The sequence below is a fragment of the Apostichopus japonicus genome, chromosome 9, assembly GCF_037975245.1.
Source record: "Apostichopus japonicus isolate 1M-3 chromosome 9, ASM3797524v1, whole genome shotgun sequence".
Lineage (NCBI taxonomy): Eukaryota > Metazoa > Echinodermata > Holothuroidea > Aspidochirotida > Stichopodidae > Apostichopus > Apostichopus japonicus.
In genome coordinates, this window is record NC_092569.1 from 36363274 (window position 1) to 36435362 (window position 72089).

The window sequence follows — 72089 nt, forward strand, 5'->3', positions numbered from 1 at the left end:
AACGAGTGACCAAAGAACATAGAGAGAATTAGTGTTGATAATTATCACGCTATGTTTATTTGATGAATCTTGCACTACGTAACAAATAGATAAATACATATATCTACATATAAATACATATATAAATATATATATATATATATATATATATATATAAATATAAATATATATATATATATATATATATATATATATATATATATATATATATATATATATATATATATATATATATATATAAATATATATATATATATATATATATATATATATATATATATATTTATATATATATATATATATATATATATATATATATATATATATATATATATATATATATATATATATATATATATATATATATATATATATATATATATATATATATATATATATATATATCTCCAGTAAGGATTATAATATCTTAAATGAAAAATATGCTGCACAGTGAAACATTAACCAACTGCTTTAAAGCCTGGACTGTAAGATACAGCAAACTGATGGACAATATAGTGAAGATATATATGCTGCAGATGTGACTATTAAACCAACAATGAAACAATACGGTAAATTCTCATTCTAAACAAACAAATATATTATCACTAGTCTTATATCCTTTACATAACCCAACCGATGTAATCAGTTTACCAACTTCACATAATCATTACCCAACTGATATAATCATTAACTGTTTACCTATCTTACATAATCACCATTATCATATACATGTAATCATACACTGTTTACCTCCCTTCATAATCATCCTTACCAAACTGATGTAATCATAAACTGTTTACCTCCATTCTGTAATCATCCTTACCCAACTGATGTAATCATAAACTGTTTACCTATCCTATGTAATCATCTTTATCAAACTGATGTAATCATAAAATGTTTACCTCCCTTCCGTAAGCATCCTTACCAAACTGATGTAATCATAAACTGTTTACCAATCTCATGCAATCATCCTTACCAAACTGATGTAATCATAAACTGTTTACCTCCTTTCTGTATAATCATCGTTACCAAACTGATGTAATCATAAACTGTTTACCAATCTTATATAATCATATTTATCAAACTGATGTAATCATAAAATGTTTACCTCCCTTCCGTAAGCATCCTTACCAAGCTGATGTAATCATAAACTGTTTACCAATCTCATGCAATCATCCTTACCAAACTGATGTAATCATAAACTGTTTACCTCCTTTCTGTATAATCATCGTTACCAAACTGATGTAATCATAAACTGTTTACCAATCTTATGTAATCATCCTTACCAAACTGATGTAATCATAAACTGTTTACCTCCTTTCTGTATAATCATTACCAAACTGATGTAATCATAAACTGTTTACCTCCTTTCTGTATAATCATTACCAAACTGATGTAATCATAAACTGTTTACCAATCTTATGTAATCATCTTTACCAAACTGATGTAATCATAAACTGTTTACCTCCATTCCGTAAACATCCTTACCAAACTGATGTAATCATAAACTGTTTACCAATCTCATGCAATCATCCTCACCCAACTGATGTAATCATAAACTTTTTACCATTCCTATGTAGTCATCTTTATCAAACTGATGTAATCATAAAATGTTTACCAATCTTACGTTATCATCCTTACCAAACTGATGTAATCATAAACTGTTTACCAATCTTTTGTAATCATCCTTACCAAGATGATGTAATTATAAACTGTTTACCAATCTTATGTAATCATCCTTACCAAACTGATGTAATCATAAACTGTTTACCAATCTCATGCAATCATCCTTACCAAACTGATGTAATCATAAACTGTTTACCTCCTTTCTGTATAATCATCGTTACCAAACTGATGTAATCATAAACTGTTTACCAATCTTATATAATCATATTTATCAAACTGATGTAATCATAAAATGTTTACCTCCCTTCCGTAAGCATCCTTACCAAGCTGATGTAATCATAAACTGTTTACCAATCTCATGCAATCATCCTTACCAAACTGATGTAATCATAAACTGTTTACCTCCTTTCTGTATAATCATCGTTACCAAACTGATGTAATCATAAACTGTTTACCAATCTTATGTAATCATCCTTACCAAACTGATGTAATTATAAACTGTTTACCTCCTTTCTGTATAATCATTACCAAACTGATGTAATCATAAACTGTTTACCTCCTTTCTGTATAATCATTACCAAACTGATGTAATCATAAACTGTTTACCAATCTTATGTAATCATCTTTACCAAACTGATGTAATCATAAACTGTTTACCTCCATTCCGTAAACATCCTTACCAAACTGATGTAATCATAAACTGTTTACCAATCTCATGCAATCATCCTCAACCAACTGATGTAATCATAAACTTTTTACCATTCCTATGTAATCATCTTTATCAAACTGATGTAATCATAAACTGTTTACCTCCCTTCCGTATGCATCCTTACCAAACTGATGTAATCATAAACTGTTTACCAATCTTTTGTAATCATCCTTACCAAACTGATGTAATCATAAACTGTTTACCTCCTTTCTGTATAATCATCGTTACCAAACTGATGTAATCATAAACTGTTTACCAATCTTATGTAATCATCCTTACCAAACTGATGTAATCATAAACTGTTTACCTCCTTTCTGTATAATCATTACCAAACTGATGTAATCATAAACTGTTTACCTCCTTTCTGTATAATCATTACCAAACTGATGTAATCATAAACTGTTTACCAATCTTATGTAATCATCTTTACCAAACTGATGTAATCATAAACTGTTTACCTCCATTCCGTAAACATCCTTACCAAACTGATGTAATCATAAACTGTTTACCAATCTCATGCAATCATCCTCACCCAACTGATGTAATCATAAACTTTTTACCATTCCTATGTAGTCATCTTTATCAAACTGATGTAATCATAAAATGTTTACCAATCTTACGTTATCATCCTTACCAAACTGATGTAATCATAAACTGTTTACCAATCTTTTGTAATCATCCTTACCAAGATGATGTAATTATAAACTGTTTACCAATCTTATGTAATCATCCTTACCAAACTGATGTAATCATAAACTGTTTACCAATCTCATGCAATCATCCTTACCAAACTGATGTAATCATAAACTGTTTACCTCCTTTCTGTATAATCATCGTTACCAAACTGATGTAATCATAAACTGTTTACCAATCTTATATAATCATATTTATCAAACTGATGTAATCATAAAATGTTTACCTCCCTTCCGTAAGCATCCTTACCAAGCTGATGTAATCATAAACTGTTTACCAATCTCATGCAATCATCCTTACCAAACTGATGTAATCATAAACTGTTTACCTCCTTTCTGTATAATCATCGTTACCAAACTGATGTAATCATAAACTGTTTACCAATCTTATGTAATCATCCTTACCAAACTGATGTAATCATAAACTGTTTACCTCCTTTCTGTATAATCATTACCAAACTGATGTAATCATAAACTGTTTACCTCCTTTCTGTATAATCATTACCAAACTGATGTAATCATAAACTGTTTACCAATCTTATGTAATCATCTTTACCAAACTGATGTAATCATAAACTGTTTACCTCCATTCCGTAAACATCCTTACCAAACTGATGTAATCATAAACTGTTTACCAATCTCATGCAATCATCCTCAACCAACTGATGTAATCATAAACTTTTTACCATTCCTATGTAATCATCTTTATCAAACTGATGTAATCATAAAATGTTTACCAATCTTACGTTATCATCCTTACCAAACTGATGTAATCATAAACTGTTTACCAATCTTTTGTAATCATCCTTACCAAGCTGATGTAATTATAAACTGTTTACCAATCTTATGTAATCATCCTTACTAAACTGATATAATCATAAACTGTTTACCAATCTTATGTAATCATCAGGTTACTTCTCAATGGGGTTCTCCAACCATCCCCATGAGCCAACAGAGGGTGCTGTCACAAGATCTTACCTAGTTTCCTGAACTTGACAAGCTGCAGTCTCAGACTGTATATCACATCGGTACTGTGAGCTGATCACTAATAGTATATATATACAACTTCCTTTTAGTTATTGAAGTAGACAGGTTTTTGAAACATTTATTCAAAGTTAGAAGTCAAACTAATTGTTTAAACACCTTAACTTGTTGCATTTTAAAATCCTTTTGTTTTTAAACCTTGAACTAGTCAATTACCAAGCATGTGTGTATCCAAGCTTATCTGGCGAGTGTGAACGTGATACCTTGATTCAGGAATAATATCACAGTCCCCTTTGTCAAAATGCAAGAGAGCCCCTTCCTCTGCTGGAAAGTCTCTACCAATCAATTCTCAATAAACATCGAACATTAATATGTACACAGTAATTCAAATGGAATACAGAGAGTCAAGATAATAAATAAATTCTGTGTAAAACACTGTTATGCAATATACTGTTTGGGTAGACTATGCATAAAGGCTAGGAAAATATTACAGTGGATTTGATTCAGCAATACAACCTTTTAAGATGTATTTTTTTGTGAGAAATGCATGTTGAGAATTCCAATAGGCTATCCCATCCATCCCATAACGTGATATGGGTAACTACTTTTATTGAGAACAAGTATCTGAACATATACCTGTGCAAACAATATTAGTATATATATTATTTCAGGACTGATAACAATACATAAGAATGTGTGTGTGTCTGCACTTGTTTTGTATTCTGACTAAGGGCTTGAACAAAGGAATTGCGAGTCCTCAGACGGTAAGAATCACCAGGTCCTCAGAAAAGTTCTATTGTTAAGGGATATTGTTAAGGTTAGGGTACGTGGACTTGAACAGTAGGAAAAACAATGAGCTCCTCAGTCTGATTGTAAAACACACCTGGGTGTGTCTGTGTCTGTTAAAAGAAGTTTTTAGAAGGTTGTGTACATGGAGGGGGGGGGGGGAGGGGATGAAATTTGGGTTATCTGTGACATTTCTGTTTGCTGGTATGGATGATATATTTGCTGAACTCCAGTGTGTTTGTTAGTTTTGATCCTCTTATCAAGTACTTAGTGGAAAGAACCGTAACTAGACGGGTCTTATCTTCATTTCTGTGTATTTGATGTAATATCGAACTCCAGGTAGTTCATACCAGCGTATGCTTGATCGATCATTATCTGCTGCCATGTAGTCACCATTGAGGTTAGAATATGCACAGTCCTTGTACCACCAGGCTCCATGGCGTCTAACAGCACAGTTTCGACTGCCTGTATTATCATTGTCCCTGTCAAAGGTAGTGAAGGCAGCATTAAGATGATAACTCAAAGCAAAACCACCAGGGTAACCTCCATCTATGTCTGTGTATTAAACAAATAAAGATATTCCCTTAAACTACAATCCATCACAATTAAGGGACCTATCACAATATAGACACATTAAACAATTAGTAAATATGATTGGATATATGTTGCATCTGTAGAGTGATATCTCTACATATCACTACACAACAGAACATTAATGCTCAATCTCTGTGACAGTCTACATCACATATCACTGTGGTATTTGAGTTATGTTATATCTCAGCATGTCACTGTTAGGAAGTTGTGCACGTCTTTGTGTGATGACTCAGCATGTCACTGTAAGAACATTATGCTTGGTCTACTGTCTTATCATATCACTGTCTGTCGTTATGCTTGGTTTATGTGATGTCTTATCATATCACTGTATGTCATTATTCTTGGTTTATGTGATGTCTTATCATATCACTGTCAGTCATTATGCTTGGTTTATGTGATGTCTTATCATATCACTGTCAGTCATTATGCTTGGTTTATGTGATGTCTTATCATATCACTGTCAGTCATTATGCTTGGTTTATGTGATGTCTTATCATATCACTGTCAGTCATTATGCTTGGTTTATGTGATGTCTTATCATATCACTGTCTGTCATTTTGCTTGGTTTATGTGATGTCTTATCATATCACTGTCAGTCATTATGCTTGGTTTATGTGATGTCTTATCATATCACTGTCATTCACTATGCTTGGTTTATGTGATGTCTTATCATATCACTGTATGTCGTTATGCTTGGTTTACGTGATGTCTTAGGATATCACTGTCAGCCATTATGCTTGGTTTATGTGATGTCTTAGCATATCACTGTCAGTCATTATGCTTATTTTATGAGCTGTCGGTAATGATGCTAGGATTATGTGATGTCTTAGCATATCACTGTCAGTCATTATGCTTGGTTTATGTGATGTCTTATCATATCACTGTCATTCACTATGCTTGGTTTATGTGATGTCTTATCATATCACTGTATGTCGTTATGCTTGGTTTACGTGATGTCTTAGCATATCACTGTATGTCGTTATGCTTGGTTTACGTGATGTCTTAGCATATCACTGTATGTCGTTATGCTTGGTTTATGTGATGTCTTATCATATCACTGTCAGTCATTATGCTTGGCTTATGTGATGTCTTAGCATATCACTGTCTCTCGTTATGCTTGGTTCACGTTATGTCTTGGCATATCACTGTCTGTCATGCTTGGTTTATGTGATGTATTAGCATGTCACTGTCAGTAATTATATGTGATCTATGTGATATCTCACAGCTCGTAACAATAATCTTTAATAGTTTTGTTTTAACTGTAATTTTATATTTAAACATATTAATTAACCCAGGAACCATAGTGTAAGTTAATCCAATAACTGTTTATCCTGCTCCTTAGGACTAGTATAGACCAGCAAACAGCTATTACCTTACTAATCATATTCAATTATTACAATGATAGCAAATGATTTCTCACTTAATTATCTGGATTTCAATGCCTTGTTAATGCAGCCATGTAACAGGAAGGAATATTCTCAGGCAAATATAGTGTTGACTTTGTGGGCACCCACTCTGGAGTGAAGATAGCAACAGTCATGAGCTTGGTTAATCCAATATCTGTCAAAGGTTTGCTCCTACAAACTAAGGCAGCAATTAATAGGATCATAGCTGATTGATGCATTAGCTGAAATTGAAACGACCAACCCAGCTCCCACCCTTTTTAATTTCAAACAGCTAATGACGCCGCTGTTAAAACAAGTTCCCCAAAAAAGTGTCATATTTAAAAAAAATGTTCACAAAGGGAACAAGTAGCCTACAATAGAGTAATGAATTGAAAGGTTTGCTTAGACTTGTAGACTTCACGGCATGGTTCAGACGCGAAAATGGATTTCATTTTACCTATAATAAGGCTAAAATTATTATCATGTGTAATAAAGAAACATGACATAGACCCCTCACTACAAAACTGGACATTTCACCTGTAGCAACACAAATTGTATTGAAAACCAAATGAAAATGTAATCCAATTATTCCATAGCGGTGATAGCAGGATATTTTCATCCATGTGATAACGTATATAACCATTTGCAACCATCCCCATCCATAAAGTAACATACCCTGCCTCTCCACCCTCCCATTGCTACAATAACTGAAAAAAGTTGCTTTAAAAAATGTATATCGCCTTAAAACTGTTAATGTATTTGTGACCTCTGTAAAATTCTTACCACAGCTATATATTAAAGTTGCATGCCAATGAACTTCCCTGGTAATCTAGGTCCAGGGGTGACTACTTAGGTTGCTTAAAACAATGAAGATCATGCAGCTGGCTGCCCTATACTGTAGAATGAACATTACACGATAAAATACACTTACCGAGTATATTATGAAACAAACAGAACATGACATTTAATAGTACAGTGAAGTAGTATACAACAAACACAGAGAGAAACCTATAGTTTGGACAAACCTGCAGTTCCACTGTAAGTTCCCAGTCCAGACAGTCTGTAATTGTCACTTTCATCGTTGATCCGGAAAAAGTCAAACTTTGCGTAGTATGCATCTCCAATTTTATTCACCATATCGATCCGAAGTTGATATTTACCTTGATTGGTGAGGTCATACAACTTATCATTTCCCAACCAAAACTCATGGTCCAGCTCACCAAAGCCTTCTTTATAGCTTGTCCAGTTACGATAGAAGTCAACGGAACCATCAACACGACGTTGGAACACCTGTATAATGTAAAAACAAAAAGAATAATTTTAATAATAAATAAGAATAAATTTATTTCAATAACATTTTCACTGAGAAGTGGACTGTAGTCCTTCTATTATATACATAAGCAAAGGATGACCTCTGAATGAAGCAGTAATTGACAATGTTCCACTGAAGTCCTACATCCTCACCTGTAATTTACCCTTCTGTCAGTGGCATGGGATTCCCACATAGTGTCTACAGACTGGTTATTATCTGAAACAGTACTCGACAACCTTTGAGACCCACATGCCAGGATCATCCATGAGGACTGAGCCAGCACCCACCATACCCCAATCCCCCTCAGAATGGATGCTCAGAAATCAATGTGTAGTTTGCCCCCCCCCCCCCTCCCCTCCAGAATAGATGCTCAGAAAGCTAGTTTGGTCTATGGACTTGATGTTTAGTAAAAGAAACAAAACTTAAGATAAATCTTGTAACGTCTACAAAAAACCAGCAAACCCACCAAAACTGATTTTGTGACCCATAAGTCTTAATTTCATCATCTACTTTCGAGTCAATACTCGGTAGGTTTGGTCAAGGTGAGACCCCACCTTAAAACCAGGATGCAAAAATGCATTGACGTTTTCCATGAGGCAGTTAGCTGTATGTTTATGGAATCTAGTACATGAAACCTTTCTTAGGATATCATGCTTACAAGGCTTCAGATTCCACACTTTGTTGTATTTTTCACTGACATGAAAAGACCACTACATGATTAGACTAACTAACCTAGAATGTGTGTGACGTTGCACCTGAACTGACTTAAATTGCAAAGTGAATTTCACCTTCTACCATAGTTGATTGTACACACACCAGGACAGAAAAGTGTTTAACTGATGTCTGTGTGTGTAATGTAGACAATTAGAACACTGTTGGATATTGTTGCTTAAATATATTAACTCTGTCCCATTACAAATAATGGAATCTTATATATTGTCAAATTTCCACAGTCTTCATTTGGAAGAGAAACATTCTGAAAGATTTTGGGCTCAGCTCTGGTTTGTGTTGAAATGCCCAATTCCTCATTTCCCCCTTTTTGATTACTTCAACAAATCTAAAATGACCTCATTATCTGAGAGAAAGAGTCTACTATTGTGACAGACAGATTGATTTTGTAATTAACTCTAAATCTATATCAAGTGAGCAACTCTGACATTCCCCAATTTATAGATACTGTAATTAGACACTGGAACTATAGGTTCAAAATTAGTAAAGAAAATTAAGATTCAAAGGAAGATGCAAAGACCAATGGGAAGAATATCAATGTACTGCTACTATCTGCATGGTTTCATTAGAGTAATCACAAGTTTATTGAGTTGGCACTTGTTTCTAGTTCCAGAGGACGCTAAAAGGTTTATTTGTTTCTGACAAATTCACTGCCATTGCAAATGTATAGGTAGGAACAGAACCCATCACACTCGCGTCACAAACTACTTCCATACCACAGTGATTCTGCTGACCAGTTTGAATTTGTAATAACACATATACAATACATCTATAGGATGTCATACTAGACTTACCATCCATCCTCCTCCGTCAGTCATATTATACATATATACAATATATCGCACATACTATAGGATGTCATACTAGACTTACCGTCCATCCTCCTCCGTCAGTCATATTATACATACATACAATATATCGCACATACTATAGGATGTCATACTAGACTTACCGTCCATCCACCTCCGTCAGTCATATTATACATATATACAATATATCGTCTATACTATAGGATGTCATACTAGACTTACCGTCCATCCACCTCCGTCAGTCATATTATACATATACAATATATCGTCTATACTATAGGATGTCATACTAGACTTACCGTCCATCCACCTCCGTCAGTCATATTATACATATACAATATATCGTCTATACTATAGGATGTCATACTAGACTTACCGTCCATCCTCCTCTGTCAGTCATATTATACATATATACAATATATTGTCTATACTATAGGATGTCATACTAGACTCACCGTCCATCCTCCTTCGTCAGTCATATTATACATATGCAATATATCGTCTATACTATAGGATGTCATACTAGACTTACCGTCCATCCTCCTCCATCAGTCATATTATACATATATACCACATATCGTCTATACTGTTGGATGTCATACTAGACTTACCGTCCATCCTCCTCCATCAGTCATATTATACATATACAATATATCGTCTATACAATAGGATGACATACTAGACTACCGTCCATCCTCCTCCATCAGTCATATTATACATATATACAATATATCGTCTATACTATAGGATGTCATACTAGACTTACCGTCCATCCTCCTCTGTCAGTCATATTATACATATGCAATATATCGTCTATACTATAGGATGTCATACTAGACTCACCGTCCATCCTCCTCCGTCAGTCATATTATACATATACAATATATCGTCTATACTATAGGATGTCATACTAGACTTACCGTCCATCCTCCTCCATCAGTCATATTATATATATACCACATATCGTCTATACTGTTGGATGTCATACTAGACTTACCGTCCATCCTCCTCCATCAGTCATATTATACATATACAATATATATCGTCTATACAATAGGATGACATACTAGACTACCGTCCATCCTCCTCCATCAGTCATATTATACATACATACAATACATCATCTATACTCTAGGATGTCATACTAGACTTACCGTCCATCCTCCTCCATCAGTCATATTATACATATATATCATCTATAGTATAGGGTGTCATACTAGATTGACTTACCGCCCATCCACCTCCGTCAGTCATATTATACATATAATATACTGTATCGCACATACTATAGGATGTCATACTAGACTTACCGTCCATCCTCCTCCGTCGGTCATATTATACATATACAATATATCGTCTATACTATAGGATGTCATACTAGACTTACCGTCCATCCTCCTCCGTCAGTTATATTATACATACACAATATATCGTCTATACTATAGGATGTCATACTAGACTTACCGTCCATCCTCCTCCGTCAGTTATATTATACATACACAATATATCGTCTATACTATAGGATGTCATACTAGACTTACCGTCCATCCTCTTCCGTCAGTAATATTATACATCGTCTATACTATAGGATGTCATACTAGACTTACCGTCCATCCTTCTCCATCAGTCATATTATACATATATACCACATATCGTCTATACTATAGGATGTCATACTAGACTTACCGTCCATCCTCTTCCGTCAGTAATATTATACATATATATATCGTCTTTACTATAGGATGTCATACTAGACTTACCGTCCATCCTTCTCCGTCAGTCATATTATACATACACAATATATCGTCTTTACTATAGGATGTCATACTAGACTTACCGTCCATCCTCCTCCGTCAGTCATATTACAGAAGACTTCAAAGGGTGGTCCATTCCAGTTAGTTGGTTTGATGGTGTATGTGCTAGTTTTATTACAACCAGCATTGAACCAATCCAGGCAGTTGGTCATCTGACAATTATGACCAACATGAAACATAGAAAGTACAGAGATAGCACAAATGATCACATACAAAGGTACCTGTCATGTAGCAAATTTACATAAATTTGTTTTATGGTATTATCAGCCCAGTCAGGAATAGAAACTCCCTGTGGTGATGGAACCCATTCAGCTCAATTAAAACATTACTAAATAATTTTCACAATGATATAATTTATTTTATTGTTCACAATTGTGCAACAGTCTTCCAGGCTCCGATTTCGTCTCTAATACAATAAATGTGGTTCCTGCTATCCATCTTCATACTTGTATTATGTACACTAATTTGACTATTTAAATTACAGAGCAATTTGCTTTGTGATACGTACCAGCTAAATTATTACCTGCAATCAGGAAGACGATGATGACAACAGAGAAAAAAATTATGGGATATCACATCCCAAAATGTTATTCAAAATAGGCAATTCGCTACACAAATGTGGAGATATATACCAGTGTTTGCACACAGGAACCATAATAAATTCATGAGAGAAAGTTCAGAGCATTCAATACTCAGCTATGTACAAAAAATGTGAACACTAATTTCATTGAAAGGACAATGACAATATGTTGACCATGGAAGAGAACCAGGACAAAGACATTTTGTACGCTTCAAGACCTGCATTACTGTAACTAGCTCCTTGCAGTATAATATTGTTCCATGGTTTACAAGTTTGACACTATTTATACTTTTATTAGAGTTTTAAAATAGCTAACAAAAACATACTTGCTGAATGAGGAAGGACAATTATGTCACATGAGAAGGTGGAAGTACCTCATCCTATAATGTACACTCCATGAACAGACATTTTGTTTGGGGTAATTTGGGCAATAAGGAAACATTTATGCCTGGATACTTTGTGTCGAATTCATTGCAAATCTCTGACGATTCTAAGCTATTACAAACCAAATGTTCTAATTGGTCCTAACAAAAACATACATGCTGAATGAGGAAGGACAATTATGTCACATGGGAAGGTGGAAGTACCTCATCCTATAATGTACACTCCATGAACAGACATTTTGTTTGGGGTAATTTGGGCAATAAGGAAACATTTATGCCTGGATACTTTGTGTCGAATTCATTGCAAATCTCTGACGATTCTAAGCTATTACAAACCAAATGTTCTAATTGGTCCTACTGATAGTGTTAATGTTACCAAGCTTCATGGAATGTATATACTTTAAATGCCAATCACAACATCAAGCCTTCTCTCCTACAAAGAGTAACAATTACATCATAACCAAATAGTCTCATGGGTACCATATTACCTTTTGGATGACAATGAGGAAAAATATCCAAATTTCAGGTTATTACTGCCATGTAGGCGTACGAGGCGGGGGGGGGGTGGGGGCAGACTGCCCCCAAATTTCCAGAGGACAAGAAATTCGGGCAAAAGTCCTGAAAAATTTGGGCAGCCTAAGAGGAGAATATATATATATATATATGTATATGTATATATATATGATCTATATATATATATATATATATGGTCATTTTCACAATCAGTGGTGTAACTTCCAATATTGGCACTTATTGCTTTGTAACTCAGTGACCAAATACCAGAATTCTTAGATTTTTTGTCATTTGACCATCCTAAAGTGAAGTCTACCTTGGGTAGCTTAACAAACTTTCTCGGTTTCTTCAGGTTGATTTGGTGGCCATAAATACGCATAAAATATGCCAGTTCAGCCGTACACTCTCAACTACACTGTTTTTGTCAGAGCCTGTACTTATTGGTGGAAGGTATTTTCCAGTTCTTATTTGGTTGATATTATCAACAAGTGTCCAAACTAAAATGCAATTGTGTTCCCCAGGTTTTCTTCCTTTCCTTCTCCAAGGAACGATGGCTAGATTTTGTCGTTTCGGAGGTGACATTTTCCGTTAACAATTGGTACCTAAGTTTGACTGCAACTAAGTTCTAGTTAAGCAGTGAAAATTTTGTTAAGTAAGGTTGCATTATTACAATAACTAATGTGTCTAATATCTGGGCCAAAAAATATTTTTCATTTAGAATTCTTAAAAAAATTGTGTTAATTTCAAATTTAATGTTAACTTTTCCGTTAACTTTTCCGTCACCTCCAAAACAAAGCATTCTTCAGCCCAAGATTTATGTAAACAATAGTATAGCCATTTTGAACTTATTAAAATATACCTCACCCCCTAACATAATATTTGAGTAAATATTTGAGTTGTGACAACATGACCAGTCGTTTTAATTTCTGGGAGATTCTTAACTTTCCGTTAACATGCGTCACCTCCGAAACACCTTGTCACCTTCGAAACAGGTTAGTTGGAAATTTGATCTCTACTGATCCAATAAACATATTCCTTGGCTAAAAATCATATTACAGTAATTCTGTAGAGGTGTAGCAACCAGTATGATCATATCTTTTAAAAGGTCCTTTATTAATTATGTTAAATTTGAATTAAACTGTAAATTAATGTTTCGGAGGTGACACAATATTGTTAACACTACATATTTTACATTTCTGCTGTTTGTGTACCATCATATGCTAAAGGATGACTTGATCTACCTTAGAAAACACTGTAACAAACTGAACAAAGTATTAAGGAAACTCTCACATGCACAGTTGATGAATAAATTACAAATATGTGTTTTTTTGCCACTTTTTCCCCTTTCTGGACAAGAGATAGCGTACCAGTGCTTACATTAGTGCTATTAATAAACTTGAATGAAATGATCGATTAGTAATGAAGTGCTGTCCATAAAAGATCACAATCACCAAACATGCAGTTTTTAAAACTTTATTAACATGGGACAAATTTATCAGATATTAGCTCAATCTGCCTGTGGTCATTGCTATTGTTTCGGAGGTGACATTGATTGTTTACATGTAATATACTGAACTATCCCTTTGTTTGAGCATATTTCTGAAATATTCTACTAGTGCATACATTTGTGCTGCAGTTATATGTAACCTTCTGTGAGTTCTACAGTGCTGTTGAGTACATGTTCACAGGTTTAATTTGCACCATGTTGACCTGTACCAGTATACACATTAATTTGCATGATCCCACTATAACCACGGAGGGCTCAACTATTTGGTCCAGGCAAATATCCTACATAAGTTCAGAATATTTATTCACAATATGTAGACCTGCTGCTGAAAAGAAAGAATCTTATTGCTTCTTTAATGAGCTGTTGTTATCAAAGCAAATTGTCTGAAAAGAGATTTCCCAAAAATACATAAAATTTGAACAGGGAATTCCCCTCCCTTTTCTTAAAGGGTGTGAAGAGTGAAGACTGGTGCAAAAGGAAACGCCTAATGCTGGTAATCTGACCTAGTTTCGATGAGGTGTAACAGAAGTGTTAGACACCACCATCGATCCCAGAAAATACACACACAGCTTGCTACCATCGTTAATAGACACTAGGGTACAGTCAGTACAGCTACAGCACAGCACATTGTACAAACGATACAGCGATGGACATCTCAGGTCCAGCTAAAGATAACAAGGTATCACGTTTCATTACTGTCTGCATTTTGTAGTGACACGAACAAAACGTCACTTGCAAGCAACAGAAAGTTACATTTTTCAGATGGCCATACAAGGTTTGGGGCGAGTCTTCAATGCCTTTAACAACCAATTACAAACAACTAACCTTTATAGAGTGAAAACTCATTTAACTCTAGATTGTTGCTCCAGATGGTCTCTCAGGCCTCGTTCACATTTAAGAATGCAACCTGGGCGGTTATTGATATTAAGTCTGCGAGGAGGATGAACTAGTTAAGAACAAGACGCATTCACATTTCAGAACGAGTAAGTTTCGTCTGTTTGCGAGATTAATATACTGCGCAGGCGTATAAAGGTCTTATCAGCTGTTTACATTCCCCCTGTGCTTTGCCATTGTCTTATGTTCTGTACTAGTACATACTACTCCGTACACCACTGCAAGGCAACATGCAATCATCGCACATAAACAGTTAACTGTATTCAAACAACTCCGTACTGGCATTACCATAACATTTTAACCCAGATTTGAATTTCTTCCAAACCCTTCAGTGGATGAGCAAACGATCTTGATAGTCAGTGTTTTTACTGCTTGATGTCGCATTTGAGGCTAATCTAACATCAAAGGCATTTAATGTTAGGTCTAAAGACCTAGTAAGGTCTACTGTTTCTGTATACAGTAGGCTAGTATTGCAACTTCATTATAGGCCAGGCCAGGCCAGGCCAGACGTAATGGTTTTAGCCTTTTACTAACTTCCATAGCAACCGAACCCAAAATCATCCGTTTTGAAATAACCATCAAATTACAGAGTTTGGCCTCTTCAAAAATCTGTCAGTACGGCGTACAATGAATTTAAGGCTATTACAGTAGATTTAAGTGGACTGTCATTAAGTTTGTTTTTGTCTCACAACCGTCACTGCGTCTTTTCTGCAGTGTTGGTCAAATCGGTTCAAAGAAAATGAAATGGGTTCACGAATAGCATCGTTTGGTAGTGTTTCTGTTAAGAAGGGCAACGCTCTGACAAACACATACATGTACGCGCCAAATAGCAACTTGATCTATCGAAAATCTCGGGTCACCATTAAGTCTCCCACCATTCACATCACATTTACTGAGAATGCAGGATAAATTCTTAAGACTGCATGCCAACTTGAAGTATGAGTAAAGGAGTGTTCACACTAAGGGAATTAATTTCCCTTGAGGACTTGAAGTACGGGTGCATTCTTAAATGTGAACAAGGCCAAGCTGCTGTTAAATGATTTTAGCCCATCATTTATGCAGTTTTTGACAAGTGTTAACCTAACTTTTCACTAAAACTTTGATAGACTGTGGTTAGGTCATGTTAATGAAGTGTTTTTTCCAGAATAATTGACTGAATGTCCTCTTCAAATTTGTAAAAGGTTACAGGAATGTGACAGTCAGTTTCACTGCCAAAAGTGTAACCAACATAAATGATACTGTAACTAGCAGTCAGAATGGCTAATGGCTACGCAATGTTAATCATTTCTTTGTGGTATAATATTTCATATGCAATTAGCCAAAACAGTGTGAATTTAACCAAATGATTTTGAATGGATACAGTTTTGTCTCCAAGTTATCATGAATGGCAGCAAAAGCAGTCACAGTTCTAGTATCATTAATGTCATTAAAATATTATCAACATATCCTTCTAATGTTTTTCATACTTTCCAAGGTAAGTTCTATGTGTTTTAGCATGAATCAAGCCTTCTGGGTTGTGTTAACGTTTAGCGTCACCTCCGAAACAAAAGAGACTGAAGGTAATATGTTGTATGTGAGATAATCATTTGCAATATGAGTGCCACAGTAAGAGACTTCAGCCCAATGTTTACAATTGCTTTTTAAATGCCCTTATTTGCTTTACCTGACATTTACCTATTTTTTATAACATAAAACTATTGTATTCTGTGGTCTGTATTCTTTCACTTGTTTCACTAGTTGTACAGGTAGTTGATGTACATTCTCTGCTACTTGGCAGAGATATTTTTTATTTAAATCAGTGTTTGATTAAAGATGTTATGAACATTCATTGAGTTTAAGTGTTTAATTCTTTGTTAATTAGCAAAAAAGCCTTTACAACAACTTGTAAACATTTTTGTCACCTCCGAAACACTTGTAAAATGTTAACGTCACCTCCGAAACGCGTAAGTGGGAAAAGTCCAACTTTTGCAAAACTGCATGGATTTTTGTGCAACTTGGATTGGATATTAGCCCTCTGTGAGGAGACATTATTTAGGGTGTTTGACTTGGCCTTATCTTTTTATTAAATAGTTTAAAGTTAAAATTAAGAAAAACAATCCTTGATTTCCAATAAATTTTCAGTTAACATGGAAATATCTGCAATAGTAATAAAAAATTTCTGCCAAATCCTTTTCATTTTTAAGTAACATATAATGATAAGCATTTTAAAGTTTACTTGAAACAGAGTACTGTTTTAACACTGTGTAAATATGGTTGCTTAAAAATATATCTTTTTGCTTAAAGTTTCCTAGAGTCATACAGTCACCGAAAAATTACACCCATAAACGTATATGTTTAAGCTCCGAAAAGTTGAAGTTACAAAAATTTGAACCCTTTAACATGTGATGTTAGTAAAAATTTCAATATATATGGTGTTTGAAATTTTGGCCCTGAGTGTACAAAAGTTACACCACTGATTGTGAAAATGACCATATATATATATATATATATATATATATATATTATATATATAAATATATATATATATAAATATATATATATATATATAAATATATATATATATATATGGGCGATTCCGTGAAAACAGGGACATGACCCCAAATTTTCAAAATCATTTCTGTAGCCATTTTTGGCTTCTAATATACTATAAACACATTGAGGGACTGGGTATGTACCTTTTTTTCCAACTATACCATGTTCTTCTACCAAAAAATGTGAATACATGACTAATGTTGATACTGTATTTGAGGGAATATTTGAGGAAATAGTATGGATATTTCAAAGTCTCAGATTTCCATATTTGAAAGCACCCCTAAATAAATTTGATGTATTGGTAGTGACATTAGTGATATATTAAAATAATAATCACAATTCCCCCAAACATTTTTGGTTTGTAGGCATATATTGCTGTAACGACACAGAGCTGATTTGAGAGCGTAATGCGAGTTACCGAAAGACAAAGTTTTTAACTTTTTTTTTTCACTGAAGCAGATAATTTCCTGCCATTTCATATTATGCTTCTAGACAAAGTAAAGAGTATAATATTAGTTGAAAGAATTAGAAATATATATACCTAGTATATATATATAAAGAGCCATTGAAAACTGTAATGCGAGTTACCAGTAATGCGAGTTACCGCTGTAATGCGAGTTACCATATATTATTCCAATCTCACAAAGCACTCTTGCAGTGCTACTGATCAACAAACAATAGAGCGCAATATATACTTTTATAAGGTGTGCACAGTAGGTACTTCATGTACCCAGAATGCACTGCAACCTCCAATTATATCACATGTGACCCTTAAAACAGTTTCAACAGATTGTGATGATTTATCACCTGACCTTTGTGGAATCACTGACCTTCCAAGTTCCATTCAACTGTGACATCATCAAATGAGTAAAGTTAGCAAACATTCTTTCTCCATTTTAACATTAGTATTTTTTTCATGGGATATTCATTGCTTAATACAATATTTAGGACAAACTGTGAGAGCTTAGGCTATATTAGTCTGTAGCCTATCACATATTAATCTAGTATGTTCTAGGATCCATGGGCAAATATTGTAAATCATGACCATTCTAATGTGCCTAACATCTTGATGGAAATGAGTCTTGATATGAAAACTGATGCTGCCAAAGGTGTGGACACCTCAGAATTAATGGGGTGGGCAGAGGGTAGGGGGCGGGCGGGAGTTTGCAGAGGGGAGGATTGGGGCCGCTGGGGGGAGTGGGCAGGGTTGCGGAGGCTTGGTCAGTTGGGATAGATTGGCGTGGTTTACCAAGTCAAATGTGTGTTCCTCAAATATCATGATGTGCAAACCCCTTTCCCCAATATGAGTGTCTTATGTCACTACAATGTGAAAATCAACCTTTACTCCAAAGCATTTCAAATCCCCAAATAACACAAAATAGAGCAGGCCACCAGATTTCACGGCAACGATTGATAACTGGAAATGGCCAAACACCAGGGATGACAAAACTTTCTATCGATGAAGCCAGATGATAAAGAAGTTGGGAACGCCTTTGATTGCTAATAGTCGTGGCCAATTCAAGTTTGCATCAAATTCTAATTTGATACAAAACACCATCAATTCAAGGTTATCTAGAATGGCCTTCCATCTTAATTGCCCTCATACTGCATGATGATGCATCTATTGTATTATTGTTGATGATGTTATTATATTGATAGAATTAGGGACAAGGATTGTTTCATTAGTTTCATGCTTTTCCTATTAAAGATCCCTAAATACCATTTTTCAAAAGACCAATCACTTATCAACATGCCAAAGAAACTTTTCTTGTAATTCACTATAAGCTGTGAACCTGTTCAACTTTCGGTAGATGTTTTGAGACATTAAAATGGAAGAGGAGAGCTACCAGTTTTGCTTGGATTAGCTTGATTGGAAATTTGGATTGGAAATTCAAGAATGTACATTGCAATCTTGTTAATCAACATTTTTTCAGTTGAATTTTCTGGTGCAATCATCTTTGATTATTTATTGATAAAATTGTCAGGATGTTTTGCTAATTGTTGTTAAAATGTTGTTAAAAGTTTTGGAAAGAGTTTTACAGTTTCTAAGAGTTTCCAAGTGTTTCCAAAATGGCTTTGGAGCATATCTCTTTCAAAGAATTTGATGAATACAGAGCAAAATCGATGACTGGAAAAAGTGTAATGCGAGTTACCGTAATGCGAGTTACCAGACTTTTCCCCCCTCCATACCACATCTGAAGTTGTTTCATATTTTCTACTGCTGATATATAAACATCAGTAGGGTAGATATCTTGTACATGTATGCAATTGAAGAAATCATTCTTTGTTTGAGCACGGTGCCATTTTGTACCGGTGTCAATTTTTCAGGTGTCCTTTTTCCGTAATGCGAGTTACCGATAATTGGAAGGGCACCATACATTAAGGCGAACAGATGTATAATTCTTGATAATTTCATATTGTAGCTATGAATGTTGGCTATAACACCACAGAAAATTGAGGTGTTACACTAACCCATATTCAAGCCACAGCACTTGGATTATAAAAAAACAGGAAAAAGTGTAATGCGAGTTGAGTTACCATGGAATCGCCCATATATATAAATATGCCGTAGCTTGCCCGAAACTTTTTCAAATTTTTGCCCGACAATTCCCTGATTTTCTTTATTTAGTATCATGATACCCGAATATTTCCGTGTAACACCACCGTAAGCGCAGCTCAATCTTGGCTACCACGCTTTTTGCATGATCAAATTTTTTTCTGAGTAGTCAACTGTATACCTGGACATCCCCGACATGAGTGTATATACTGTAAGAAACATTTTCTTTATCATAGATGGTGGGGGGGGGGGGGGAGTGCCTACAAGCCTAGAAGTACAGGTTTATCATATTCTTTGTTATATTTTATACTTTTTTTGTGAGACAAATTGCAGTCTCATCCGACACAGCGACATTATCCCGCCTACGTGTCGTTGAACAATGTATGTTTTTCTGGAGGAAGCTGAGTACTGTGTTAAAATAATAAATATGGTAACTAAATAGGAGCTTAAAAAATATACTGTCCTATTTTTCCCCTTCAAAGTGATGTTACCATTTTTTCTTCTTCTAATTTACCAAATATTTGGGGAAGTGTAAATTTCTAAAACGTGAGATTATAAATTAAAGAATGTTTGGATGCAACTTGCAAGGCCTCAGAAGTGCTGTTTCCGGCAATCTGAGAGGCATTTTTTGCCAAAAATTTTCTTGTATGCTACGTGCCAACCCATGGTGGCGCTCCGCTTAGATAGTGTCACAGGAACTTTCCGGCACAAAAATTTCTGCCCCCAAACTGAAAATGGTCCCATACGCCTATGATTACTGCAGTATTCCAAGCTTATTTCATTGCTATTTGCAAGATCTCTATTCAACACTGGAAGTGATAATTTACAGCCAACATGTACAGTATTGTACAGCAAAGCAATATCGTAATTGCTCAGATCATCATCAAAAGTCTAATTCTAAATTGCTCCCAAAAACATAATATTCTCTAATTCGAAATTGTAATTAAGTATGTAATTCTCACCTCCAGAGAAGGATCATCCTGAGGACAATTAACACCAGTGGTGGTTTGCTTTGGGGTGGTCTCCATTGATTCGCTGGCTATTGTTAGGTTAAAACAAGAAAACAAAAAGAAAATATCTCATTTTAGTTTAGTTTAGTAGAAAAAAGGATCAGGAGGGACACCTAAGTCCCCATCAAGGACCCTATAGAGAGAGAAAAAAAAACTGAAGACACAAACTCTCAGACCCGATTACAATGCTTAAAGTGCTTGTCCAAAGCATTCTTAAACCCATTGACACTACTTGCAAGTACAACTTTCTCAGGCAAACCATTCCACTCATTCACAACCCTATTAGAAAAAAGTTATGCCGAATATTAATCCTACTATGCAACTTTTGGAGTTTAAGACAATGACCTCTGGTACAACTACTGTTAGCAAACATGAAAAAGTCGGTAAAGGATAAATTGTCGAAACCATAACGATCTTGAAAACCTGGACCAAGTCCCCACGTAACCTCCTAAGCTCCAGTGTGGTGAGATTCAACAGTTGTAACCGCCTATAATAAGGAACACTCTTTAAGGAACTAATCATCCTAGTAGCCCTCCTCTGGACCTTTTCAAGTACTTCCTTATCCTTAGCAAAATAAGGGTTCCAAGCCTGCACAGCATACTCCAGATGAGGCCTAACCAACTGCTTATAAAGCCTAACTACGATGTCCTCTTTCAGAAAACTGAAGTTCCTCTTGATCATACCTAAAACCCTATTACCTCTTTTAGCAGCTTGAAGACAATGTTTAGAAGGTTGCAGAGATGAGTCAATGTAGATACCTACTGTAGGTCTCTTTCAACAGAGACCTCCTGTAACTCCACACCATAAAGATTGTGGGTATACTTATAGGTTACTGCCACCAATATGCATCATCTTGCATTTATCAATATTAAAAAGCATTTGCCACCCCTGAGACCAGGAAAAAATCTTGTCCAAATCCATTTGAAACTTCTCAGAATCGCTTTTCGAAGAGACTTCAGAATACAATTTGGTGTCATAAGCAAACTTCTTAGCTGTACAAAAAATATCTCCGCTCAATGTCATTTATATAGGCAGCAAACAACAAGGGACCCAATACAGACCCTTGTGGAACCCCACTAGTAACGTTCTGCCAAGAAGAAGCACAGCCATTAATTACAACCCTCTGTTCCCTATTACCAAGCCAATTCCCGATCCAAGACAGTCAATTCCCATTGACACCCATGCTCTTCAGCTTAAGTAAAAGACGCTGGTGGGGAACTTTATCAAAGGCCTTCTGGAAATCCAGGAACACAACATCTACAGACTTCTGCCTATTTAGTGAGCTTGTTACATCTTCCATAAACTCAAGGATATTAGTGAGACAAGACCTTTTTTGACAAAAGCCATGCTGAGACTCTCTGATCAAAGACTGACTGCTGAAGTGACAGACGTACCATAGACTTTTTAACAATAGACTCCATGACCTTACAAACAACACTAGTGAGACTAACAGGCCTATAATTACAGGGCTTAGACTTATCACCCTTCTTGAAAATTGGGGTAACATTAGCACATCTTCAGTCCTTAGGAACATAACCTTCAGCCATAAATTTACTAAAAACCAATGAGAGTGGAACACAGAAATGGTGTGCAAAAGTCTTCAACAAATACGGATGGAATGCATCCGGTCCAGAAGCTTTAGAAACATTTAGACGAAGCAGCTCCTTAAAGACATCCTCATCCGAAAATAAGACCCTATCCAGTTTAGGCCTATCACTGCCCCCCTGAAAATCTGGAATACTACTCATATCTTCCCTTGTGAAAACTGACACAAAATAGTTGTTCAAAAGATCTGCAAGATCCTGACTATCAGTAACTATATTATCAGCCTGTGGTGCCCTAAGAGAAACAATTGCATCTTTAACTTTCTGCTTTGACCTGACATAAGAAAAGAAGGCTTTTGGGTTATCCTTAATTTTCAGGGCAATGCTATTTTCGAAATTCAATTTTGCATCAGAGACTAAGCATTCTACCTTCAGCTGATGAATTTTAAACTTGGCCAAAAGAGATTCAGATTTAGTCCTCCTAAACAACTTCCACATTCTACGTTTTTGCCTAATTGCACATCTAACTTTCTTATTCATCCAGTGAGGCATACTGCTTTTACGACGACGATTCTTCCACGGAACATGATTTTCCATAATGACCTTTATTTTATCAGCAAAACAAATCCAAGACTGAGAAGCACTCATATCTCTAAACAAATGAATCCAATCTGTACCCTTTAGTAAAGTTTCAATTGCCTCTGTATCTGATCTCGAAAAATCAGGGACTTTTTCCTTGCTAACAGAATTAACCACTTTGCAAACAACATCAAAAGCTAGTATATCATGATCACTACAGTAGTTCCTAGTTTTCCTAGACCCGTCAAATCAACAACATGGCTTGGATTAGAACTAAAAACAAGATCCAGGATGTTATCCCCCTAGTAGGGAATGTAACATGTTGATGTAAAAAGCAATCTTGTACAACATCTAGAAAATTACTACCTTTCCTACTACTGGAACCATCTATCCAATTAATGTCAGGAAAATTAAAGTCCCCCATTATAACAACATCACTTTAGCAGCCTTTCTAATTGAATCAAACAGCACGACATCATTATCATCGCTGCTGTTAGGAGAACGGTAAACAACACCCACAGTGATAACATCACTGGACCTCTTGGAGTTGTTTGTGGACAACTCGCACCAGACAGAATTAACAAAGGCCCCTTGCAACTGAGATTTCTCAACACTTACAATGTCGTCCCTAACATACAGTAAAACTCCCCCACCAACCCCAATATGAGTATCCCTTCTGTCCTGACGATACACAACATACCCCGGGTGAGAAACCTCAGCACTATCAATGTCCTCCCTTAACCAAGATTCGGTGATACCAAACACATCCGGTTTCAGATCCTCAAGAAGCACAGTAAATTCAGCAAAATTTTTACGAATACTTCTAGCATTGGTAAAGACAATCTTCAGCTTATCCCTGAAACTATGTAACTTAGCTGCCTCCTAAAGTTAGAACTATGACTATCACTTTTCTTGCTTTCAAAACGCCTATAATCGCCTCCACTAGGAACATAATCCTTATCCAAAATTATTCCTGACCTCATCGCCCCCAATTTAGTTTAAACACAGCTGTTCAACAGAGTAATTCACCATCCTACCAAACAACAAGGCCCCAGTATTAGCTAAGTGCAAACCATCCCTGGCGAACAAATCCCTTCTACCCTGGAAAGATGACCATTTTGCTTAGTCTTGACATCTGGTACAATAATTTAGATATTTTTAGAGATCAATTCTGATAAATACATACATCCACGTCAAGAGTAAGGCAACAGTGATATTGCTTGTCCATGCATACCAAAAGCCTACATGTATGTATGCCTCATGGTTTGTCTACCGTGTCAGCCTATTGACAAATTCGGTATTGATTTAGAATCCGTACCAATCGACCCTAGGCTACTTCCTAACCCTATTCCCTACTTCCTTACCCTACTCCCTAACCATATTCCCTACTTCCTAACCCTTATTCCTAACCCCTAACCCTACTCCTTAACCTTACTTTCTAACACCTAACCTTATTCTGCCGATTCGAAGTAAGCTTTCCCATTCATATGGTACGGATTCTAAAGTTAGGCCACAAATTCTACCAACAATTCCAAGTATGAACTATGATGGTATATAATACGGTAAACTAGGGATGGTTAGGGCATTAACTTTTCTTTCATAGGATAGCTTTGATGAAGCTCTCGCTGATTTTGCTATCCTGCAGCTATGTGATTTTCATCGATGGTTTGACCGCATTCCCCCAGAAATAAAGAGAATTATACTTGGAAAGGTCGGGAGAATCTAACTGCTCGAAAGAAGGAAAAAGTTCCCTTACTTACGGCATGTGTTGAAGTTTACGCCATGGTTCCCCTGAACAGTTGTATCTTCAGACACTTTTGTGGGGAAAGTGTCTGAAGATGCAAAACTGGTGTTTACTCGATCACATGGCAATTTTGGCGGTTTCGGCTTTGTAGATTATAATTGGGATTGAAAAAGTGGTTACAATTTGACTAACGCGGACAGCGACTACAGTGTCTATCACTACAACTGCATATGTATAACCATGGAGCTATAATAGCTCCACGGTATAACCATGGAGCCATTTATAGCTCCATGGTATAACACAGTAGACGACTTAAGGGACACAGGGAGTTAATTACCGCACACCAACAAAACAAGAGGCCAATCTACTGTCTTTGCGTGAAGTTAAGGTGGTATGGTGATTGCAGTGAACCAATGCATAGCTCTGTATCTATAATATTATAGGTCTAACAATACAGACTGACCATATAGTTTACAATTTGGCAATGGTCGCAAAGAAAGCTCAGGTGAACTAGTAAGCATGAAGCCTTCCTTCTTCCCTTGCATACCTAACATCTACATTTACTGTACCTTCCCTGACAGTCGAGCCAGATGCATCACCACTAGTAGTTTGCATTGGTGTGGTGTCCACGGGTTTGCCTGAGTACAGATTGGTAGCTATCAGTAGGTCAAAATAAATGTGAAAGGAAATAAAACACTGATTAAGAGCTTTCAAAACTGTTATTGGAAAGGTTTGAAAGAGAAGGTTTGTGGCCAGTTGGATAATGACATGAAAGTTTATCAACATACTAGTACAGACATTGAACAGTTTTAACCAATGCAAATTAAGTTATAAATGGAGAAATTAGTTTGAATGACACAAGTGACCTAACTTAACGAGGACGTCTTCACTCATCATTACATGTAGTTTAGACCTAAACATACAGGGGTCAGTTGAAAGACAATATGGTTCGAACCACTATTGAAAATTAGTTCATAACAGCTGAGTTGGGTCAAGTCACGTCAGTCAGTCGGGTCACGTCGGCCAGTGTGGTCATTGTCGGTCAGTCGGGTCACTTCGGTTAGTCGGGGCAGTGGGTAGCTAGCTTAAAGGATGGCTTTAGGTACAGAATTAGTTTTGATATGTTGTAGACCATCTAATCATGTGTATTTCTATCAGTAAAGGTTTTATTTCTATTGCACATTAATCATCTGAGTCTCACCAATTTAACACATGTACAATGTTGTGGCCTCTAATAATACGTAGTGTAACTAACAAGGAGTTAGAGTTTGTCATGGCAAAAATGGTGTTTAATAAAAACAACCAAGGATGCCATGCTGTTTTTATAAACACATTTCAGATCCAAAAAGTGTAACAAAAATCAATAAAAGACAATGTGGCAATGGTCGCAAAGAAAGAAGCTCAAGTGAACTAGTAAGCATGAATCCTTCCTTCTTCCCTTACATACCTAACATCTACATTTACTGTACCTTCCCTGACAGTCGAGCCAGTTGTTTCACTGCTAGTAGTTTGCATTGGGGTGGTCTCCACAGGTTTGCTTGAGTACAGATTGGTAGCTATCAGTAGGTCAAAATAAATGTGACAGGAAATAAAATATTGATTTAGAGCTTTCACAACTGTTATTGGAAAGGTTTGAAAGAGCAGGTTTGTGGCCTGTTGGATAATGACATGAAAGTATATATACATACCAGTACAGACATTGAACAGTTTTGATTTGATTTGATTTATTTGATTTTCCACAGATAATAAATATATACATGTGGTTGGAAGTCCTCTAAAAAGCCAATTCAGGCTTAACAAGGTAAAGGACTCCCAAGAAAGAAAGAAAGAAAGAAAGAAAGAAAGAAAGAAAGAAAGAAAGAAAGAAAGAAAGAAAGAAAGAAAGAAAGAAAGAAAGAAAGAAAGAAAGAAAGAAAGAAAGAAAGAAAGAAAGAAAGAAAGAAAGAAAGAAAGAAAGAAAGAAAGAAAGAAAGAAAGAAAGAAAGAAAGAAAGAAAGAAAGAAAGAAAGAAAGAAAGAAAGAAAGAAAGAAAGAAAGAAAGAAAATACATATATACATAAATGAAAATATAATTAATGTCTTAATAAGGAATAATTAATAACATACGATATAAACGATGTACCAATAATGAGAAATGACTTCTTTTTTTAGCGTTTTTTCTAAATGTTTCTTGAGATGGTTTAGATTTTATAGTAGCAGTTCGATCATTCCATGTCCTCATAGCACGGCACTTCTAGTGCGGTGACTATGTATGGCGCTGATAATAGTAAAGAAGTCATGGAAGGCTGCAGGAAGTAAGCCATTCCAAGCACTGTAAAAGAATGTGGCTACAACAATATCGCTAAATTTTAATAAGTTGAGCAATTTGAAAAGTGAGCTGGTGTGTTCACGATATTCAGAATGAGTTATATGACGAATGAGTTTCTTTTGTAGGATTTCAAGAGGGTGAAGATAAACATTATGGGTGTCACACCAAATTATAGAGCAGTATGAAAAATGAGGGGAAATCTAATGTTTGGTAAAGCATTCTAAGAATATTCTGAGGAAAATAGTGTTTCAACTTAGAAATGATACCAACATTTTTCGCCACAGTGTTTGCAATATATGTTTTAACCAATGCAAAGGTATAAAAGGAGAAATTAGTTTGAATGACACAAGTGACCTAACTTAACGAGGACGTCTTCACTCATCATTACATGTAGTTTAGACCTAAACATACAGGGGTCAGTTGAAAGACAATATGGTTCTTAACCGCTATTGAAAATTAGGTCATAACAATAGAGTCGGGTCAGGTCACGTCAGTCAGTCGGGTCACTTCGGTCAGTCGGGGCAGTGAGTAGCTAGCTTAAAGGATGGCTTTAGGTACAGAATTAATGTTGATATGTTGTACACTATTTAAAAATGTATATATTTCTATCAGTCAAGGTTGTAATTCTATTGCACAGTGGTAATCATCTGAGTCTCATTACTTAAAGTGGCTGGACTATGTAGTCAAACATGCAGAGACCATTGTTAAGTCAGCTCATGTTGTGATGCAATACAAACACGTGATTAAACATATGTACAATGTTGTGGCCTCTAATAGTAACTTACAAGGAGTTAAAGTTTGTCATGGCAAAAATGGTGTTTAATAAAGACAACCAAGGATGCCAATGAAAGACAATGTGGCATATGGTTTCTACGAAAGAGGCTCAGGTGTACTTGTAAGCATGAATCCTTCCTTCTTCCCTTGCATACCTAACATCTACATTTACTGTACCTTCCCTGACAGTCGAGCCAGTTGTTTCACTGCTAGTAGTTTGCATTGGGGTGGTCTCCACAGGTTTGCTTGAGTACAGATTGGTAGCTATCAGTAGGTCAAAATAAATGTGACAGGAAATAAAATATTGATTTAGAGCTTTCACAACTGTTATTGGAAAGGTTTGAAAGAGCAGGTTTGTGGCCTGTTGGATAATGACATGAAAGTATATATACATACCAGTACAGACATTGAACAGTTTTGATTTGATTTGATTTATTTGATTTTCCACAGATAATAAATATATACATGTGGTTGGAAGTCCTCTAAAAAGCCAATTCAGGCTTAACAAGGTAAAGGACTCCCAAGAAAGAAAGAAAGAAAGAAAGAAAGAAAGAAAGAAAGAAAGAAAGAAAGAAAGAAAGAAAGAAAGAAAGAAAGAAAGAAAGAAAGAAAGAAAGAAAGAAAGAAAGAAAGAAAGAAAGAAAGAAAGAAAGAAAGAAAGAAAGAAAGAAAGAAAGAAAGAAAGAAAGAAAGAAAGAAAGAAAGAAAGAAAGAAAGAAAGAAAGAAAGAAAGAAAGAAAGAAAGAAAGAAAGAAAGAAAGAAAGAAAGAAAGAAAGAAAGAAAGAAAGAAAGAAAGAAAGAAAGAAAATACATATATACATAAATGAAAATATAATTAATGTCTTAATAAGGAATAATTAATAACATACGATATAAACGATGTACCAATAATGAGAAATGACTTCTTTTTTTAGCGTTTTTTCTAAATGTTTCTTGAGATGGTTTAGATTTTATAGTAGCAGTTCGATCATTCCATGTCCTCATAGCACGGCACTTCTAGTGCGGTGACTATGTATGGCGCTGATAATAGTAAAGAAGTCATGGAAGGCTGCAGGAAGTAAGCCATTCCAAGCACTGTAAAAGAATGTGGCTACAACAATATCGCTAAATTTTAATAAGTTGAGCAATTTGAAAAGTGAGCTGGTGTGTTCACGATATTCAGAATGAGTTATATGACGAATGAGTTTCTTTTGTAGGATTTCAAGAGGGTGAAGATAAACATTATGGGTGTCACACCAAATTATAGAGCAGTATGAAAAATGAGGGGAAATCTAATGTTTGGTAAAGCATTCTAAGAATATTCTGAGGAAAATAGTGTTTCAACTTAGAAATGATACCAACATTTTTCGCCACAGTGTTTGCAATATATGTTTTAACCAATGCAAAGGTATAAAAGGAGAAATTAGTTTGAATGACACAAGTGACCTAACTTAACGAGGACGTCTTCACTCATCATTACATGTAGTTTAGACCTAAACATACAGGGGTCAGTTGAAAGACAATATGGTTCTTAACCGCTATTGAAAATTAGGTCATAACAATAGAGTCGGGTCAGGTCACGTCAGTCAGTCGGGTCACTTCGGTCAGTCGGGGCAGTGAGTAGCTAGCTTAAAGGATGGCTTTAGGTACAGAATTAATGTTGATATGTTGTACACTATTTAAAAATGTATATATTTCTATCAGTCAAGGTTGTAATTCTATTGCACAGTGGTAATCATCTGAGTCTCATTACTTAAAGTGGCTGGACTATGTAGTCAAACATGCAGAGACCATTGTTAAGTCAGCTCATGTTGTGATGCAATACAAACACGTGATTAAACATATGTACAATGTTGTGGCCTCTAATAGTAACTTACAAGGAGTTAAAGTTTGTCATGGCAAAAATGGTGTTTAATAAAGACAACCAAGGATGCCAATGAAAGACAATGTGGCATATGGTTTCTACGAAAGAGGCTCAGGTGTACTTGTAAGCATGAATCCTTCCTTCTTCCCTTGCATACCTAACATCTACATTTACTGTACCTTCCCTGACAGTCGAGCCAGTTGTTTCACTGCTAGTAGTTTGCTTTGGGGTGGTCTCCACAGGTTTGCTTGAGTACAGATCGGTAGCTATCAGTAGGTCAAAATAAATGTGAAAGGAAATAAAATACTGATTAAGAGCTTTAAAAGTTGTTAGTGGAAAGGTTTGAAAGAGCAGGTATATATATGTATATATACCAGTACAGACATTGAACAGTTTTAACCAATTATGCAAAGTTATAAATGGAGAAATAATTTTGCATGACACATGTGACCTAGCTTAACGAGGACGTCTTCACGCATCCTTAATATATGTAGTTCAAATGTGCAGGGGTCAGTTAAAAGACTATATGGGTCTTTACCACTATTGAAACTTAGGTCATAACAGTGCAGTAGTGTTAGGTCATGTCGGTCAGTCGGGTCACGTCGTCAGTCGGGTCACGTCGTCAGTCGGGTCACGTCGGTCAGTGGGGTCATTGCCGGTCAGTCGGGTCACGTCGGTCAGTCGGGGCAGTGAGCAGAGAGCTTAAAGGATGGCTTTAGGTACAGAATTAATGTTGATATGTTGTAGACTATTTAAAAATTTATATATTTCTATCAGTCAAGGTTGTAATTCTATTGCACAGTGGTAATCATCTGAGTCTCATTAATTAAAGTGGCTGGACTATGTAGTCTAACATGCAGAGACCATTGTTAAGTCAGCTCATGTTGCGATGCAATACAAAAACGTGATAAAGCACATGTACAATGAATTGTGGCCTCTAATAATACGTAGTGTAACTAACAAGGAGTTAGAGTTTGTCATGGCAAAAATGGTGTTTAATAAAAACAAAGGATGCCATGCTGTTTTCATAAACACATACAATAATTTTGTCTCAAGAAGAGATGATTTTTACCATGAATTAGCAAAGACAATACAAATTAGGCCTAGGTGTTCAGTATGTACGTATGAAAGGTACAACATAATATGATCACAAACGAGTCATATATGTGCTTAAAGTGGTGCAAAGGAGAAGCAATGTTGTGGCCTCAAATGATATGAAGAATGACTTACAAGGTGTATAGATGTTTGTCAAGCAACAATGTGATCTAATAATATCAACCAATGATACAATGTTGTTTATATGAAGTCAAAGAACATGTTTTGGTCCAAAATATTAACATTTAAGCCAGCACTGAGGAAGCAATGTCATTATCAATTTAGCTTTAACTGCGTTTTCCATAACTTTTAAAGCGTACCTATATCTTATATAGCCAACCACCTTGGAAATCGGAATAGCCAAAGAAACATCACAGTACTAGCCTAAAACTGTTTCCTTTTTCTATAACTTTTCAAGATTAAAGGTCTGCTCGAAGTCATCCTTTCACTGACCCAACAGTCTTTCGTAGTTTTTGATATTTTCCTTACATCATTATGATTTAACGTCGTCACAAAAAACAAAAACAAAAACTTTTCATCCTGAACTAACCTTATCAGATCAACCTCCAAAGGTGTAAACAACATTTCGATAAAGGCAACTAGTCAGTTGATTTGAGGGAAACTTGTCTCAAAAGAAGCTCATGTGAGCTTGCAAAAGCCTCCAATATAGTCTGTTACATACAACTTCAAAACTTCACTTTGACCTCAACATAAACGTTTATAATCACCGATATTACCTTGCTCTTCGTTTGATTCGGAAGTCTTGTCTTGAGGGTTCGTGCATTTAAAGTGCCCCCGAACTCGAGAATCGTCAGCTGTTAAGATGAAACGAAACCAAAACTGAAATTGACGATGTGAGGGAGATTTTAATTTGGCAAACTTCATCAGAATACAAAGAAAATTTCGCTCAAAAACCAGATGAACAAGCTGACATCCAAATGTGTGATAGATGACATCAACACTTCCAGTTTAAAAACGATCGAACCTGATCAGTGTTCCACTACACAACATAGTACTCAGACTTTATAAACCAACACATCAAAAGCATAGACTATGACCTTATATAATCGATAAACATGACTTTTCGCTCCCAAGTTTCATAGATGAGAAATCATTCTTCCAGAGTGTCCAAATGGCAGGAAGATCGCTCTTTTGAGTAGTGAATTTCACTAGATGGCAAAGAGTGGCTTCAAACCAAAGTAACTGTAAACAACTGATATTTTCTCTACATTCGAAGATGAAGTTTGAGGATTCCCTGGACACTCGAACAGGGGCATTTCCAAAATATCTATTGTTCCATTTGACATGATATCATCATATAAAAAGTCCTGTCTGGGAGCAGTTGTCGTATTGTAAATCTGTGATGTCATTATGATACCACTAGGATCTTAAATCTGTTACTTTCTTTTTGTTTTTCTTTCCATATTTCAAGGTCAATTGTTAACAGTGGTGACACTGAACCTGAAATACCATCCTTACAGGTACAGGTCATGTTAAGAGGCTTTCCAATACTTAAATCAATATTCCAGATCAAAATTTAAATTTGATATATTTTTTTAAATATTTTTCAGTCTATTGATTTGACCTTGGATTGGATAGGGTTACTAGTTTGTCTAAAGGGGATGTGAAGTTTATAAAATACCAATACCTATGGTACATTCACATTATGGATGCATCCAATTGTGAAGTATGAAATTAGAGTATGAAATTAAGTTAAAGGGGAAAAAAAACATTATTTATCAGTGTGCAACAATGACGTCACACCTCCTTGCTCCAAGTTCACTTTTGGTACGAAAGGTGGCAACTTCAATTGTCAATATCTCAAAAACGGTACATAGAAATTTAATGCAAATTTCACCAGGATGCTTAGATTATGTTCCTCTTTAACTAAATATACATGATATATCCCAAGAGGGATGAGATTTTCTTGGCCGTCTGGGGGTATTTTTTCATGACTTTGACAGTATCTCTATCACATATGACATACATATTTATCATGATGTTGAGTTTGTGTCTACTTTTGTAAACTGTGCTGATTTTATGCATATTATTTATCCTGTGTGATTGGACACTGAAACTTTCTATTTTGTAATGAAGTTTATATGCTTGAGTACTTTACAAAGGTACCGTAGCAATAAAAGAACCACGTACATTGTAGATTCCAAAATTGTGAAGTGCCTTTGTATATGAATAGTACGCGTTTGTATGACAAACTAGTCAGACAAATTTAATTGAGTTGTTCATACTTGCCAGTTAAATATAACACATGGTGAAAGAACACACTACATACAATCAGGTTAGTTTCTATGATGTTATGCATTTACTGCAATATGGTGACATTTTTTTTTTATTGAATTCAACATTAATTTGTGACATTGGCCACAATTTGCTGACATTCCCTGATTCACAAAAAAACATTCTCTGCTCAGGGAAATGTGGACCTTTGAAACTGAGGGATGTGGCGGGAGGATGAGGGATGTGCACTCACCCATTACACTCTCTCTATATGGGCCTAACAAAGGTGATGTCCATTCAAAAATAGTAATCTGAGGTTTGAAAAGCAACTGGTTGATTTGTTAACCAAATTTAAACAGATGAACTCAATATTAATACCATAAACATAAACTGAAATATGGCAACATTTCTCACTTTCTTACAACCCGACTGTGCATAAATTTGATCAAAATGTACAGTCTTAAGATTTTTGTTGGTACTTTTCTTTTGTAAATCATCACACATTCATTACGAGGTTATGTTTTTGCAAAAGATTTGGCCCATTTGTAGAGATGAAGCAAATGAAAAATGGTAACAGCAAACATCCAGTTCTGAGTCCCAAAATAGTCACCGACTCACCAGGAGGACATGGCTTGACCTCAACATGGAGCTAACACAGTGAACAATTTTCTCTAAACCCAATGCAAGGGAAACTATTACAAGTCAAGGTTACTGGGGGAACATAGAGAGAGAGACATTATGGAATGGTGCTGGCATGGTAATTGAGTAGAACATGTAAACAGAGCAAATTACCTGTACATACTTGTTTTAAAGTTCAGTAATGAACCTAAAGGTCAATACATGTTCTACGTACCAATGCATGCATCCGATTGATGTATTGATAATCGACCAAAACTATAACAAAGACTGGACACCTTTCTTTAGCTTAAATTTTTCATTCGCATGTAGTCAAGTACTTTTTTCCCCAAATTATCAAGTTCAAGGTATATTGGTGATAGCATTCGTACAGTGTATGACATTATTAGAAGAAGACCAAACGCCAGGGATTTTCGGGGGGATTGATTTTGAAAAGGCTTTTGATAGTAGGCCTATTTCGATTAGGTTCATTAGAAATGTACTCCGCCTTTTTAAGTTCGGTCCTTCCATTATCCAGTGGTTTGATACTTTTTATAGTGACATTTATTTCCTCTGTTCTTGTAAATGGTTTTTCATTTCTATTGATCGTGGTTGCAGACAAGGAGACCCTTTGTCTCCATGTCTCTTTATTTTAAGTGTAGAATGATTGAGCATTCTTATTAATAATGATAATTCTATCCAGGGTATTGATATTGGAGGAAGCTGTCATAAACTAGTTCAGTATGCTGATGAAACAACCTTTTTCATGCACGGGGATGAAATATCGTTTATTAATATTATGAAACAGCTCGATTATTGTGGTTCTTTGTCTGGGCTAAAAATAAAGCCTAGCAAGTCTCTTCTTGTTGGGTTGGGGGAGTTTGAAATGGTCTTTGTTTCCTTTCAATAAAAATATAATATCTGTTGGAATAAAGGTGATTATTTTACACTATTGGGGATTGTGTTTCATACTAATCTAACCAGTATGATTAATAAGAACTATGATAATGCACTGACTAAAGTGTTTAATGCTTTAAAGATGTGGGAGAAACGTAATCTTACAGTGCTGGGTCGCATTACCATTGTTAAATCTTTATTATTGCCTTGGTGTAATTACTATATTATACCGCTCCCATTACCCAGTCCAGAGTATATTGAAAGAGTGCATACCATGTTTTGTGTGGAAAAATAAACCAGACCGTATATTCGAAGACAATTAATACAAGGATACCCCGATGGGGGATTGAAAATGGTAGATTTTTGTAAACATTGTATTGCTCTTAAGATCTCTTCATTTGGTCGTTTGTTGAAGAGCAAGAGCTCTTTTTTTGTCTGCTGTATTTTACGTATGTACAATATAAGTATTGACTCTTTCTTTGATAATGGGGATTTTTATGTGAAGTTAGTGAGTTCAAAAATCTGTAATCCTTTTTGAAAGAACCTTTTTGAAACTACACATACTTTATTCATGATGTTTTCTCTACTATTTACAATGATACTACTATGCTAATATTGCCAATTTGGAATAGCAGTTTATTTAAAATTGGAAATAGCCCAGTATATTACAAGCGTTGGTATGACAAGGGTATACGTATTATTGGCGATTTGATTAGTAATGGTACTTTTTATACTTTTGATAATTTTACTCAAGAGTTTAACATATCAACCAATTTTTTGGAGTATTATGGTATTATCAGCTCTATTTAGGAAAAAATGGAAGGGTTTATCCAATGATACAATTTTAAGGGTTATTTTTCCTAATAATAGTTATATAAATACTCTGCATGCAAGTAGTTCTTTTTGTTCTAAAGCAGTTTACAATAGATTGCTGGAGTTGTCAAGTTATGAGCACAAATCCTATATTAAGTGGTGCCAGACTATTGATATCAGTAAAAAAGATTGGTCTTTTTATTGTTTTGTCCCTTTTCGGTGTTCAAGTGACGTTAAACTTACATGATTTCAATATAGACTGTTGCATAGGAATATTCCAACTAACAAGTATTTGCATTTCATAAAAGTTATCACTTCTGATAATTGTGATATTTGTCAAGAATATACTGAAACCATTGAACATTTATTTTATGATTGTGCTCACTCGGCTAAGATTTGGAATAATTTACAAATTTTACTTCATAATGCAGGTGTAAATAAAATATTGTTATTTGGTGCAAAGTTCGCTCGTGAATTAAATTTAATTATGATATTAATCAATAGTTACATCTTCAACTGCAAACTACAAAAGATTTGATCAGTACTTTTCAAAAACACTCTCTGATATTGAAATGGACAAAGCTATAATCACTGTATACAACACATGAATGTTAGATCAATAATTGCATTGTAATGTTCCATTAACTATATAAGCAACATTCATTGCTCATGCTCTCTTCATCCTTGTACAACATATAAGTACCAGGTAATACAGGATACATATATACTGCTGGAGCAGGGATGCAGTCCTGAACGGGGGCTGAAGACTGATGGCCGGCCTGGGGGAGGGGTCTAAGGAATTTGGAATTTTTTGCATTTCCAGGTGGCCTCAGATGCAATTTGGTGCAATATAGCACACTTCAACACCCACTCCATTTTGTAAACTTAATTTTGTATTTTCACCTGGCCTTAGATGCAATTTGGTGCTCCAAATGAGATTTTTTTTCTCATTTGGAAATGAAAAAGGGGTTTTCTGACTTGCGAACCGGGGGGCGGAATGATACTTCCGCCCCTCCACATTTTTCACTGGACGATAGCAATAATGGTTGCAGTATATTTAAGACTTATTCCCTCTGCCTGTGAAATGGCAGAAAGGAACGTTGATGAATTCAAAAGGGCAATTAGTAACAGTGGCGTCACCAGACTTTTCAGTCTGGGGGGCACAGGGGGGGCACCAGCATTTCATGGGGGGCACTTAGTTGGATACGGATCGCCGTCCTGGGGGAGGGTCTAAGGAGAGGGGGTGCCTCCTCCCCTTTTGAAAATTTTCGCATACGGAGGATGGGCTAGACAGGGGCGTATCCAGGATTTTCTAATCCGGGGGGCGCGAATTACTATCTAAGCGGAGCGTACAAGAAAATTTCTGGTTTTGATACCCTCCAGATCACCGGAAACGGCACTTCTCGGGCTTGAAAATGACCAACCAGATATACACTTTTGCCCGAGAACCAAGTATTTCCCAATAGTTTGTTTTCCATCCATAACCTTTTTGAAGATTGTCACCAGTCACACATCATGTTCGACCTCATCGCATGTCCTGTGAATCATTGCTTTTGTAGGTGATTTACGTCGCGGCCCACGACAGCACCACTTTTGAAGGTTTTCAGCCCATTATTTGTTCAGAATTTGAATATTCACATTTCTCGTGAATAAACTCACTTGAAAACATACCCATAATGTTGCAAAAAATGTCATCCATGGACAACCAATATAGAAAAACCTCCTCCAACCCCTAACATACCGGTCAAAATTACACAAGTAGAGGAAAGTATGATGAAGAATGTTGGTCCAAAAATTTTCGAAAAATTCAGACACAGTTAATTTATTGGTGTACAATATTAATCCCTCATGTAACGGCTATTATAAACTTGGTTTAAGGAAATGAAACAAAAACCAGATATTTTCGGAACCGAACACTACACACATAGGCGTAGGAGGCGGGGGGAGGGGGGGGGGCTCTTACTGAGAGAAGACATAAATTGCAATGATGTAGCTAAAGGAAATGAATAGTTTACAAAATATCTCCATGATAATTAAAATCAAGTTGTAAGCCATTCGCCATTACTAATGTAAAAGAGAATTTGACATAATTGTACCTCCATGCTTGATCTCAATCTACATAAAACATTTCGTTGTTTACATCAGCATCCCGCGGTTTACTGCGCTATTTCCACGGACCGTACGGTACACGTTTGCATGCGATGTAATAACCGATGCTTGCTTATATGATATTGGCATGAACACGTTGAACGCGCGCTTCGCGCGCGAAAAATTTAGGTTTTATATTTCGGGCAAGTCGTTACAGCCCCCCCAAATCAATGATTGGGTTCCTATGACTACACACATCGACAGTTTTGAGGCAGTTCATCTTGGAACCGCCATTTTCACTGATATCATGTGACATCTGCTGTTTGCTTTACAAATTCGAACAGGCGCGTAGCGAATAATTTGCCAAGGGAGGGGCGAAGTCTGTAGGCAAACTATCTAAGCATATTGCGCAACCTTGGGTTGGCGCGAAGCGTACAACAAAATTTTGGCCGAAAATGCCTCCCAGATCGCTGGAAATGACACATCCCAAGCCTTGCCAGTTGCATCTAAGCATTTTCTATTTTGAAATTACTAGCGATATCATAAAAAAAATATGCTCGGGAGGGGGGGTGATGTCGCTCCCTTCCCGAAATGCGTCATGCTCCCCGACGACTCGGTCGAGTTCGAGACCATCCACGTTTAGTGGTTTCATAGCACAATTTATTGTTTAAGGCGTCCATACACACACGCGTTTTGATAGACCAAACATAGTATATATATAGATACATTAGTGAGAGAAGAAAAATGGAAACATCAAAAATGAAGTTGTCGGTGAAAGGGGTAGGGTGAGGCGCAAGCCCCTTCCAAAATCCTCGATCCGTCACTGGCTACCCTGTCATGTGTATATAATAGGGATCAGCGCTGTAATGATGTCTCTGTTCCTCTTTCTCTTCCCTTTCTCTCTCTCCTTCTTTTTCCCCCTATTTTTTCCCTTTTTTTCTTCTCTTTTTTTCCTCTCCTCTTTTTCTTACTCGGGGAGCGCGCCCCCAACCCCCTGGATACGCGCCTGCTAGATGCAAAATGTTGCCACATTTGATGCTAACTTCGATCTGAAGATATCTCCAGAAATTGCTATTTTTTAGTTAATGATTTTAACAACGCGCAGAATTTTGCAGAGGATATGAACCACATGCTGTCGATGTTATGCCTAACCCTATCAATAGAACCTACATTTGTTGAATTAATGTGTGCATGACCCCCGACTCCTTTCTTGTCCTTCTCGTTTTCTCCCATTATCTATTAAGATGTAACAGGTTCCAGCATCGTTATTGGCTCCTATCAGGGATCTCACCATGCAATCCAAAGTTTGAACACACATCGAGTATGGCGGCGAAGCGAAGCGGACGTGTATAGCCGCTGGTATGGCGTGAGCACTGACACATTCAATGTAAATATCGACACCTGATGTGATGGCGCGGGTTTCGACTTCGATACCCGACAGTCAGGGATAAACTTTTTCATTTTTTCGCAGCTCATTTGAAGAAAATACGAATGAAAAACCAACTCAGGTGATGGGAGTTGAATATAACAAAATTTATATATATTTTTTTTACCAACCCAAATCTCAGATAGGGGGGCACTCGGGGGGGCACTAGGTTTTCCAGGGGGCAGGTGCCCCCTGCCCCCCCCCCCTTGGCGACGCCACTGATTAGTAACGTTCTAGGGGTAAAAGTGGGGCAAAATGAAAACAAGCACTGCATGGAGCGACCACAAAATAGGGCAAACTGTTACCCGCGTTGTGGACTCGAAGGTAAGGTCATGTAGTACCAAACCAGTGCAAGTTGAAGACTTTTATAGATGTTACAGTGTCTTATGGATCTCAGACAACAAAACTACCAAGGAGGTGTAAGAGCCACATTACAAAACAATCTTTACAAAGGAAGCATTTAGCCTAACTTATATGTTCATACACAGTGGCGGGCACAGGACCTAAATCTTAATCTCAATATGCCACCGAATGCAGCATTTGACGCTTTTAAGGATTTTTTAAGGAAGAGGTGGGGGGGGGGGGATAACCCCAGACTCCTTCAATAGAGTCGATGTCAAAGACATCTGTGCTACCCCCCCCCCCCCGTTAATTGTATTTTGGCTCTTATGCCTCGGAGGAGGATGAAAAGCCATGAAGTAAACAGGAACTGTTTTTCCAGAGTCTTTGCTGTTAATATAAGTCTAGCCTAATATTATGTGTAACGCAAAGAATATTGTCTATACCAAGGATGACAGTTTATCAGATGGTAAATTCAGATCTGTTTGCAATTTGATGCCGATTTGGGGACCTCTTGGATGAATCTATGGAGTGGAACGTATGGTTGAGAATTGTAATGGTTTTGCCAAAGCCTATAGGCAAAGCTATATTGAGTTGGACTGATCGAACAACATGAAATGTTTGATATCAATGCTCTTTGGGAGAATTTGAAAACTTCAGCTAATATTTCTCTTAAATTGGTAAGCCCCTACAAAATTTTCTCCGCCCCCCGAAAAAAAACCCTGCTTGGCCGGACTTTTTATTTTCCTACTGCTAATGAAATTTAAAAACCGCGAAATTTTTCATTTTTTGGCGCCTAACTGGCAACGCTGGCTTTTATTCGTACAGCCCAGTTGGGCTGGAAGTATAGCATATAACAGTTCACCTTTGCTTTTATACGGAGATCACGGGTATGACCCTGGGGTCGTTGAAGGGAACTCTCATGTAGGGGGTCTGGAGGTCCGGACCCAGAAGAAGAAAAGATAAATTTGACATTATGCATTTCTGAAGTAAATACTTGTAGGCAATAAATTAGGTCTAAACTTATGTCGACACGGTTGTTATAATACAGAACACTTTTTTTGATTGTACATTCATGGATACTAACTCACATATCATTATTAAAAATTATGCATGTAATGTAAAATTATGCCTACCTTGAGACCTTCCTCCAAGAAGCAAAATGACAGCAATCAGAAGATGAATAAGAAAAGGTGATCGACACTGCTTTAATCCTCCTTTCTCCATTTTGAACAAATCCAGAAGCGGAAAGGGAAAAACAATCTAAGTTTATCAAATGTGTCTTTTCCTGTGATGGTTAATTGGTATATATCATATATGTATGTCTTGCCGTCTCTGTGATACTATAATGAAGATTTAATGAGTTTGCCAGTACTTATTACCATCTTGATAGAGTGATATCCAACAAAGACACACATGTAGTGACTTTTCATTGGTCATTATGTGGCTGACGTATGTAATGTTTCATGCATATTCAAGATCAACGATTGTGATTATACAATGTGAAAGTTATGTACAAATTTCGTGTTCACATCATATCAAATATCAAGTTGTAACTCTGGAAGCCGCTGAGTGGTCGATTGGTAGACGATACCTATACAATATGAATATTCAATGAAAATTGCTTACTCTCAATTGGCTGTTTGTCCCTCCAACACCCAGTTAGACTGTGACAGCTCGTAAGATGTCAAGGGTTAATTATCTTCTTTCATATGACACGTCTTGAGAAAAATTTGTTGTTGCTATGCAAAGCAAAGTCACATATTCCATACCTTTCGAGGTTTCTGCACCCTCCCCCCTATACCCCTATTCTCCGATTGATCAATTTTCCTACTCCTCGGGTACCAAGTTTCTCTTGAAAAGAGGACAAAGAATGTAAATGACGTTTTCAAAAAACATTTGTATCCGCGTACTTCGTAAAGGGTTTCAGAGATGTTGTGATGATCCTTCATGGTAGCCTATATATGACAGACTTCTGGTGACCAGTGAGCATGCATATGGCAGTAATGCCGTTTATAAATCACAACAATATTAGTGTATCAGGAGAACTTGAGTTGTCATCAGACCCAGATCAGCCCTTTATTGTTCTACAGCTAATAGGCAGGGGTGCAACAATTGTTTTTAGGCCTACTTTGGAGGGGGATACGATGTTAAAGTTTACATAAGATACAGTAATACCGCCTGAACATTGATAACCAATATGAGTTCACCGTAATTTTGTTACACTCGTAGCCCCAGTCCCCTGACATTGTGACTATGTAAGAGATGTTTGTTCACGAGGGTAAAACCAAACTACTTAACTGATCCGCTCACAACCCCGGTCCCCCTAGCAAGGAGACTGTGACTATGTGTGATCATAACGGTCTTACGTCAAAGCAGGAACTTGCTACAAACACCTTGGTCAAAGTTACTATCACGAATCCCTTGCAGAGGGAATAGATATTACACATGATCAGGATAAGGTGGGTGAACCACCTATACTGTTAAATGTTTACTGGTGATCACATGATCATAGCCAATATGCTTACAGGTATATGTAGCAGCGCATGCACATGTGGAAGCCGGAGGGAGAGGGAGAGGGGAGGGGGTTCTAAAATTCTTCCGACTGATTTAGGTAGGGGGCATAAAACGGGAACAGTGCTGGCACTTGATCTTAGCCAAAAGTTATGATAACCTCCAAGAACCTGAGCACAACTCCTTTACGAAGGGAACAGTTCTTTTCCGTGCTTATTCAAGGGCATATACACGAGAGCGACAGCTAGTTCCAGGTGAAAGTCTTCTGTGAACGTCTACGTCACAATGGTATTATATATACATTATTAACTGGGGAGATGAATAAACGGCTGTGCGGATCTGACAATGAGACGCATTGACTGTACACAATATATTGTGTAACCACTGTAATAGGATCCAATCGACAAATATGAGTAGTTCAATATCAATTTCATTATTCATATTGTCGAAAATGATCAATTTAACGTCATTGACGGAGATATCATCAAGATCAGTGTAAAAAACAGAGAGATCAAATAATTACATATATAAGCACAACGAGTCGTGTACACGGGCAAATGTTAGTTAACCTTGTAGAAATAATATCATTGTTTTGCATCTAATCCCCCTTACTAAACACATTTCTGAAAGCAGAGTTATTGGTCGCCCATCTCTTTAGATTCGTCCCAAAAAACGGACTTCGGCCCACCTTTCGGGCCCGCCAACCCTCTCAAAATTGCAATTCGTAACAGAGGTTACAGTCTGTATGGTGTCATATCAACAGAGGCGGCCTTAATTAAACTTAAATTCTCTTATTTTTGAAATGGGGGAGGGTTTGTCTTTACCCCCCTGGTCTTTATACAATTATTGAATTATCTAGTTCCAATATTATTTAAACATGTTAACTTCAAAAAATTATGAATTATATAAATAACTAAATCCATATCTCGATAGGCATGCTCAGTATACCATACCAAAACAATATCATCGAGGGGGAGGGGATGGGATAGGGGGGTGGATAGAGGGGAAGTCTGGTGGACAACGGCTCAGTCCTCATGAGATATTAATCGGTCGTTGGCTGGTATGTTGGACGATTGTTGGTCTTTATATATGTAGATTTTCGTGTTTGGTCGTCTACTGGTGATAATGTTATCCAAAATTGTGTACCGACCTTAAAGGCACACTCTCAGCTAGGAAATTGCTCAAATCTAAAATCTTGTCTCAACGTATTCCCCGATTAAAAAATGAAAACAATGCTGCCATCTTCTCACAGCGGCAACATATTCATTTCTTTAATATGGCATTCTCATCCTTAGCTATAAACAGAATACGCAAATGGGTACCGTTACCGCGATGGTATCCGGTTTCCGAGATTCTAATCTGCCTCTCAGTGTTGCGTAACCTATAGGCACACTGTGTACTGTGTGCTATTCGAGTTACGCAATTTTTCGATTTTCTATATGGAACAGTGCATATTGTACTGCTGGGAAAACGCTATACCAGCTCGTAGGAGCAGGTAGTTGTTATGGAAAGTCATATGGGCCCGTATGATCTCGTGCTGCCGATTTTTGTTGGAGAAATTGCTGAAGAAATAAAATGCGAATAGTTTCGTCGTGTAATTCTCTATAAACATGTGACTGAATGTGTGCTGCTTATGTACTGTTATTTGACGAAACGACTTGCTTCTGGCCTAACGTTCTTCAATACTTGAGTTCAAAATAAAATAAAACTGTGAGCAAACAGCTTATCCACCAGAGAGCCTGTGTAGCAAAAACACGCACATAATACAGACGGGTTAATGAGCGGGGTACACCCCTCAGTCCGACAAGTTTTCAGTCCGACAAGTTTTCAGTCCGAAAATAAAATACACGTTTTCAGTCCGAAAATGAAATACACGTTTTCAGTCCGAAAATGAAATACACGTTTTCAGTTGGAGAATGAAAGCATGCAGTTTTAATGCCATAATACCACCAATAAACGGTGACAGCCCGAACTGAAAGTAAAGAAATCGATTGAATCTTTCGTATTTATGTCTCACATCGCCGGCCTCAAGAAATACTTGGGACCCCTTAACAACTATCAGTTACAAATGTAATCCGTTCTTTGCTCCTTAATCTGCTTCCTGTATAGTCATGGTTTATTTGGTTCTAATTCCATCAATGCAATTTACACTTACCTAGCGTCATACTTTCATTGTGTTACATTTTGTACTTTTCATTCGACTGCCCAGTATTGCTGACGAAGGTCTCAATATATTTTCTAAAACTTTACTCCTTATTTGTCAAGTATGAGTCATATATATATATATATATATATATATATATATATATATATATATATATATATATATATATATATATATATACATATATATATATGTATATATATATATATGTATATATATATATATGTGTGTGTGTATATATATATATTTTGTTGTTGTTGTTGCAATTTAATAAAACAACATTCAAGTACTTGAATATGTAGTACAAAATGCACAGAAGGTCCACTTTGTTGGGGCAGTTTTAGGTGATTTTGTGGTTTTCCCCTTCATACCAAAGTTAAGTGTACCACTGCCCTTGGAAGTCACCCCCCCCCCCCATCCATAAACTGAACCTTCAGACTCACACATAGACTCGTAGACCTGACGTCAAACTAGGTAAATTGTTATTTTTACAATTGGACACATTCTACTAGGAGCAGGGATACTAGGAGCAGGGATATTATTATTATTATTATTATTATTATTATTATTATTATTATACGGTGGAGGGTGGGGCGTGAACGTTTGAAAATTTGATCATAGCTAGACCTCTAAATGCAATGATTATAAAGCAAACATTTAACTGATGTAATTTTGGACACTCCCTCACCCCTTCTCGGCCTCGTGCACCCCCTCACCCCCTCTTACACCCCTCACCCCCTTCTCACCCTCTTATATCCCCCTCGAACTCGATAATCTTGTTCATATACGATACTTTTTTTCTACATCTTCTACAATACGTATCAGCAATAATACAACCGTCATCTTGTATGCAATTCAGAAAAGGCTATAAGAAAGCCTTGTCGTTAAACACTGGCAAGCAATAATTGATTCATTTATTAACGTAACGTTAATTTAATTTTGACTTGACAAGACTCTTCGACCGAGGAGCCGAGGATTATGGTTCATTTCGTCTTATATGTTTACAAGAGGAACAATTAAAAATCAGTAATCGCACAAAATGAACTAAACTCGGGCTATGATTTTTTTATGAGGTAGTAATAATCTTGAAGCGAGCGACTTTTTTTTTTTAATATTGTAGAATTTTGAAGCCGTGGTTGCTTCTATCAAGATTGATAATTTGTACACAATGATCAGTTTAAAGAAACACATGACGATAAGAAACCCTTTGTTGTTCCTTTTAATTGTATTTTATGGTGTTTAGAGATAATCGATTTCAAACTCACGTGTGCGGCCTTTGTACTCTCAGTAAGATGTATCTATTGAGACAGAAATGTTCATATATATTGGCCATTCAAGTAATTCAACAGGCAATATATAAACTCAACATAATACGGTATAAACGGGGAGGTTTTCTGCTGTCTCTTTAGATTATTACATTTTTTTTAGTATTATCACCACAAGCATTGTAAATATACTTTGATGTAAATATATCTATTCTTAGAATTTTCTTATAAAGTTTCCATATTGATATTTTTTTTCGTCATATGGCTTTATCACTGCTTTACATATATGCCTATTATTAATAAAAATGAGCAAGGTTCAGTATGGCCTAGGCTATATACGGCATACAAAGCAAATTTTGAAGGAACATGTAGAGAGATCTTTTAGAAACAAATCATCTTTTTTGATGATTAATTTTGAAAGTGTCTAAATGGTTTGTATCATATGACCAGTGGCGGCGGAACCGGGGGGGCTTGGGGGGCTTGGGGGGGGCTCAGCCCCCCAATGAAAAAGTTGAGGGGGCAAATGCATGATAAGCCCCCCCCCCCAATATTTACCAAGGCTCCGAAACGGGCATCTGCCCATTTTTCAATGCATACTTGTCGATCTGTCCGATGCACACGTATACTACATAGGTGTAATAATTTTAGTAATTGCTGGGGACCCTCGGCCCGTCCCCTGGCTATTGACCACATTGTCACCCCAACCGCGTCTTCACGCCCGTGAAAAGTGGAAGCAGTGAGTGTGAGTACCAGTAAGCGTAACACAACTTCGTCTTAGGCCAATGACTTGCCTCATTTCAGCCAGTTCTCCAACATCCCCTTACTTAGTGGCGGAGCGTCCATATATACAGTCAGGGGGCGGATGCCCCCCCCCCCCTGACGAACTCAAATGGACTGCTGGCGCCCTTTTCAGCTTTTCACTACTTGTTTACTTATTCGCGATTATTGACTATTTTATTGCGCTCTCATATACCTATTGACATTTGTCATATTCTGTTGGTGTAATTTTCCGACGAAATGGCGACGACAACTATTTATTCTCCGTTTATCTGCAAATAAGCAAGGCCCGGAAAGGGTCATTTCCTGCAATCTAGGGAGTATCTTTACTCGAAAATTTTCTGTACGCTCCGCGCCAACCTGTGGTGGCGCTCCGCTTAGATAGTGTCGAAAGCGCCCCTACAGACCATTCTTGCACCCCCCCTGACCAAAACCCCCTAGCTCCGCCACTGCCCTTACTACACTCAAAAACGTCTTTGCGGGTACACTACGAGTTATAGCTACTCTCTTAAACACCATCGAATATACAAATTACAATGTTTTTACAGACTTTTACGGAATCTGAGAAATTGCAGGCTTGAGACCCATATTTTAGGGCTAGGTATTCGCAGCATAAAACACTCGGGAAGTGCCGTTTCCGGCCATCTGGGGGTTTGAAAAAAACCCAAAATTTTCTTGTACGCTCCGCGCCAACCGATGGTGGCGCTCCGCTTAGATAGTATCCACACATTAGCCCCCCCCCCCAATAATTTTTCCGTTCCGCCGCGCCTGCATATGACTAATTATTTCAGTTTTGAATATAATATTTCGCGTAGACGTGTGTATTCCAGAAAGAAAAAGAAAGAAGTAGGTATTAAATATTATTAAAATTTGGGTGTTACTAAAACGAATGACAATTGCGTTACACATAACGAATGACAATATGTTGTACACACTAAAAAATTGCGTTGACTAAAACGAATGACAGTAATGACAGCACAGACATTTGCTTCAACTGGATATCACAGTTCAGACTTCGTGGGTATCTAGATCTAGTAAAGTACGGACAAGATAAATACGCACCTTATAGTAAGCGAAATTGAAAGTCTGATTTTAAAAAGTAAATTTAACGTCATTTTTCCGAAATTAATTGTTAGAAACTAACAATACTATAATCTTGAAACGGCTTCAGTTATCTTTCTACATAAATCTACAAAGGTAAAAAGCACAGCACTCAAGCGCATTCTCACACAAAAACTTTCCCTGTGGTTTCTATCCGTAAATTACACCAAAACCCTGCAACCACGTAACATGCGATTTTCCTCAAATCATTTTTGCGCAGAAAACCAATAACCCGCATTTACTCCACTCCGTTAATCATTCCATCTCTTCTCAACACTGTCCTTCGTTGTCATTCGTTGTCATTCGCTGTCATTCGCTGTCATTTGCAAATGATAATTAACCCTGTACAAAGTCAATTGTCATTCGGTCATTCGCTGTCATTCGTTTTAGTTTGTCCCTTAAAAGTTATCGCGTCCTCATATATACTTGTAACGAACATAATTTATTATGTGCAAATAAAGATTTATTTTCAATATTGTATCCCGTCACTGAATATTTATGTTAATTATATCGTTTTCAATGTTACCTACATAAAAAGAACAGCGAATCAAATTTTATGAGATGCAGGTAAACATTTACAGATATAAATCGAACGTAACGTATACATGCGCATGTAGGGAATGTTTACCCCCGCCCCCCCCCCCCAACCGTGCACGGAATCACATGAGGTTTATGCGAGACCTGGATATGAGTATAAGAATTAATTAGCAAACAGCATACTGCCTTGAGGGAAAACACTTTCTTCACCTTTTCCTCAGCTTATTCTATCCGAAACAACATATATAACTATATAATTATATATATATAACGATATATATATAACTATATATATATATATATATATATATATATATATGTTGATACTAGTTGAGACTCGTGGAACACTAGTAGTTGTAACTCGGAGATTCACGCGTTAAAGCGATCGTCAGACAACTCATATATATATATATATATATATATATATATATATATATATATATATATATATATATATATATATATATATATATATATATATATATATATATATATATATATAATAATTTAATAATATATAGGCCTATATATATAATGAACAGTATATATTTAAGTTCCGACTGAGAACGTGGATTTTATGAGAAAGTGGATTTTATTTTCAGACTGAGAACGTGTCGGACTGAAAACTCGTTTTTTCGGACTGAAAACGTGTATTTTATTTTCGGACTGAAAACGTGTATTTATTTTCGGACTGAAAACGTGTCGGACTGAAACTCGTTTTTCCGGACTGAGAACGTGGATTTTATTTTCGGACTAAAAACGTTTTTTCGGACTGAAAACTCGTTTTTTCGGACTAAAAACGTGTATTTTATTTTCGGACTGAAAACGTGTCAGACTAACAACGTGTACCCTAATGAGCGTGGTGAACACAAAGAGATAGATGTAAGGGGATTAGTAGACAAGGGATAGAGAGAAGAATGAAAGATAAAAACCAACAGGGGAAGAGGATAGGTAGGAGATAAACAGTGGAGGGACAAAGAGAGGATTAAGGGAAGGGGTAGGAAATAAACTGGAGAAGGACAACAACAGAAAAGTGTGGAGAGAAAAAGGGGTGGAAAAACTATGAGAAAAGGAGTAATGGGGCAGGGGGCCAAGGGGAGAAGAAGGGGGAATGAAGAAAAGTTAGTCAAGTCCTTCCTGAATGTTGAGCCCATGAGGTTGGTGCGAAGGCGTTGCATTCACAACCTCTCTATGCTGATTCGCACTAGCTCAGGACGGCTACACAAGGATTCAATCCCCTGGGCCTATAGAGACATGTCGTTAATGGTATGGTTGCATAGCTCCCAACTCTCGAGAAGGCAAATGCTGGTCCATGCCACGAATTGCCGTCCTGGGGGTGGGGTATATGGGGGTGTCTCCCTCCCCTTTTTACTTTTTTTGGAATCCTGGTGATGCCTACATGTAAAATGGTGGCACCTAGAAAGGCTTTTGTCACCCAAAATTTTCTGAGAAATATGCAATAAATTGAATAGTAGGTGATAATTCATTCTTGCCCGTGGCATGAAAATGTTCGCTGCTCGCCCCAATGAAATGAAATATAGCGTAATTTGAGGTTCAAATGATGATGTAAAGGAGGTTTTATACTCTATTATGCTAAATGCTAAAGAAATGATGGTTGCTAAGTCCAAATTTGATGCAATTAATTTACGTACACTTGTCAATTACAATGCAGGTTTTTGGGATGCTTGCGTGGGTCAGGGGCTTTGGGTGTTAGAATGTGGGTCCAACCCGCGAATTGTGGGTCAGTTGGGAGCTCTGTGGTTGGGAAGGTTAAAGTGTTCTCCAAAAAAACCCAAAAGATGAATAACCTTCGGCACAGGGGGAAACTGGACTCCTCCAGCTGCCTTTACTACATTTTACTGCATTACTACAAACATATGGTGGCTTCCACGCCAACTCTCGACCAGAGTATGCTGTATTGGCCCCAAATAAACCAGATATTCAAATATGGTTACCTTTGGTCAAAGTTTTGAAACTGGTTTTATTACCACCTTCCAGGAAATTTACCTCACTGGTACTTTCAGGCATCTTAATCTTATGCTTTCAATTAGAATGCCTTAGAACAATTTGGAAAGTAAAGACCTCTAGGAACATATTAAATATTCTAGCAATTATAGCATGCTAAATTGGGGACAATACTCAGGCGCGTATCCAGGATTTTCTAACCCGGGGGGCGCGAATTACTATCTAAGCGGAGCGCCACCATCGGTTGGCGCGCAGCGTACAAGAAAATTTCTGGTTTTGATACCCCCCAGATCACCGGAAACGGCACTTCTCGGGCTTGAAATGACCAACCAGATGTACACTTTTTGCCTGAGAACCAAGTATTTCCTAATAGTTTTTTTTTCCATCCATAACCTTTTTGAAGATTGTCAACCCGGCACACGTCATGTTCGACCTGATCGCATCTCCTGTGGGTCTTTGCTTTTGTAGGTGATTCTACGTCGCGGCCCACAATACCCGTCAGCCCCACTTTTCAAGGTTTTAAGCCCCAAATTTGTTGAGAATTTGAAAATTCACATTTCTCGTGAATAAACTCACTTGAAAACATACCCATAATGTTGTACACAATTTCATCTATGGACAACCAATATAGAAAAACTTCCTTGAACCCCTAACAGACCGGTCAAAATTGCACGAGTAGAGGGAAGTGTGATGCAGAATGTTGGTCAGAAATTTTCGAAAATTCAGACACAGTTAATTTATTGGTGTACAAATATTAAACCTCTTATAACGGCTATTATAAAACTTGGTTGAAGGAAATGAAAAAATAGCAGATATTTCCTTCAACCGAACACTACACACATAGGCGTAGGAGGCGCGGCGGCAGTGGCGGAGCTAGGGGTATTGGTCAGGAGGGGCGAGAATGGTCTGAAGGGGCGCTTTCGACACTATCTAAGCGGAGCGCCACCACTGGTTGGCGCGTAGCGCACAGACAGTTTTTGAGTAAAGATACTCCCTAGATTGCCGGAAATGACCCTTTCAGGGCCTGGCTAATTTTCAGATAAACGAAGAATAGGGTGTCATCGCCAAATTACACCAACAAAATGTGAGAAATGTCAATAAGTAGATGAGAGCGCAATAAAAAAGTCAATAATCTAGAATAAGTAAAAAGTGGTAAAGAGCTGAAAAAGGCGCCAGCAGTCCATTTGAGTCCGTCAGGGGGGGGGGGCATCCGCCCCCCTGACCGTATGGACGCTCCGCCACTGGGCGGCGGGGGTGCAGCCCCTAATTCGCCATTACTAATGTAAAAGAAACTCTTGACATAATTGGACCTCCATGCTTTTTATACATCTACATGAGACATGTCGTTGTTTACATTAGCATCTGGCGGTATACTGCGCAATTTGAACGGACCGTACGGTACATGATGGCATGCGATGTAATAACCGATGCTTGCTTATATGATATTGACACTGACACGTTGAACGCGCGCTTGGCGCGCGAAAATTTTTGGTTATTTTTTCAGGCAAGTCGGACAGTTTTGAGGATTTTCATCCTGGAACGCCATTTTCATGCTCACTGATATGATGCGATATCTGCTGTTTGCGTTACAAATTCGAACAGGCGCGTAGCGAGGAATTTGCCATGGGAGGGGTGAAGCCTGTAGGCAAATTATCTAAGCGTAGCGCCACCATAGGTTGGCGCGAAGCGTACAAGAAAATTTTGGCCGAAAATGCCTCCCAGATCGCTGGAAATGGCACTACCCAGGACCATTTGTTAGCGCGAAGCGTACAAGCAAATTTTGGCCGAAAATGTCTCCCAGATCGCTGGAAATGACACTTCCCAGGCCTTGTAAGTTGCATCTAAGCACTTTCTATTTTGAAATTACTTAGCGATATCATTTAAAAAAATGCTGAATGGGGGGGGGGGGGGCGGTCGCCCCCATTCCAAAATGCGTCATGTTCCCCGACGACACGGTCGAGTTCGAGACCAGCCACAGTTGGTTTCATAGCACAATTCTACACACGCGTTATGATAGACCATATATAGTACATATATAGATCATTAATGAGAGAGGAAAATGGAAACGTCAAAAAAATGGAGTTGTCGGTGTAAGGGGTAGGGTGAGGCACACTTTTACGAAATCATTGATCCGTCACTGGCTACCCTTCAGCGCTGTAATGAGTCACTGTTCCTCTTTCTCTTCCCGGTGTCTTCGCGTTTTTCTTTAACTCCCTCCTTTTCTCCTTCTTCTCTGATTCTTCTTTTTCTTTTCCCTTCCTTCCTCTCCTCCTCCTCTTTTTCCCCTCTTTTTTCCTTTTTTCTTCTCTTTTTTTCTCTCCTCTTTTTCTTACCCGGGGGGCGGGCGCCCCCAACGCCCCCCCCCCCTGGATACGCACCTGATACTACATAGCCCACCTTGAAAATATCCTGTAACCTACTCTGGATAAACACTATCTAATATGGAAGAAATGCTTTGGTTAAAGTATGAATATGGTCACTTGAACATTAAGAAATGCAAGTGACATAGTGGTAAGTTTTCCCTGCTCATGGTTATTGTAGTTGAACTCAATGTAAGAACTGTACAGATGCAATCAATGTGTTAAAAATAAAAACATGTTACAATACTGACTTACCTAATTTTAGAATAAGCAATACAAACAATAGCAGGGCAGTGTTCCAAATATGGAATGCAAGGACATACCCAAATAAGGCTAGGAGACGCCATGCCTCCATTGTGGAACTTCTCCATGATAAGTATAGCAGCTTTACATGCAAAAGAACTTTTGCCAAAACTTCAAAAGACCCTATAATGTCCCCTGCATTTCAAACAGCTCCATCTGCCACTATCTCCATCTGCCACTAGGCCTGACTGGGGTTATCATGAGAGCACTGAATGAACTGTTTAATCACTACTAGCTGCAAGTTAGAGTACCTCTTCAACATTCTATGACATCACAATATATGTTATTTTAAACTGATCTCACACAATACAAAATAAAGACAAGTTATCCTGTACCAACAATAAATAACCCAAGATCAATGTCACATTAGAACTACTGGTATGACTGAACAAGCTACAGTAATTAAAAAGATCAGATATTACTATCATGGAAAGCCAAATAGTGTACAATCAAGTATGTAGTGAAACCAATATTCAATAATTTACTTATTTAATATGACACAGTTGTTACTTTGATGACATCAATTATGTAGTTTACTTACACTATGAATGAACATGCAAATCAATGCTAAATACTACAGAAAGGAGAAGGATACATAACGCACTGAATGCAACAATCAATGTTTGACACCATGGAGAAGATAAATTCTTATGATACATTGCACTAGCTTAGTAACTTCATTTCACTGAGACACCATGTTTGTTGTTGTCTGTTATGGTACAGTTTGTTCAATTGTCTTGAAGCCTTGTGATATCTACATTCTGGATACTTGTTACTCCCATTGTCCACTCTTGTGTCCTTGATGAATGGTATTTAAATACTGTAAGCTGAGAAACTGCTTTGATATCAGCTATTTCAAAATTGTCCGTATCCATGTTAACAACGTTCACTATGCAAATCCATAGCTTTCACTGGAGAACAAGAAATATGACAATCATCTTACGTAAAGTAGAGAAGCACACATTTATTAATGAAACAATCCAACACAAATACTTCCAGTTCCAACTCTTATATCTGCTTGAAAACATCCATCATGCCATAACGCAATGCTGTGCTGTACTGTTCCTCTAAAGGATGTTCTGTACATCTGTAATGTGAAATGAAAATGGGAAAAAGACATATTTATGGCATTGTGTGAGGACAGAAGTGTCACAAAGATATACCTGTTCAAATGATTTTCCAAGATATGATTTATTTGTTTTTAATAGCAAAAGAGGCATTCAGGCTCATGGCCAAGGTAACTGGGTTGGAGCCAGCATAAATGTTATGTTTGTTTATTCACTGAGATTGTAACTTGCATTCATTGTAATAATTAAAAATTATTGTTCAAATCTGGGTGAAAGTAGACCCCTTAATGATGCCCCTAACATTTTAAACTAGAAATATAGCTCACACTCAAAATTTGCCAAAAATGTCAATGTCTTTGCTGATATGAAACTATATGCACATGACAACCTGATCAGATGACAACTACAGTATAGGCAGTTAAGAGTAACTATCTTTAAGCAGTGCAAGTACTGTACTGTATATACGAATGATGCCACATCATCATGAAACATAAAAAGAAAACATAAAGAGAAAAGAATAAATGTGCAATTTTTGAACACAAACTGCTTCAGACAGGTAGGTAGCACATTCTACAAGATTGGTAAATGTCTTTATTTTTCAGAGTTAAGGAAAAATACTACAGGTACTGTTATCATTAACTTGTGGGGTTTGGACATTTTTGGGTCCCTCACATTTACAGACCTCCAGTGGCTGTATTAGCACCATATTTAGCACTACATGTCTATGTCATTAATATAACATAATACAATAAATGAATAAATGTGTCCAATGTCCTAAATCTGGTTAGTCATATACAGTCCTACAGTAGTAGACTGCAGACCTAGTTAAAATGTAGACTTATTTACAGCATGGAATGGTTACAGTATGTATGTACATCAAAAAATTACCAGTCTCCATTGGGGAATAGCTGCTGGAGTGCATTGCTGCATCAGCCTCTGTTGGGCATGGCCTTTCATTGAGGAACTGGTGTTATCTTTTCTGGTTGATCAGTTTGGATACCAACCTCTCGAGTTTCTTAATTGGGCACACACCTTCAACTGAATAAGACAAATAATACCGGGATGTGCAAAGTTAATAATATATCAGAATGCATACTGTACGCATAGCAGGGAAGTGCTCATGAATATTTGAGTGCCAGGCAGATTGGGCGGTAGTGTGATCCAGACCCTGGGAGAGGGATTTCATGGGTGGGGTACCCCCCCCCCCAAATGGACAAATTTGGCACATGAAGTATGCTTAGGTGGTGCTATATTCCTATTCTGTGCCATATATTCTCCCAGATTTTGGTTATGGTAAAACTTATTAAATTATCATCAAAAAGTGTTGGGCTAAAAAAGTTAAATACTGTTTGTGCGGGGCGGCATTCAGAACTGCTGGGCGTACAGTAGCTGCCCAATGTGAGCAATCCCTGACATAGTGAATTATGTAACTTCCAACATAAATTACTGAATACCACATTTTGCCCTTCACTAAATAGTCAAAAATTCAAATCAATTTTGCAAACACAGAACAGTAATAACACTACTAGTTAATACAGAACTTTGCTATTGGCACCATAAATTCATCACATCTGCTTTATGATTTACAGTATGTATAGTGTCAACTCTGCAAGTATTCAAGAATGGTCCATTTATTAATATAGTGCAAACCTAAACTAGTGATGTGCAACAATTTCTATTATATTTCTGATTTCTATGTTAGTAGTATACACCTGCAGTATTATAACTCATCTACTAAATACCTTACATACACTAAATGTCATAACGTTTGATGTTACAATGGCAATGTCCCAGTAGGCTTGCTCATAAACTAATATGTCACCAAATTTCATCATGTTCAGGGATGCATAATTGCTTTCAAAAATATAGCTAGGCTTTGCTTATTTCCAAGACTAAAAATTACGGAATATTCTACAGGTGTGCCCTAAACAATGAAGTGTTTAAAAGATACATACTATAGAAACATGATATGGTATATAATGGGTGACCATTCTAGTTCTCTCACAAATCAGTAGTATCATTTTCATTTTGTATAATTTTTAGAACTGCATGATCAGATTATGTGTAGAGCTATGAAGCCTATGATGTTGTTATATTTTGGCAAATGTCTTTAATTTCTATATCATGATGAAATTATCAATTATTGTAAGATGGACTCAACAACCCCCGGAATGGTGCGTCATGTCCAATGAAGCGCATATTTGGTGCGTTATTACAACTACAATATGTGCTTCAGTGTCCGTCAATGTGCCATGCATGGTGTATCCTTGAAATCAAATGTGATAAATTTTGTCGAACATAAAATGGTGGCATTCACAATTATTGGTGACATTGATTTGTTTATGTTGTCCTTGATTTTATGATTAAACAACGATGATAGCAAACTATCATGTTATGAATGCATAAACATGTGAACAATATCTACTATCCTTCACTAATTCAACAAAGGAGCCTGTAGAGCTAGTGTAGCTTCTTTCTGAGAAGGCTTTTGAGTTTTGAATTAATTTGGAAAACTTAGTAATATCAGTTATCACTTTACACTACAGTTACAGGAAAAGCCGCTACCGTTTTTTTTTTAAGTTACTATACCAAGTTGGGAGTATTATAGGCAAACTCTAATTTGGGTGAAAGAGTTTAAATTACAAAGTGGCTATTCTTACGACTAGTTGTAACAATAATTCCCTTTTACGCATGCACAGTTGCTTTAACGTGGCTATTTTTACGACTAGGAGTACTCTTTTTACGACTAGGAGTAACAATATTTTCCGGTTAAGGGTTGGGTTAGGGGTTAGGTTTACCCCTACTACATGCGCAGTTGCTTTATTTACTTTACTGCGCATGAATTCGCCGATGTCGTAAGAATAGTTTATGAATAATTGTTACGACTAGTTGTAAGAATAGCCACGGCCTTTAAATTAATGCGTATATACATTTTTTCTTTGCAAGTGGAGAATCATCCACAGCTAAAGTGGCTATGCGGATTGACAAACAAGTGAAGCAAAGTAAATATCCTAGCCTATGCATATTAGACTTAAAAAAGTAAAAGAACCCAATGCCTTAGTAACTTAATTCATCTTGGAGTTGCTCAGCAGATTCGAGGTTATTTCACCACTTAAGAACCCATTCTCAGACAAAAAAAAGACAAAACTGAAATGGCTACACAAATTAGTAGTCTATAACTGAGAATGACCATGCATGCAAATATGCAGTAAATTTTCAAGTTGTCAGACTAATTTATTTGTTGCTAGGAACTCTATAATTGTTCTGGTAAAGTAGAGTACGAAATGAAAACAGTCACTTTATTGCGTATAGGCCCGTCCCTCACGTATCTCATTGCATACTAGACTTACAGTTACAAAATAAATATGCCCATATCAAAAATGCTCTTGACAGGAATAACCATCAAATTGAGGCAGGCTCTCCATGGTGCATAATTTTATAAATCTGGGCCTGGAGCTAGGCTACAGTAGTCCTATTTTTGCTATTGCTCCGCTCATGAGAAGTTGCATTTCTTTCGAGTTTAATTTTCTTGTGGGGAGATCTCCCTACCAAATCCATGTTACACTAATGTAGCCTAAGTCCTATTCATATTTGCAAAGCTACCGAATCATAAACCAAACACATGATACCGCACACTTCCATACTGATCATGCTTAGTAGGCAAATATATGTAGAAAAGCATAAATAACACTTCATGAAATGTTCGGCCTAGGCTAGGCTACAGTTTGTACAGCAGCCTGCACTGCAGTAGCATGGACACTGCGGTGTTCGGACACCAAAGCCTTAAAAGACCCCAAAACTATATCTCATGGTATAAATCACCTGAAACTATACTTGATATGGTTGGGTCATTTTGGAGAGAAAATAACTGTAGCTTCGTAGTTTTTCGTGCAATTGGCTCTTGCTGAAGGTTGTCTCATCGTGAAATCGCGTATTTCTTAGGGGTGTCCGAACTTCGCAGTGTTCCAAACTTCGCAAAACTGACTATACTACTGTACTAGCCTATGTCTCTCGGTGTATTAGTTGCCTTAGTTTGTAGTACTCGTAGTAGTAGGCCTAGCTAGCATGATCTATTGAACAATATAACAATGAAGCCTACGGCAGACCAAACACTTCGGCCGGAAAGCAGTATGCAATAGCCTAAATAGTGAATATATAACGTTAGTCGTTAGCATAATTTGCTGCCTACCTTCTCGAATGATCTGCCATGCCAGTAAATGCTCCGCGAAGGTAGCATTGGTCATTTTGTCGATCCCCGATCTCTGTTCCAGTAGATCGTTTTTGGAGACCCAGTCCACGTACGTAGCACCAGCTCAAGTACACTTTTCATTTCATGTCCGTTTTGTCGCTCACTGCTTTTGGCATTGGGACCCACAATAAAGCAACCTGTGCCTTCCACCTCAACAGCGCGGCGACGCGGCCGCAATATACACGTTACGTGTGTTATGCTACCACTGCATGAAACTGTGCTATATATTACGTATATTTACATACAGGGTACACTGTACACCGGCAGTATATTACAAATACCGTGTCACGTGATTAACGGTGAACCATCGAAACATATCAGAGCCGTATATAGAGAGAGTTTGGCCAACTGGCGATTTGTGACGTCACACGCAAACCATGGGCATCAAAATAGGTCCAGTTGTCGTTACCAGTTGCGCGAAACACGAAAAACACCACACACAATATATAGCAGCTTTGCACACTGTGCTCGTTGCGAACAAACGAAGCGACTCAGAATGTCAGATTTTGACAGGCATACGAGGAACAAAATGGATATCAGGTAATGAATTAGAGTATGCGTTAGTTAATGACATTTACGTTTATCTTCACACCTGAAATGCATAGAAAACTAGCTGAAAACCTGTCATTACACTTGTTTTATTTTACGCCTCATACTACTAGTCCTACTTTAGTCATACAAACGAAAAGAACACATCACAGTCCTGGCTAGGCTAGATTACAGACGCACAACTATAGCATCAGGCCTACATTAATAGATCCTTCAATTAAATAAAGTAGGCCTACACATAAAATGCAAATTTATGCTTCACTGATCTTTTCAGGTTTGCCAAAAGTAGTTGTACCAGAGGTCATTGTATTAAACTCCATAAGTTACAAAGTAGGATTAATATTCGGCATAACTTTTTCTCTAAAGTCTAATACAACTTATACAAGGGTTGTGAATGGATGGAATGGTTTGCCTGAGAAGGTTGAATTGCAAGTAGTGTGAATGGGTTTAAGAATACTTTGGATGAGTACATTAAGCATTGTAATTGGGTATGACATTTGATGTCCCCGGTTTTATTCCTCTCATATAGTCTTAGGGTCCTTAATGGGGACTTGAGTGTCTCTCCTGGTCTTTTTTTCTACTAAACTTAACTATATACTTGAGTGTAGGAGTTAGCAATAGTTGGGAGTCTGTGGGCAAACCTAAGACTGATATTGTGGTGTTAATTTCTCAGGAATGTAGTACTAGGCTATAGTAGGTGCAACAGATTGAATGGGTCTGTCGAGAAAAAAACCCCGGCAACAACTGAATACTGGTGTATGTTGTAGCTTATGTATTTTCCATTAACATATATACTATACGGTCATGTCCTTAATAAGGTTTCATGGATCACACTGACATAGTGTGCCTACTTGTCAGTGTTGTCAACTGAGCACAGGGCTGATGACATCATTCAGTTTGTTATTATGCAGACAGCAAATGGCCATAATGATAATTATTAATTGTTACTTATTCTTCATACTGCCCTTACTGGCCTTACCTGAACAGTGATGTATAAAAATGCAAGAAGTCGTTAAGCTTTTCATTTAAGAATCGTTTCAGCCTGTCCTATTTCAAACATATGATTGGCAGGTTTCCACGTTACATAGCTTATCAAAATGGAGCTGTTCTGTAAAGCAAGAAAATCACACATATGCATGCATACAAACACACTCATATAACAATTTCTGAATATCTTTTCAGCTGCCCAAAGGTACTGGAATGCAAGCTCTGTTGGGTGAATTAAAAAACCCTCATTGTACTCTTTTATTATGGTCGGCTTAGCTGGAACCAGCAATGATGATGATGTGGATTTGACAGTACCTAGACAAGAATTCAATAGCTGCTTTGTGTTGAACTGGGTTCAATTTGCTCAAGGCCATGGCAGGATGACGACTCAACATCAGGATGAATTATCTGTTGCAGAGCTCTATAAACCAGGCAGTTGTTAAAACATCCATTGGGTGACCCTCACAGTCTACCAGGCACTGCACCGCAGAAGCAAAATGAAGTGTGTGTGATACCTTCATCTTATGAGAGTGCAATGGTATCAGTGTGGCCTCTATCAATTTGGCTTCAAGTCTTTGTTTTCTTGAAAGCTGAGAAGATCTTTCAGTGGTTTCACACTGACCTCTGTACTTGACAATTCATGTGTATTTGCCAGCTCAGGAGGAAGCCAGATTTTAATTACATTAACCAATGCTGACTTTTTTTTGGACATGTGGTACATCTGCAAGGAGGTGAAGGAAGCAGTTGGAGTTGCATGGATGTGGAATCTTGTTGATAGTCTGGCAGTCTTATCCACAGATTATCCCAAAGCTTCTCCACATTGCCACATTCAGAACTTATTACATTGATAAACTTGAAAATTGCAGGAATCTAACGAAGCACCCATCAAGGGAATTTGTTTGTATAATTATTGAAAGCTGTGACCTTCAGATGTGACAGACTAATGTGAAATAAAGGGCAGTAGATTACCTTGTAAATGAACCTTGTTATTGTTTGATTGTATCTAATGTTTGCAAAATTTTAAGTTGCATGCTACCAATTGAAACATAATTCTTTCTCTATTAATGGGATATAAATACTTCTCCTTAAAGGGTGTGAAGACTCCCGCACAAAGAATCGTCTCATGCCGGTTATCTGACCTAGTTTCGAATGCGGTGTAACAGAAGTGTTAGACACCACCATTGATCCCAGAAAATACACACACAGCTTGCTACCATCTGTAAATAGACATTAGTGTACAGTCAATACAAACATCACGGTCAATACCCACAACACAGTGCACATAGCAGCGTGGACGTCTCAGGTCTAGATAAAAGATAACAAGGTATCAGGTTTCATTACTGTCTGCATTTTCTAGCGACACAAAACCATACCATAATTAGCCTTGGCCTAGTGGTCTTAGAAATGTAGCCTAGGCCCCTGCTACTTTGATAAATGATAGTTGACTGCATCCAAATCAAACCAAGGCCTAGGCTATACTTTTGAAGAAGAAAAAATTAGGCTGAATTCATGTTAGCCTAAAAAGGCTAGGCCAATGCTGACAATTAACACAACCAAGATCATTTAACCATTTGGGCACTTGTTTATGGCATACTAAAAGGGTCTATATAATTAGGCCTGTATGTGTACACAACCCACAAGTTGCCAATGAGTATAGACCTAGCCTTACTAGTTTAGGCCTAGGCTACTTTGTTTTCCTTAGGCCTGGTTTAATTGGGCCTTATACTGTGCCATATTATGTAATGTGCTATAACAGTTGTAGTAATAGCAAGAATGGTCCAGGTCTAACTAAGCCCAGGCTTAACTTATGCTTCGGGCTTAACTAAGGATTAGGGCTTTACGTGATGCCTAGAGGCTAGCCCACCCTTTTACATTAAACTAAATGTGATACTTTTTTAGGCTAGGCATACAATAACTAGGAATAAGGATAACTATGTGCGACTGAAACTGTCATGCCTATGATTAGGAGAGCTGGCATAATGAAATCGAATTTGTGGATCGTAAAACGAGAGAGAATAGCCATGAATGTAATTACAGAAACCAGTCTGAACGTAAAATTCTCGCATTGCTTGTACATTACTCGTATTACACTAGGGCCTATGGCTAGTATGGGCCTAGGCTACACAGACTTTTTTTAATTAGATCTCCATCTTGTTCTTTCTACTTCCAAAAAATTCCTCTTCTTTTATGGTCAGTCGGAAAATCAAACAACAATATCCATGTTCTGACCGATTGCAGCATCCCCAGCACCATTTCTTTCATAATTTCGTACTTTTTTCGTGTACACAAACGATAGTCTATACACTGTGGGTATGCGTGTCGTCTGCTATAAAGTTTTCAAGTGGACCTATTTTACCACCCTGTGTGGGCGTTTTCCCTCTCGACCAATCCAAATCGGTTACATGGTTGGCCAAACTCTCTATATATACGGCTCTGAAACATATGAAATTGGCCCGCCCTCTAAAAATTTCCTAGCTGAGCGTGTGCTTTCTATCAGTCAGCTAGCTAAACCGTTACGATATTCTCTTGTTATTGAACAATAACGAAAATTAATATAAACTCAACACCAAAATTGGCTTTTTAGGGAGTGTTTTATTTTAACAAAAGGACTAATCAGTGGCGGCGGAACCGGGGGGACTTGGGGGGGCTCAGCCCCCCAATGAAAAAGTTGAGGGGGCAAATGCATGATAAGCCCCCCCAATATTTACCAAGGCTCCGAAACGTGCATCTGCCCATTTTTCAATGCATACTTGTCGATCTGTCCGATGCGCACGTATACTATATAGGTGTAATAATTTTAGTAATTGCTGGGGGACCCTCGGCCCGTCCCCTGGCTATAGACCACATTGTCACCCCAACCGCGTCTTCACGCCCCGTGAAAAGTGGAAGCAGTGAGTGTGAGTACCAGTAAGCGTAACACAACTTCGTCTTAGGCCAATGAATTGCCTCATTTCAGCCAGTTCTCCAACATCCCCTTACTTAGTGGCGGAGCGTCCATATATACAGTCAGGGGGCGGATGCCCCCCCCCCTGACAGACTCAAATGGACTGCTGGCGCCCTTTTCAGCTTTTCACTATACTTTTTACTTATTCGCTATTATTGACTATTTTATTGCGCTCTCATATACCTATTGACATTTGTCACACTCAAAAAAATGAAGTGTTAAATTTGAATCGTAAAGTGTTAAATTTAACACCCCACCCTGTTTGGATTAGGGACAACACCCACCGGGTTAAATTAACACTTCAGAAGTGTAACATAATATAACACTTTGCGAGTGTTACCTTAACAACACCCATACAAGTGTCAAAATAACACTTCCTGGTGTTGAAGGTACACTACAGGGAGTAAAATTAACACAATAAAGTGTTCATTTGTTAAAACTTCTGGGTGTCAACATGACACTTCAGGAAGTAAAATTAACACCATAAAGTGTTCATTTGTTAGCACTTCTGGGTGTCAAAATTGCACTTCAGGGAGTATAATTAACACTCTAGTGCACATTGTTTGGCCTTCTGGGTGTCAAAGTTCTGCTTCAGTGAGTAGAATTACCACCATATAGTATTCATTTGTCATCTGTGTCAAGATGATACTTAATGGACTCTCAACACACAATAGTGCTCTCTCGTTTATACTTCTGGATGTATATTTAACTGCTGGTTTGTAAAGTTTTACATGTTTATTATGTAACGCAAATACAATACTGTTATGTAAAATTTTGCCAGAAAAGTTTACATCGCATCCGTTTAGTAAATATTTTATACAGGTTTTAGGTTAATTATTACTTAGTAATTAGGTAAACAATATGGATGCATGTTTGAATCGCTCGCAGCAGAAAGTTACATTTAAGAGAGAGCAAAAAGCAATGACAACACAAACAATTCAGAATGTGGGATTTTCAGCAATTAAACACCCTACTACCTTCCTATTCCAGAGGTCCATTTATTATATCCCATTAAATGTAAAACGAACAATTTAGGCTATAAAAGTATTGTCTTGTGGAATTAAGTCAACTTAAAAGTGCCAACATTTTCAAATGCTACAGTGCAGTTACTTGGTCTTTATTTTTTTTGCACATGCCTTTGGTTTCTAGATTAAAGACAGAGAAACAACTCTTCCCAAAGTCAATTTCAAATAAGCAACAACTTTAGAAAAATTCTGATCCATGGGATGAGAAAACATGGAGTGCTGTGTATGATGACTGCTACACTACAGTGACTATGTCTTTGTTGTTGGCAAATGCCTTTTGGTATTCCAGATTAAACGCAAGAAACAACTCCTCCCAAAGTCAATTTCAAATAAGCAACAACTTTAGATATATGCTGATCCGTGGGATGAGAAAACGTGGAGTACTGTCTATGATGACTGCTACACTGCAGTTTCTTTGTCTTTGTTGTTGGCTCGTGCCTTTGGTATTCCAAATTAAACACAAAGAAAAAACTCTTCCCAAAGACAATTCCAAATAAGCAACAACTTTACATACATTCTGATCCGTGAGATGAGGAAACATGGAGTTCTGTCTATGACAACTGCTAAACTGCAGTAACTTTGTCTTTTTTGTCGGCACGGTGAGCATAAAAATCTCGAATCTGGTTGCGTTTCACACCACCAGGCAACTTGTAGACAACTTTTTGGAAAAATTCCCAGGCACCGAGACTTGCAATTTGGTATAATTCAGATTTAACACGTAGAATAATTTGAAGCAAACATCAATGGCTTCATAAATGTCCTCTGGGGTAGGGCATGTCTCTGGATGATCACAAATGACTGCTTGGGGTGTATTTTGCTTCCTCCAAGAAGTAACACATATTGCTGAGGTCTTTCTGAAATCTTTTGCAAATAGAATTCCAAGTTCCTAAGTAACAACAAAGAAAAGAAAAGAAAATTCCCATCATAATGAAGTTGTGTTAAAACCTTCTTAGAGCATAAGCAGTTTTTTACATGTACCCCTCACAAAACATGAACATTCCTAAAGAAAATGCCCACAATTTAATCAGTTGTGATTCTAACTTCTTCAAGTACGTTTGAATCTAGAAAGCCAGATGGCCTATAGTGATTACTTGTCAAAACAGGAACTTGCATTAAACTTTCATCAGACAAGGTAGGCAACTTTTATAACCAATGCATCATGTTAACAATGCTTAAAATAATGCTCACTCCCACTGTATGCAATTGTGTAGATTGCTATGAATTATAACAGCTAGATCACTTCCATAATATAGCTAAATTATAGTTGGGCCTAGGTCTAAAAGTATCACCAATCCACATCAGCTTCGGCCTACTTGCTACAACTTACAAGCTAAAATGGCAATTAGTGGTAATTATATATTGCATTACATGAATATATGTTTATCCCTTATTGAACATAGTACCAGCGTAACTATAGGCCCATGCCCGATGCTATTTAAAATGCATTGTCTTGAAATAGCCTAAGTATACCCTACTAGTACTAGGCCTAGTAGTAGGCCTAGTACTACTTAAAAAAGTGACTCGCAGGGTAAACGAAGTTACGGTTAACGCACAAAAAGGAATAGAATGCATTAGATTACAATAAAGGCCTAGACCAAAGTCCTCCGTCAGTCCGAAGGCAATTCCGTTTAATGTTTACTTGTATGTAGGCTACACTGATTCGTTGACAATTATGAGTTGACTATGACAAACAGCAGCTAGCCTATTATGTTAACTTATAGTATGACTTTAACGTTAGGTCTACGTAACGCAAGCGATTCAAATGCATTCGTCTACCCAGCTTAGTCGTGGGTCTCTAAGCATATCTCGTTCTTGTCATGTACACTTACATAATATCAAAACATACCTTCGAATTTTTCAATCAATTCTTCCAGGCCCCAGTCTCCTATAACGTCATTTTCATGCCATTGTAGCTCGTTATCGCACACTGAGTACGTAACGTTTTGTGGCTTGAACGTATACATGGCTGTGGTTACTATAGTACATTTAGTAACGATAAATGTCGACAAACTGGTACAAGTATTGCTAGGTACGGTAAATGTGTGTTCACGGTACGGTGGTATCGTTTAAACACTTAACTTACACTAAGAATCCAGCTGACGGGAGGTTTGACCAATCGGAATGCTCGAACTGAAAGTACACTTCTGCAGGTGTTAAAAAATCCACGCTACATAAATTATGTAACCCTACTCAGGGTCAGAGTAACCCTTCAGGTGTAGGGTGAACGGTTACACCTGGAAAGTGTTAAAATTCAACACTCCATTTTTTTGCGTGCATATTCTGTTGGTGTAATTTTCCGACGAAATGGCGACGACACCTATTTATTCTCCGTTTATCTGCAAATTAGCAAGGCCCGGAAGCGAAATTATTTTTCCCACTTCGACGCGGCCATATTAGCATAATGGGCGTGGACTATCGGTCGTTGTTACGGCTTATTGGTCCACGTCAGAGACTATGCAGTGATATCTCTCGGGTGTTTGTTTGGGTGCTGAAAGTTCTCAATTAAGTTACATGTCAGGGATTCTAGTACACGTACCAGTATAATAAATAGTATAGTACAGAGGGACATTGCTATTTAGGCATAGTTATAGCAGGGAGCTGCTACTCTAACAGTAACAGCTCCCTGGTTATAGTTAATACAGACGCAAGTGACAACTGTTTCATAAAATGGGTAGAATATTTCAAGTCCGTAACAATACCCAGTAGCGTACGTAAACTAATGATGAAAGCACGTAGGCTCCTTACTGCCGTTTAAAAGGGGGTTCATTTATAAATGAACAAATAATTTAGAATGATGGATAAAACAATATGGGGCACAATACAATACATGTATCTTTGTAGGTTTTTAGCATTGAAAGGTCAGTGGGCCTACCTGGTGTAATATGAAGTGTAATAATCAATACCACGGGAGGTTCATTTATAACTTTTCCAGACCCTGCTGTCACGGGAGGTTCTTTTCCAAACTTTTCCAGACACGGGAGGTTCATAACACATCTAATAAACAAACACAGTTTGATTTTGTGATGGAATTTACCTCAAGAGCTCCATAAGACCCGATTGACTGGGAGGAGCAGTCGCACATCATCATGGATCTCATGAAGTCATGTCTTAGGCCTGAGTATATTAGGCCTGAGTATATTAGCTGAGTATATTATTAAAGAGCTATACGTTAGAGCTCGAAGTCGAAGTCACAAACTTGCCGGCCTGTGACGTATTTCATAAGCCACGCCCATGTGGCCGCGTCGAAGTGGGAAAAATAATTTCGCGGCCCGGAAAGGGTCATTTCCTGCAATCTAGGGAGTATCTTTACTCAAAATTTTTCTGTACGCTCCGCGCCAACCTGTGGTGGCGCTCCGCTTAGATAGTGTCGAAAGCGCCCCTACAGACCATTCTTGCCCCCCCCCCCCCGACCAATACCCCTAGCTCCGCCACTGTCCTTACTACACTCAAAAACGTCTTTGCGAGTACACTACGAGTATAATAGCTACTGTACTCTCTTAAAATACCATCGAATATACAAATTACAATGTTTTTACAGACTTTTACGTGCAATCTGAGAAATTGCAGACTTGAGACCCATATTTTAGGGCTAGGTATTCGCAGCATAAAACACACGGGAAGTGCCGTTTCCGGCCATCTGGGGGTTTGAAATAACCCAAAATTTTCTTGTACGCTCCGCGCCAACCGATGGTGGCGCTCCGCTTAGATAGTCTCCACCATAGAAATTTATGGTCTCCACACATTAGCCCCCCAATAATTTTTCCGTTCCGCCGCGCCTGGGACTAATAAACTATTGGTGGCGATATATGGTTTTCTTCTTTTCAAATTTAAAGAGACATCTATTTCGCAGAGAAGAGATTTATATTGATAAGTTCTTTGCATATTAACAAGTAATGTGTTTTTTTTTTTTAAATCTTGTAACGGTGGCCCTGAGGAGACACCCGAGTTGTAGAAAATTGTCAAATTATCAAGTTGGTGATTTGCATGTATACTAGTTTACATTTACAATAAACAACTCGATATTTGTCGGGTTGACACGTTACGATAACATGAACATTTGAAGAAAATTGTCAATTCGTAAATTGCCGAGCTGTGGCGTTAGATATGTAAAACTTGACAAACACGTCAATAAACAAGATAATTGATGACTCGTCAAATTACAGTTAACATGAATTTGTAAAGCAAACAGCAGATATCACATCATATCAGTGAGCATGAAAATGGCGTTCCAGGATGAACAGCCTCAAAACTGTCCGACTTGCCCGAAAAAATAACCAAAACTTTCCGCGCGCTTTCAATATGTTAATGTCAATATCATATAAGCAAGCATCGGTTATTACATCACATGCCATCGTATACCGTACGGTCCGTGAAAGTTGCGCAGTATACCGCGGGATGCTAATGTAAACAACGAAATGCCTTATGTAGATAGAGAAAAAGCATGGAGGTCCAATTATGTCAAAACTCTCTTTTACATTATTAATGGCGAATTAGGGGCTGCAGCCCCCCCCCCCCCCCCCCCGCCTCTTACACCTATGTGTGTAGTGTTCGGTTTCGGAAATATCTGTTATTTTTCATTTCCTTCAACGAAGTTTTATAATAGCCGTTATAAGAGGTTTTAACATTTGTACACCAATAAATTAACTGTCTGAATTTTCGAAAATTTCTGACCAGCATTCTTCATCACACTTCCCTCTACTCGTGCAATTTTGACCGGTATTTTAGGGGTTGAAGGAGGTTTTTCTATATTGGTTGTCCATAGATGAAATTTTTTTGCAACATTATGGGTATGTTTTGAAGTGAGTTTATTCACGAGAATGTGAAGTTTCAAATTCTGAACAAATAATGGGCTTAAAACCTTGAAAAGTGGGGCTGACGGATATTGTGGGCCGCGACGTAGAATCACCTACAAAAGCAATGATCCACAGGACATGCGATGAGGTCGAACATGATTTGTGACTGTTGACAATCTTCAAAAAGTTTATGGATAGAAAAAAACTATTGGGAAATACTTAGTTCTCGGCAAAAGGTGTACATCTGGTTGGTCATTTTCAAGCCCGAGAAGTACCATTTCCGGTGATCTGGGTGCATGGTATCAAAACCAGAAATTTTCTTGTACGCTGCGCGCCAACCGATGGTGGCGCTCCGCTTAGATAGTAATTCGCGCCCCCGGGTTAGAAAATCCTGGATACGCCCCTATATACTGTATTGCTTTATTTCGATTTCTTTATTGTTACTTTCACATTATTTGTTATTGTATTGTATGTATATTTTTGCTTTTGAATTGGTAGAAATAAATCAATCAAATCACACTGTACAAAAATGGTGTCTGCGTCCTGATCTAAAAGAATATCGAAAGGTCCAATTGTGTATGTAATTATATGCGCTTGCTTTGAAGGTCAACTGCGTTAAATGTTCCCAAAAGTAAAACATCATTGACGTTTTAACTATTCTATATCAATGTCGACTTTTCTCTTTGAGTCGCTCGCGAAAGTCTATCTTGACATTTAGATGTCAAAATGAGGAAATGTCTCTCAAAGGGTAACCAACAGGTGACATTTTAGGGTCCTTGTGGCAAATTAAATGCGTCAAACAAGTACCCTGTCACAGATTAGATTTTGTAAGGGGGGGGGGGGGGACTGGGTGTGCTGGATTAGGCAGGAGTCAACCCAGTGCTCAGGAAAGTACCACGTTTGTCTATTCACCACGTCCGCATAGGACCCATTGCTCTGTAAAGAATTCGCGAAGGGAGGGGTTGCCCTGTAATACCTAGGAAGTAGTCTCACAGCAAGTGACTTGGGTTAAGACGGTGGATCAGTAGTTTGGTTTTCGTGGACAGGTTCTCCTTTAGGTGACTCTGGCCAACATCCCCCGATTTTTGCTATGTGAGAAGCCCCCGCCTTTCCCAGAAGAACTCTGGGTTGCACCCTTGACCAGTAGTAGAAAACCATTGACGAACAAATGCATCCCTTGTGGTAGTTTGACGAGTATCGACAATCTGAGAACGCTATTTCACTAAAACTTCTCTGTCAGTTAGTTATGGGTTTAAATGAGGAGCTATAAAGAATTTTCTTCAATCTCGCCATATTAATCTTGACCAGGACCAAACCAAGAGTTTTGACATTACGTGGTTACATGTATGTATTCATCTTGTTTAAGCTTTGAAGCCGTCAAATGGAGATTGCGCAGGGTTTACGCTCCCCGCTGATTGATTGAAACAGTCAACGAATGTTTCATGGTTACCTTATCGAGATGCGAGGCAACTTCACAGTGGTGTGTTGTAACGTTTGATGTTTACGTATGTCTTATTTGTGGCGGAGTGTATAGCATAGTGGTTAACGCCGGCGTCTCCCAGTCATGAGATCCCCGGTTCGATTCCCCGCCGACAGCAATGTGTGTCGTCTGGCAAGGGTGTTGTTCAATAACAACCTCCCGACATGGACGTTAAATGGATGTGTGCCGAGAGATTGGCTTCGGTCAGCTTGCGAGTCTAAAAGCCTCCATGGCTTCTTTCGCGAGTTCCTGCTTGCGGGAAGATCACATACACATACATATGTCTTATTTACGTAGATATAAACATCTGTCAGAACTTTTCGGAGGTCGCCATGTTTATTGCTGATCTGAAAGAGGTCGCTCTTTACTTTTACATGAATTACAATATGATCGCAATATCAATACATTTCATCCCTTCCCCCTTTTAGACGTGTGAAATACCTTTTGGAAACGATAACAATTTTGATTGTTGCTAAACACAACTATTCCATAACTAACTATTTAGCTAGTCTATGGTTTCAACTCGGTAACAAAGTCTTCAAATCTTTTGGGAACTTTTCTGATTCGAGTTGGTCGGGTAGGTGTACTCTCAGTTTGTAGTGGAGTTGCACTCCTATCCGAATAAGTTTCATCAGTTTGATACTTTTTGAGGTGAGCGGAATTCCTTTTGTATTGAACTCCTTCTGGGGATTCAACAGTTACTTGACTATTAAATCTGTCAACCACTTCAAACGGTACTTCACAAAATGGTGCAGTCAACTTGTTTTGCTCCTTTTGTTTTACAAGTACATGATCGCCTATTTGTATGTCACTAGTTTTAGCATGTCGTTTTACATCAGCATAATACTTTGCGTTTTGTTTCATTTCAGTATCCCTGTCTTTCATGATTTCTTCCTGACTTTGGGGAAATTTCACATCAGGTAATTTTGTCCTGAGTGACCTTTTGAAAAGACTCTCTGCAGGGCTTACACCTGTTGTAGAGTGTGGGGTGGAACGATAAGCCAGCAGAAAGTTATTTAACAAGTTGCAGTCAGACTTTTGAATCTGTGCGATTTTGAGTACTATTAAAATCGTCCTATTTGCCTTTCAACTTCCCCGTTGGCCTGAGGCCATAACGGTGTACTCTTCCTATGTTCAATTCCTGAGGTACTCAAGAAGTTTTCAAATTCAAGTGAAGTAAGAAGCATTGTCAGTTTTGAGACTCTCTGGTAGGCCAAATCTACAAAATATGCGTTCCAAACATTCATTAACCTTTTCAGTAGTTATGGATTTCAGGATGTCTACTTCGAAAAATCTACTGTAGTAATCAACTGTTACTAACAAATATGATCCATCAGGTAATGGGCCAAGAATATCAGTTGCCAAATGTTGCCAAGGTTCTGTCGGTAATGGTGTCGACTTTATTGGTTCAGGGAAATTTGCCTTACCAACCACCTGACAGCCGTGACATGATTTACATTTTCGTTCTATGTCCTTGTCGGCTCCAGGCCACCATACCTTTGTACGCAACCTTTGCTTGCTTTTAACTATGCCTTGATGGCCTTCGTGTGCTAAATTTGTCACTTGAGCACGAAGAGATTGTGGAATGACAATGCGGGTGCCCCTTAAAACTAGTTGTCCCAACACTGCCAATTCGAACCTCACACTTTTGTACCCTTTTGGAATGTCAGTCCAGTTTTCATTTATGACACATTTTCTTAACAATGATATTTCTGGATCCACTGATGATTCTTTTTCTACCTGTTGGATTGGTATCGCCACTGGGGTTGCATGAATAACAATAAACCGAATATGTTCTTCCCCTATGTTTTGACCACTCGATTTTGCCCCCTTTTTGGAAATTAACCTTGAGAGACAATCAGCTATGTTCCTTGGGCCAGGAATATAGACTACTTGGAAGTCATATGACTGTAACCTCAGGACCCATCGCTCAATTCGAGCAGAAGGTTTTGCCTTTTTAAGAGCGGAAACAGCAAAAATGACAACCCCAATTAATTGCTCAATTTAACCCCGTGATAATTTTTGTGCCATCAAATAACCACCTTAGGCGTATTCCGGCAGCGCCCTCATCGGCTCAATGCAAAGATAGTGCTACACTAAATAATTAAAACAGATGTGTTCAGTAATAGGTAAGCACTTTCCCCTAGAGGAGCAAAGCCGTTTCTACTCGAAATTTTAGACACATGCCGTTAATGAATAAATCCAATGTTAACGAAAGTGCGATACCAAACGCCAGATGACGAGGATGTAGAGGTATAATGGGATCACTTATCAAGCAACAGGAAGAAAATA

At 37.5% G+C, this 72089-nt stretch overlaps 1 protein-coding gene and 2 long non-coding RNA genes across 3 annotated transcripts; 1 reads left to right on the top strand and 2 right to left on the bottom strand.

Annotated features, from left to right (window-relative positions):
* Positions 1-574: 574 nt before the first annotated feature.
* On the bottom strand, positions 575-41147 carry LOC139974035 (fibrinogen-like protein A). Its single transcript, XM_071980951.1, has 11 exons — positions 40854-41147; positions 32042-32119; positions 30389-30475; positions 28543-28629; positions 26753-26839; positions 25853-25939; positions 21369-21445; positions 11464-11592; positions 7802-8066; positions 2488-5352; positions 575-2132 (listed from the first exon to the last, which is right to left on the bottom strand). The coding sequence occupies exons 1-10, from the start codon at positions 40942-40944 to the stop codon at positions 5084-5086; spliced, it is 1257 nt and encodes a 418-aa protein (XP_071837052.1). The 5' UTR covers positions 40945-41147; the 3' UTR covers positions 575-2132; positions 2488-5083.
* Positions 41148-52427: 11280 nt separating this feature from the next.
* On the bottom strand, positions 52428-58099 carry LOC139974139 (uncharacterized). The gene is made up of 3 exons (XR_011795405.1): positions 57960-58099; positions 54659-54808; positions 52428-53790 (listed from the first exon to the last, which is right to left on the bottom strand). It is a non-coding gene; the product is annotated as an uncharacterized lncRNA (long non-coding RNA).
* A 363-nt stretch (positions 58100-58462) lies between these two features.
* Positions 58463-59782, top strand: LOC139974140 (uncharacterized). Its single transcript, XR_011795406.1, has 2 exons — positions 58463-58559; positions 59751-59782. It is a non-coding gene; the product is annotated as an uncharacterized lncRNA (long non-coding RNA).
* Positions 59783-72089: the final 12307 nt, after the last annotated feature.

Coding starts and splice junctions, on each gene's coding strand:
- LOC139974035 (XM_071980951.1), bottom strand. CDS start 40,944: ATGGAGAAAGGAGGATTAAAGCAGTGTCGATCACCTTTTCTTATTCAT. Junction 26,840..28,542: donor TGGCTCGACTGTCAGGGAAG/GTACAGTAAATG, acceptor ACCTACTGATAG/CTACCAATCTGTACTCAAGC. Junction 21,446..25,852: donor TGGCTCGACTGTCAGGGAAG/GTACAGTAAATG, acceptor ACCTAACAATAG/CCAGCGAATCAATGGAGACC.